Genomic DNA, 72,089 nt, shown 5'->3' with positions numbered 1-72,089 from the left:
AGAGTGTATATTCACTCGTTTTGCTCAGTAAGAGGCAATGGAAAAATTAGATGCAGCATCCATGGTCCCATGACATAATGCTGGTACAAAGTTTATGTGGAAATTTTCTTGTAAGAAATCAGCAACATCAACATCTGAATAGACATATTGGGTCTCCTTAACATTTCCTGTAGCTCCGGTGGACGCATTACATACCTCCTAAAATGTAGCCACATGACATTCCTACTTGCTGTACGATATGCTGGTCATCTCTAGTGAATTTATTTGAAGTGTCCTAAGCTATGTTAGAATAAAACGCTAATGCAAGATCATAGACGACACACCGAGGCACAATATTTGTTAACGAGGTTCACCGGTATGGCTACATCCCCGGGGCATGACTACGGGCGCTCCTTCCCAAGATACCGCAACACCGACCGCCCGGGCGCCGGCACAAGCCGTCGGCTCCCCCGCGTACCTGTTGCTATCAAGTCGTCATGGGTTACAACGTGTGGTGCCCCTCCGTATATAAGAGGCCTAGGATACAAGTGTCCGACTCCTACACAACTCGTACCTAACCACACCAATTACAACTCCAAGTCCATGTAACCCCTTGCGTACATAATATATTCGACACAAATATAACAAACTCCACCTTGGCGAATATTCTCCACCACCTAGAAGTCGTCCATGCTCGAACCTCCATGTACTCCGGATTTGGGTTGTCTCCTTTGTAGCTTACTGAGAGCTACCCGACGGGCCAGACCCGCCGCCACCGTGGGACTTCACTACTACTCCTGCAGCTTCACTCTTCATGGCTCCACCTGCAATAGTGCTCCCTTGCAACTTGTAAAGATGTGAAGCCGTCCTCTCTCCTATCATCACAGCCACCTCATCTTCCATGATTTTCATGGTCCTCTTATCCTGATCAGAACGGAATTCCATACCACCATCATGAAGAACACCAAGCGAAATTAGATTCCTCCTTAACCCTGGCACATGCCTGACTCCCCGAAGCATCCGCTCAACTCCGTCAAACATCTTGATTTTGATGTCACCTACTCCAGCAACACGATAACCTGTGTCATCGCCCACATAGGCTAAACCAAACTCACCAGACTTGTACGAAGAGAACCACTCCCTGTTGGGCGTCGCATAAAAAGAGCAAGCTGAATCCAACATCCACGCTTTAGTTTTTGTTGATCGCCTGTTTGATACAACGAGAACATCACTATCACTGTCCGAGCCATCACCATGAGTAGCCGCATTAGCACTTGCCCCACCCTTCAGTTCTGGGCATTCCCTCTTTATATGTCCCCAATCCTTGCACCTGTAGCACTGCACCTTTTTCTTCTTTTTCTTCTCCGCCTCTTGTGAGTTATTTACCGAAAACCACCACAGTTGGGGCTAGGGTAACAACTTGATACCACATTCAAGGCAGGGCACAAAAGACCACCAACTTTGCGCCTAACGACTAACGGAGAGCACTGATTGTGTGATAAGCTTCCGAAAACAGCAAAACTGACAAGTTGGACCCACCTGTCAGGCCTATGTGGCATGTCTACGTGTTCAAATAGCTGAGGTGGATGTCGGGTCCCGCTGTCAGCCCCCCAACTACTTCTTCTGGATGTATTATTCTAAAAGAAAAACTACTTGTGGAGGAGCGAATCAGGTAGGGGCTCTCTGGTTTGTACGGGATTACTAGCTTCGCTGTGACCGGACTCGGGGAAGACAACCACCAGGCATCAATCTCTTTCTGTGATGTGTCCCTACCTCCTCCATTCTTTCCATGAGGTCCCTCCCTCAGTCCCCAATCCCCCCCTTGCTAAGAAATCAGCAGGAAAGTACCCGGAATCGCCGGCACGGGCTCTTTCTTCACCGTCTCCGGTTACGAGCGCTGCTGCACTATCTTCCACTCTGGCGTATCCCAGCCTCCACCTACCTTCCTCGGATCCTCCGCTTCCTCATGAAGCTCTATATGGCATCCAATCGAATCCACACTTCCTTTAGCATGGCTGTCCGTGAGAAACCGCCCCGCCGTCCGCCATTGATGGTGAAGTCACGATTTGCGACGTCTCTAAGTCTTGCTGTCCGCACCGCCGAGCGCACCGTGGCTAGCGTGCGTGTCCCCGAGTCCCCGTAGTCTCGCGCAAGGTTTAGCTGCCGCATCCTGAGCTCCGACGAGATCCACTACAATTTGGGCGATGGGGTGGATCCTCGCCGGATCCAGGCGAAACAAAGGGCTGGGGGTGTGTCTGGGGTTGGATCCACGCGGGCCAGTGGCTAGGGCAGCGAGGAGGCTCGTCGGGGTGGGGTGGCTCGCCGGGGTAAGTCTCCAGCGGCGGCGGCGGATTTGGCTGGCTGTGTCGTGTTGGTGGAGAAGAAGATGCCTGGGGGAAAGGGGGGAATCAGAGAGAGGCTGACAGATGGGGCCTTCGGCCACCTCAGCAAATTTATCCATGTAGGCATGCCACATCGGCCTGACAGGTTGGCCCCACTGGTCAGATCCGCTATTTCTGCGACCAAATCTGAGCATTAGTGCTCCGGGTTACAGATTAGGCGCAATTTCGGTGGTTTTTTGTGCCCTGGCACAAATGTAGTACTAAGTTGTTACCCTAGCCTCAAATGTGGTGGCTTTGGGTAAATAACTCGCCTCTTGTCCCTTCCTGATCTGATAACCTTTAACTGCCAACCCAAAACCTTGAGTACTCTCCTCTGTAGCATTATTTTGCTTCCTCAACTCATGCCCAAGCAACGCTGTAGTGACTTCCTCATTATTGACGGTTGTCTTTCCATGTGTCAATGTAATGACCAAATGCTCATAGGACGGTGGCAACGAAACAAGAAGTAGTGCCTTATCCTCGTCCTCAATCTTCACATCCAGACGCGCTAGATCCATGACCAACTGATTAAAGGCATTCACATGCTCCACAAGATGCGACCCCTCCTGCATCTTCAACCCATAGAACTTTTGCTTTAAATACAGCTTATTGGTCGCTGACTTGGACATATAACGATTTGCCAACTTGTCCCAAATTCCCTTAGGAGTATCTTCGTCCATGACATGATACATGACCTGATCCGCAAGACAAAGTTGTATGGTAGCGGCTGCCTGCACTTGCATATCCTCCCACGCATCGTTGTCAACCTTGGCTGGCTTCGTCTCCTGCAAACCCTTCAAGATTCCCTGCTACGCCAGAATATCCTTGACTCTTGTCTGCCATAGACCGAAGTTACCCATGCCATCAAATTTCTCCAAATCAAACCTGGTGAATCCCGGCGCCATGCCGAGCCGCGATCTAACCGGCCTGTTGCCGCCGGTCTTACCGCCTTTTTCCTCTGCGACTTCCTCACGAAAATGATCATTGATCCCGTATTCCTCGTCTGAAGCCACGCCGCAGTCCGCGATCTAACCAACAAATATGACCAGCACAACGTCCCTGTCCGCCCTTCAGAAAATCAGCATGAAGCCTTGTGCCGTAACGTGCAGATGAATTTGCTCTCAGCCGAAACTAGCCGCTCCACCTTTTCCTGAACCTGCAGACGATTTTGTGCCTGTTTGCCTCGTCGCCACCAGCCTTTTATCTACGCTGGATATAGCCGGCCTTGCTTTTCCTCTCTGACACGAAGAACGAATCCAAGTATTCCACGGCTTGCATCGAGTCCCTATCCGAGTCGTGAACCAACCGTCATGGACCCAACATGCACGCACAAAAGATCTCCAAAACCATACACGCATCCAACAGTGCCCCTATACCATGCCTAGGCCAGGCACTAGTCCTGCCATCACGGTTCAGCACTGCCCCAGATGCACGTACATGATTTCTTCAAATCCAAACCGACATGCATGCTTACTTATCTTCTGGACTCTTTCCTTTCGCACTGTACGCCCTGCCGAGTCCTGCTAATGCACGCAACCCAGCTCGGCTGTCTCGCGTAGCCTGCCGCACGCGGGGACCGTACGCATCCGAGCGGCGGTCCCGTGTACCCTGCCGTGGCTTCCCTTCCCTCTATCTGCGTCGCCTCGGAAAAACTCGCCGCCAGTCTCGACGACTGCTCGCCTTCCTGGTCTCTGTTTTTTGGTTTTTCGCCAGCGATCTGTAACTGGCCCTGTCGTGCGTACTCGCCGCACGCCAACCCTGCCGGAAACAGTCGCCACCTCGCGCATCATCCGTACACGAGCTGTGCCGTATCCTGGCCATCCACATCGTCGACATAATCCGTCCGCAGTGCCGCGCCGTCGCCCTTGTACAACATCGAGCGCATCATCTTGATGCTCTCGCACTCCGATATATTTGGCTGTCCTCCACGTCTGGTCGCCGGTCTAATCACGAGCCAAATCCGTCGCCTCCGCAACGTCTTCAACAGCCACTACGCCGGTCCGATCGCCACGTCTAGCCGATCCTTACCGGCCGCAGCCCATCGAATGGTCCAGGCCTCCCGCCCGAAGTGTCCGACACCATCGACCGCCTTCGCGATCGCCGCCATGCTCCACCTTGCACCAATCGGACGTTCCATGGCACCTGTCGAGCATGATCCTCGTACATCCGGATGATGTTCCGCATAGCCTTCTCGCAACCTTGCTCATGATACCGCTTGTTAGAATAAAACGCTAATGCAAGATCATAGACGACACACCGAGGCACGATATTTGTTAACGAGGTTCACCGGTATGGCTACATCCCCGGGGCATGACTACGGGCGCTCCTCCCTAAGATACCGCAACACCGGCCGCCCGGGCGCCGGCACAAGCCGTCGGCTCCCCCGCGTACCTGTTGCTATCAAGTCGTCATGGGTTACAACGTGTGGTGTCCCTCCGTATATAAGAGGCCTAGGACACAAGCGTCCGACTCCTACACAACTCGTACCTAACCACACCAATTACAACTCCAAGTCCATGTAACCCCTTGCATACATAATATATTCGACACAAATATAACAAGCTAACCAAGCAAAGGGAAATGTCAAAAACACACAGTATCCTGAATAATTTAACCATATTCTGTCAATCTCACCACAAGAATGTCCCCAAAGCAATGTTTCACCCCAAGAAAAACACACACAGACTTGCCATTTCCAGTGATTTCTGCTGGAAACAACTAATTAATAAAATAACCTAAGTAACATGCTAGAGAACAGTACGAATGCTCGAACCAATTCCACTCCCGCACACAGCCCTATCGTCCTAAGTTTTGAATCAGCTCAGAACGTAAGCACACATCTCCCCGTGGGTACTACAAACTCTTAGTTCTGAAGGAAAACGGAAAGGAGAGAGGACCCAAACATGCTGACCTTGTGATGTTCATGAAGCCATAGCTACCCAATAATCTGCCCACCTCGAAGTACGCGGGGTTGGTCATCAGCGCCGACGAAATCGGCCGTAGGGATCGTCGACGAGGCCTCCGGCGCCGCCCCCCGGGCTCCGGCGAGACGACGAGGAAGCGCGCGGGAAGAGCCTTCAGCATCGTGGTCGCCGCTGCGCGGCGCACAAGCCTGAAACTGACTGGTGTTTCTGTTCTTGGGGATAGACAGCTCAAGCCTCCCAGCCGCAGAAACGAAAAAGCTACTGGGAGGATGTATCGCTGATAATGGGCCGCGAGGATCGCCTGTCGCACCATTATCGGCCCATGGTCAGTTTCTTTGCCCTTTTTTATTTTGCGTGTAAATTTTCGCTTTTCTCCTTTTCTGGTTGTATATTTTTATTTATTGTCTTTTTATTGATATTAGTATTTTTATTTCATTTCCTTTTCATTATTATTTTTCTTTTTAATTTTTATGTTAAATTTATTTTCTGCTTTTTTTTTGCCATAGATGCATGCACTTTTTGCAGACAGACTTTTTTTCAAAGTCATGCACATCTATTTGAAAATACATGGGCATTTGTTCTGAAAATACACAGACATTTCTATTTTAGGAATGGTTAATTTTATCCGGGCCTAGTCCTACATAACATTTATGTGGCAAATCATCAACCTCATGTCAATACAAGTCTAAGCAATTGATCACGACCAACAAAGAGATGAGACGGTATTAAAAAAAGTATTTAAATTCAATCAACAAATATTTTTGAATAGAAAGTAAATGTGAGGATAAAGACTCTGAGAGAAAGAAGTTGTTAATCGGATGGATGAGCTTGCAAGTCCAACATGGACCATGCACCCCCCTCCTACTACATGGATATTTTACCACCTTACCCCACCTATCTATCACCTCAAGGTTGCTTGGTCATTTTGTCAAGGCCCCCTGGCTTGCATAAATTCCCACATGGGTGCATGTAACCGTTTCACTCCCACTAAAACCAACTCAAGGGAAGAGGCCATATAGTGTACTTGTCATTTTTTGGAGTTTAATCCTGATACTCTTGAATTTACCTTGAAATATCTCATTAGTTGTTACAATTTAGTGTTGTTTTCTCTCTTATATGTCTTTAGGGCTACTAGGTGGCACTCCTACTGACTTTTCACGATAAACCGAGTCAAACCAGGGATATTGTGGCGAAGTTATGAGCAACATGCTTAAAAAAGATCCAACACATGTATGACGTGGGGTTCGTCGATACAAATCCAACAAACCAAGCGTCAACCATTTTATGAAACACCGCACAAACCCGTGAGTCCTAGCCAACCATTGGATCAATAACTCGTTCGAGTTGTTAGCGATTGCCAAGGCGCAACATCGTCGCATCACCAAAGTTGTTTTCACCCAAATTGACAAAGTGTTTATCATCGAAAGTTTGAGGCACGAGCTGAATCGAATTGTCGGTTTTCCCAAAAAGAAGTGGATCTCAGAAAAAGAAAAAAAAACATGAACAATGACTAATATGCCGTATGATGCTTCTGAAAAGGAATGCGGGCCCTTAAAATTCAGAACGCGTCACCACCAAAATATGGCCCCATTCCCATGCTCCCATTTCACTGCTTAGGTGACCAACTTCTCTATCATCAAGTTTCATGTGATTTTGCTCACCCGAAGCAACACGCAATCAAATCCAAAGAAATAAAATAAAATAAAAGCAAGCCAAAGGAGAAGAAAAAGGCCACATCGCATTAGCAAAAGCAAGTTGCTTTAGAATGCATAATCAAAGCCCGGTGATGATTTCTTCAAAAGGCATACATGATGGCTTGGTAGTGGTGGGCCATGGGATGATCCAGCCCTTACGTCACCATGACGCTGTGCAGTATATGTGCATGGTACAGTACAAATTAGTTGCAATTTCTTATTACGAACTGTAGTAACCAAATGACATACAACATCGGTACGCATGTTTGCATAGCACTTCTCGCTGGCTGTTGAACCATGGAGTGCTGTTGCATACATGCCATGGTACATTTGGTTAAAAACTGTTACTTCCTTCGTTCCGAATTACTTGTCGCAGGTATGGATGTATCTAGATGGTACTCGTGCTACTTGGCCTTGTATTGACCTAAATTTTCATTCCTTTAATTTGTATGTGCATTCTATCATCAATGACATCAAATAGGCAACTCAAACGTTTCGTTAAAAACTTCTCCAAGTTGTAATGTTTGATCTCGTGCATCCGATGGGACCGCCGTGGATCCCAGCCTTCTATTCAGAATTGGACGCCTCATGATCCGATCTGGACTGCGGGTAGGAGGAGGACATCACCATTTCCATGTCCTGGCCCGGGTAGCCTATCTGGTCGTGTGGGCCCGCCTGGGGCTGGGATTCCTCCGTGGGCCCCCACAGGCCGAGTTCCTTCTCCAAATCCGCCAACCACCACTCGTTTCCCTCCTCCTCCGGGCTGGCCTTGGTCGTACATGGCACTGTTGCATCGCCTTGTTGTAGGCGCGCGACATCGTCATCGATGATGCTCCAGATGTCGGCGTCCATGTCGATGTCCGGCAGCTCGAGCAGCTCCTCCACCCCGCCGCCGCCCCCGGCGCACGTCGTCGGGGAGGACGACGAGCACGAAGACGTTGGCATTGGCGCCGCCGTCGCGAGCGCCTCCGTGGGCGCGTCGGCCAGCATGCCCAGGATGTCCATGACCGGCTCGAGCTCCAGCTCGAGAGGCGACGGTACGTCCATCGTTTCGGGCTCGTTGCTCGTGCCGCACTGCTCCCCGGCGCCGCCGTTGGACCCCTCGCTTGTCGTCATCGACGAGGACGCCGAAGACAACGAGGGGACGGGCGTGTCGGGGTCTCCGTCGGCCGGCTCGCCCTTGCTCCCGCCGACGCCTGGCTTCTGCTCCGACGCCTTCTTCTTCAGGTGCGTGTTCCAGACGTTCTTGATCTCGTTGTCCGTCCTCCCGGGCAGGCACGCCGCGATCTTGGACCACCTGGACAAATAACAAAATCCGATCAGAACACACCAAATCAATCAATCAATCAATCTCGGAACCGAATGCACGCAAGCTAAGCTTACTTGTTGCCGAGCAAGGCGTGCAGCTTGATGACGGTGGCCTCCTCCTCGGCGGTGAAGTTGCCGCGCCTGAGGTCGGGGCGCAGGTAGTTGATCCACCGGAGCCGGCAGCTCTTCCCGCAGCGGAGCAGGCCGGCCTGCCTCGGGAGGGCGCGCCAGTTGGCGTGGCCGTGCTTCTGGATGTAGGCGATGAGGCGCATGTCCTCCTGCGGCGTCCAGGAGCCCCTGTTGAGCCCGACCTTGGCGCAGCACGGTGCCCTGCCTCGCCCCATAATCGGCCACCTCACCAGACCACTCTGCTCGCTCGTTCTACCTCGATTCGCCCGGGACGAGGAGGTGGTGGGACGGTGCAGAGCATGGATCGGGGGCGGGCACGGCCGGTATATATGTGCGCCGCGCACGCTCGCACTGACACAACCACTCCTACTACTCACTGGTGGCAGGGCTGGCGCTGGGGCGACAGGTGACAAGCCCAGGAGTTGGGAGGCCCTACGTACCTCTATCCTCCTACCTCCGAGACTATTGCGTTTACCTACCAAACCCCTGTCCCAGGAGAGCAAAATGCCCTCCATCTCCTGGGGCCGGCCGCCCACCCGTTGGTGGCCCAGGTCTCCTTCCTCCGGGATCCATGATGCGATGCAGGGTCTACTCCTCCCTGCTGCTCCGTTGTTAATCAGGATGTGCACTCAGCACTGATGGGCAGTGCATGCACCGAGCGAGCCTACACGTACACTTGCTTAAAAATCACTAAATCACGATGATGTTCCCGGGCCAGAAAAAAGTTTGAGGCCACTTTTTGGAGTGGTTGGGGGAAAAATTAGAGATGATTGCGCTTTTCCGGGATAAAATGAAATGGATCTTATTTGTTATCAACACATCCTTTTGTTTTTAATCATATCTCGGTCTAAACCTTAACTTAGTAGTACTGCCTCTTTCTCTTAGTGGGAGAGAATTATACCTCTGTCTCCGTTAATTAATCTGTTCAGGACCTAATCAAACAATCTGAACTTTGGGTCCATCTAGTTGAATGGGTTAAATTTAGTGCGTGAAACGGGGTTCAACCTATCTAAGTACAGCTTGCAGCAGCAGCTATCGCCGATCAACTTTGTCGTTGGTTAAACAAGGTGGCTGAATTCATACTTTTGGCAATGATTTTTCCTGGGTCTGCGGCGTGACCTCAGTGTTGTTTTCCCTTTTTTAGTTGTGCAAGTAGGATCTGTAATGTCACATACGGTTGCTTAGGATGCCTGATTTGTGTGTGTAAGCTCATTTGGTTTAGCTGCGGGCTGACTAAGCTCGTGTGAAACGAGGGTCTGCTTTTGGTGAAAGCTTGGAGCAAAAGGGAAAATTTGACTGTTGAACTATTATGGAGCTCTCCTGATCAACATGAGTTACGAAGAAGAGAGATCAACCCGTAAGCACTTTGCTTGAAAACAAATCTATTTCGATACCACGTACCGTGTTTCTTCTCGAGGAATTAGACATTCCATTGGTGCTACAGTTAGTTCTAAGCCTCTTTGTTTGTGATTAGAATCTACGTCATGCGATCCTAAAAGAAAAAAAAAACCTACGCCAGGCCAAGCAATGTAGCCTCTTGAAAATGTTTTATACATTTGTCCGCTGATAGTGAGATTGGCAGTTGTTTTTGAAAGCTTATTTTCAAGCATTTGTTGTTATTAGCAAAAGGAAGATATAAATAAATATTCTAACTGTTGTACTTGTCATTATTGTTTCAGATAAATAGCTACTGCCTACTTGGAAGTGTACATCTATTGATGCACGGGTCATGAGACAAATATCTTCCACTGTGTACAAAAATCTAATGTACCATTACAAATATACTACTCACACACCATTCAAGCAAGTGGGAGAAAACAAAATGCCTACTCATGTTTTAAGTCATTTTAAGCAAGTTGATAAGATATTATACAATACTTGAATGATCATTGACCCTCCTCTTTAGTGTTTAATAATATACATACTTTTGTAGGAGCTCGCATGCCTAATTCCACAATTCTAGCTAGCTACTGGCCTGCTTGATTGTCATATCATACTGCCAAAACCTAGGTCACCACCACTCCGGCTCCACATTTCTCCTGATTATTATCTACAAAGATGAACTCAGCAATAAACTAAATAATTGAGTTCTACTTTATTCTTCTAGTAAATATAACAAGGCTGAAAAAAAATTAAAAGAACATTTTTATGAAATGAAATAATCATAAAGGGATTGCTATATATTTTCCAAGTTGTCTAATTTCTTTTCTATATCTAATTTAGTTTTTCTAAACATTTGGATCAACATTCAACTATCCCCATTCCAACATATTACTTCAATATTGGAATTTGAGACTTAATAGCGTAGAACTTTATGGGTATAAGATAAAAAAATACTCAAGGAAACTAAGATTAGCAAAAGTTTTTTTGTAGATCTTTTATAATAAGATATCACAACACACTAGAAGCAATAGAAATATTTTAGAAGTGTTCGGGAACGCAGTATTTCAAAATTTTCCTACGATCACGCAAGATCTATCTAGGAGATGCATAGCAACGAGACGGGGAGAGTGTGTCCACGTACCCTCGTAGACAGAAAGCGAAAGCGTTTAGTAACACGGTTGATGTAGTCGAACGTCTTCACGATCCAACCGATCCTAGCACCGAACGTACGTCACCTCCGTGTTCCGCACACGTTCAGCGCGATGACGTCCCTCGAGCTCTTGATCCAGTTGAGGATGAGGGAGAGTTCCGTCAGCACGACGGCGTGGCGACGGTGATGATGAAGCTACCGGCGCAGGGCTTCGCCTAAGCACTACGACGATATGACCGAGGTGGTAAACTGTGTAGGTGGGCACCACACATGGCTAAGAGATGTCTGTTGTGCCTTTGGGGTGCCCCCCCGCCTCCGTATATAAAGGGGGGGGGAGGAAGTGGCCGGCCTAGGGGGCGCCATAAGAGGGGAGTCCTACTTGGACTCCTAGTCCAAGTAGGATTCGACCCCCCTCCTTCCTTCCATCGGAGAGGGAAAAGGGGAAGGGAGAGAGAGGGAGAAGGAAAGAGGGGGGCCGGCCCCCTTCCCTAGTCCAATTCGGTTTGGGCAAGGGTGGCGCGCCCCTCTGATGTGGCCTTTCTCCTCTCCTCCAATAAGGCCCAATACTTCTTCCGGGGGGTTCCGGTAACCTCCCGGTACTCCGGAAAAATGCTCGAACCACTCGGAACTATTCCGATGTCCAAATGCAAACACCCAATATATTTTTTAGAAAAGGAGGATGACCCCGGCCTCTGCATCTGGGCGATGCATACGGCCACTTTATTAATTATTCTCACAAGACCTTACAAAGTAATACAACAGTAAGACTAAAGCCGCCGTCTAAGCCACTCTATTCAGTTGATGAAGGGGCGCATATAGCCTGGGCCTAATACCAAACAGGCATCGCAGCCAAATCTAACATCTAAGACCTGAGATCCCATCCAGGACGCTGGCCGGGCATGGGTCTCACCGGTCCAGCGTGCACTCAGAGGCCGCCGCCACCAACTTCCACCGCTCCATCTTCAGAACTGTACTAATGCATCAACCTTGCTCGGTCCAGCTATCGTCGACGCCACCACGGCGCCCAACGACACCTCCTCCCTGCACGCAAACATCTGAGGACGTCGCGGTTGCCACTGATACACATCAGCACCATGCAGCCAAGTACCACCAGCAGACACAGCTTGAAGTCTTTGGAAGATCTGTCGTGCGTAGCACCTGCCGACCAGGCATGACAAAGCATAGCACCTGTCGGTCAGGCATGACTTGACATCTCCACCGAAGCTCCGTGCAAGATGAAGCCGCTCCACCTCCTTCCTGTCTGAACGGGACGGGAGCACCCTAGGAAGACATGGCGAAGAGTTGGGCACCACAATCACCACGAGAGCCGGACCAGCCGACCGCCATGGCGAAGCGACACCACTAAAGAGAACCGCCGCCATCAGGAACGCCAAGAACGCGCTGCAGCTGTCCCACCTCCCCGCGGACCCAAAGCGGCACCTTCAAGAAGGTGACGGAGCCGGGCAACGCCGCCGCCCAACCAAAGTTGTGGGTTTTCACCCGGGTGCAGGGGGAGGACGAGGGGGAGGGAGCTGAATCTCGAAGCCGCCTTCAAGAAGAATCTTTACCTCTCGACCATTTCGAGACTCATCGTCATGGTTGTGATCTCATACGGGACTCCGAACAAACTTCGGTCATCAAATCACATAACTCATAATACAAATCATCATCGAACGTTAAGCGTGCGGACCCTAAAGGTTCGAGAACTATGTAGACATGACCGAGACACATCTCCGTGAAGGAAATATGCCCTAGAGGCAATAATAAAGTTATTATTTATTTCCTTATATCATGATAAATGTTTATTATTCATGCTAGAATTGTATTAACCGGAAACATAATACATGTGTGAATACATAGACAAACATAGTGTCACCAGTATGCCTCTAATTGACTAGCTCGTTGATCGAAGATGGTTAAGTTTCCTAGCCATAGACATGAGTTGTCATTTGATTAACGGGATCACATCATTAGGAGAATGATGTGATTGACTTGACCCATTTCGTTAGCTTAGCACTTGATCGTTTAGTTTGTTGCTATTGCTTTCTTCATGACTTATACATGTTCCTATGACTATGAGATTATGAAACTCCCTTTTACCGAAGGAACACTTTGTGTGCTACCAAACGTCACAATGTAACTGGGTGATTATAAAGGTGCCCTACAGGTGTCTCCGAAGGTACTTGTTGGGTTGGCGTATTTCGAGATTAGGATTTGTCACTCCGATTGTCGGAGAGGTATCTCTGGGCCCTCTCGGTAATGCACATCACATAAGCCTTGCAAGCATTGCAACTAATAAGTTAGCTGTGGGATGATGTACTACGGAATGAGTAAAGAGACTTGCCGGTAACGAGATTGAACTAGGTATTGAGATACCGATGATCAAATCTCGGGCAAGTAACATACCAATGACAAAGGGAACAACGTATGTTGTTATGCGGTCTGACCGATAAAAGATCTTCGTAGAATATGTAGGAGCCAATATGAGCATCCAGGTTCCGCTATTGGTTATTGACCGGAGACGTGTCTCGGTCATGTCTACATTATTCTCGAACCTGTAGGGTCCGCACGCTTAACGTTACAATGACAGTTTCATTATGAGTTTATATATTTTGATGTACCGAAGGTTGTTCAGAGTCCCGGATATGATCACGGACATGACGAGGAGTCTCGAAATGGTCGAGACATAAAGATCGATATATTGGACGGCTATATTCGGACACCGGAAGTGTTTCGGGTGATTTCGGAGAAAACCGGAGTGCCGGAAGGGTTACCGGAACCCCCCGGGGAAGTATTGGGCCTTAGTGGGCCTGAGGGGAGAGAGAGGGCAGCAGCCCAGGAGGTGGCGCGCCCCCTCCCATGGGGAGTCCGAATTGGACTAGGGGAGGGGGGCGCGGCCCCTCTTTCCCTCTCCCTCTCCCTCTCTTTCCTTCCCCCTTCTCTCTTCCTAGTTGGACTAGGAAAGGGGAGTCCTACTCCTACTAGGAGGAGGACTCCCCCCTCCTTGGCGCGCCCCAAGGGCCGGCCGGCCTCTCCCCCTTGCTCCTTTATATACAGGGGCAGGGGGCACCTCTAGACACACAAGTTGATCTTCGTGATCGTTCTCTTAGCCGTGTGCGGTGCCCCCCTCCACCATAATCCTCGATAATATTATAGCGGTGCTTAGGCGAAGCCCTGCGACGGTAGAACATCAAGATTGTCACCACGCCGTCGTGCTGACGGAACTCTTCCCCGACACTTTGCTGGATCGGAGTCCGGGGATCGTAACGAGCTGAACGTGTGCTAGAACTCGGAGGTGCCGTAGTTTCGGTGCTTGATCGGTCGGGCCGTGAAGATGTACGACTACATCAACCGCGTTGTGCTAACGCTTCCGCTTCCGGTCTACAAGGGTACGTTGACAACACTCTCCCCTCTCATTGCTATGCATCACCATGATCTTGCGTGTGCGTAAGAATTTTTTTGAAATTACTACGTTCTCCAACACTCCGGTCAATAACCAATAGCGGAACCTGGATGCTCATATTGGCTCCTACATATTCTACGAAGATCTTTATCGGTCAAACCGCATAACAACATACGTTGTTCCCTTTGTCATCGGTATGTTACTTGCCCGAGATTCCATCGTCGGTATCCTCATACCTAGTTCTATCTCGTTACCGGCAAGTCTCTTTACTCGTTCCGTAATGCATCATCCCGTAACTAACTCATTAGTTACATTGCTTGCAAGGCTTATAATGATGTGCGTTACCGAGAGGGCCCAGAAATACCTCTCCGATACTCGGAGTGACAAATCCTAATCTCGATCTATGCCAACTCAACAAACACCATTGGAGACACCTGTAGAGCATCTTTATAATCACCCAGTTATGTTGTGACGTTTGATAGCACACAAGGTGTTCCTCTGGTATCCAGGAGTTGCATAATCTCATAGTTAGAGGAACATGTATAAGTCATGAAGAAAGCAATATCAATAAAACTAAACGATCATTATGTTAAGCTAATGGATGGGTCTTGTCCATCACATCATTCTCTAATGATGTGATCCCGTTCATCAAATGACAACACATGTCTATGGTTAGGAAACTTAACCATCTTTGATTAACGAGCTAGTCAAGTAGAGGCATACTAGGGACACTCTGTTTGTCTATGTATTCACACATGTACCAAGTTTCCGATTAATACAATTCTAGCATGAATAATAAACATTTATCATGGTATAAGAAAATATAAATAACAACTTTATTATTGCCTCTAGGGCATATTTACTTCAAGAAGTTCCTAATAGAATAAAAACGTTTGCAGCTAATTTGTTTGGTTCTATTTTTACAAACAAATCACAACTAGTAGATTTTCCTAACAATTCATGAACATATCATCATAATAGCACCTGAACAGGCCAAATGTCATTGTTATTATGGTAACATGTCTAATGAAACATATCATAGCATATACATCGTTATAGATGTACCTCAACATATCATATACAATAGTCATCACAATTTAATTCTACACAAGGAGATAGCTGATACTAGATACAATAAATGAGTTCACAGCTGATACATATCAAGAACTTTATCTAAATAGTAAGCCTAGCTCACTTGGTTGGTAGAATGGATGCACTACCCAACACCTGGGTTCAAGTCATTATGGATGTGAATTCAATTCCAATTTATACCATAGGGCTTCTGTTACGATTTTCTTTCAAAAAGTAATAAACTTTACCTAAATAGTTCACAACTGATAGATCATGATAACTGTAGCCAAACAAATCACCATCAGATCATAACATGTATACTTTGTAAATGCACCTGAAAAGCCGAAAGATCATTGTAATTGTGTGTATGCTTTCCACAACCCATAAAATACAACAAGCATAGACAAACATATCATAACATGTATACTTTGTAACTTTACATAAACATGTCAGTTGATAGATCCTCACAATTGTACTTAAGCACACAACCATCGACGTAATGAACTTCATTTATTAATGGGTCACAATCAATGGATCTTCACCGATGTACCTAAACATTATTCATCCTTTGATATGGAAAACACTAACTTTTAATGGTCACAAAGCGTATATACACATAATTTTGCGCCTCATACAAAAGTTACAAGAGTTTTTAGTCTGCATATTTATCTAACAAGGGACTAAATTAACTTTGCTTGATCCATTACTGTAAGTAAATGGCATTCTAGATCACTTCCAAAGCTCAAAACCCTTACTTTCTACATACAACCCACTAGTTCGGCGATGGCTGGTTAAACGACCTGCAAGCTAGACTTTAATTGCGAATATTGATCTGAAATCATATATAGCAAACTATCGTCCTAACATAGAGGCGAACATCAAGCTCAACAAGCCAAACTTCAATTCCACATACCTATCTAGTATCACATACAAAGGATTGGCTATCTCATGATCTAAACATTAGATACATGCAGCGTAATGATCTGATACCGTGCGCAATTAGCTTGGAGGCCAAGACCAAGTACAAATGACTAACAGCTCGGCTCAATATACGTTTATACTTCTAGATATTGTGTGCTTGACCAATTCCACATATTATTCAAATATCTTGTGCAAATGACCAACCAACCTGCAATCCAGATTTTAATAACTCCATATACTGATGCACCCATTATTATTTTCCAACAAAGGTGGATGCTCCTTATGAACGACATGCCAACTCATGTATAAACTATCGACTTGTGGGCTGGCGCCTCAAATGTGTGCGCATTGATCTAATATCATGTACAACGACACATTCAATCGTAATATAATATCTAGTTTTCCGGGGAAATGGCTAGTTGTAAATAGCATAATTCGGGTGGGCCTAAACATTAGAATGATTAGAGATATTTCTTGCACAATTACACGGGACGCCACCATTAATTAAACAAAACAAAACTACATCTTTAAAAAGAGTATTCAGGTAACTACGGAGAATTGCATGTTGTACAAACCACAATTCCAAAAGTAAAGAAGAGCTGATCAAGAAGTCTAAAGCCCAACCGAATTTCTATTGAAGGGGCAGTAGCTACGAAATGTGTGACACATTTTCCCAACTGCAGATTGCAATCTTTGTCCCACTTCCATACCCCCCGTGTATACACGGACGACTTTGCGTGCATCTGGGCAGGCGGCCGGTGATGGGGTGCTGATTCGGCGTGGCTTTCAACAACCGGCCGGTCCTTTTCCGGGCCAAAGGCTGCTTCCAAGTGTGGCACAAGGTCTCAAGTCATTGAGTTAGAGTGTGCGAGTGAGTGGTGACCAGGACCTCGCCGGTTTTACTACTAAGTACCTCCTTCGCACCCAACTCTTGACATGTCTTGGGTGGACCGGGCCCCGCGTTGGAATTAATCATGTGTCTAATAGGTACTCTTTTCTCTTTAGGTCACTGTGGCACTGTGCGTGTATGTTCAGGATGTTGCACCCATTGCACAGTTGAGGGAGACCAATCAGGGCTCTGGCCTTTAAGTAAAGCTCTCCGGCAAAGTCTTGTTGTTGATCACCCTTATGTACCTGCAGCCGATTGATGTTCCATCTAACCTCCCGTCGTCACCTGCACGTACACTTAATCACTGAAGAGACGTGGCGACGGTCGATGGCACATTTGTTGCAATTTTATTGTCTTTTTTTTTTGTATAATTCATTCAGCCATGGTATATGTGTGTGTGTGTGTGTGTGTGTGTTTGTTATATTATTACGTTCTCATAATCATGTGTTGGAAAGAGCCCCTAAACGTATTGCATGACATTGGCGTGCACTCCTTTTTGCATATAGAATGGCAACCGACTACGACAAACAGATCCTACTTTAGCTGGAAATAACATCCAAGTATCCAAGCATGGGACAAGGCAACGGCGACGCGAAACAATTGTTATTTGGCAAAGCTTTTGCAGACCATGCACGGAAGCACTAGCTTGTTGGAGCAGAAAAGCGCTCTTAGCTTACAGTTATTTAATTCGTCATTATCTTTCATGGGCACCGCGGGCATACGCGGTGTTGGGTACCCACGTACTCCTTATCCAGCATTCACAACTATAATGCGCTCTTAGAGCATCTACCACCGGGCGTCTCAAATCGGTCTCAAACATCCGGACGACCCGCACGATCATTGATCGGTCATGAAAATCTGGTCCAGACAAACGCCTTAAACGGATCTCAAATGTCCGGTCTAACCGGCACCCATCATATTCGGTCTAAATATGAGGCGGATATGGGGCGCCTGGACATGTCCGTCACGTGGGACTGACGATGGGATCTCACGCAGAATCGCGTGAAAATCCGACGGTCCGACGGACGCCTTTTTCGTCACCGCGGTGTGAACGTTATGTGGCCCCGCTTCGGCTCGCCGCCCGAGGCCAAATCCGGCTATTTAAACCGGCTGGCGTCCTCCAACCCTAGCCCATCCACCTCCTTCCTCTCTGTGCCGTCACCCGAGCCCGTCCGCCTCCTCTCCCATGCTCTCCAGCATCGCCATGGTCCGGCGCAAGATCATGACATGCGCTATGCTCACGCCGGAGCGTCGGAGGCAGATCACAGAGGAGATCCAGGCGAGGCGCAGCGCCCGCATCGTTGTCGGGCTACCTCCGGGCTCACCGGAGCCGAAGGAGGAGAAGCGGCAGCAGCCGGAGGAGGAGGAGAGCAGCTACCGGAGCCAATGGAGGTGGCGAATCCGGAGGAGGAGGCGGAGCAGCCTGCTCCGTGGTTCAACATGGCGGAGGCGGAGGTGGAGGCGGAGTTCGCTGTCGCCCAAGCCGCGGAGATGGCGGAATAGTAGGCCATCCTGGAGTCCATCCTGGATGAGGCCTATGTAGAGGCCAACCAACAGTTCCTCCGGCAGGAGCAAGCGGCATCCGACGCGCTCTTCGCCAAACTCGGCGTGGAGATAGAGGAGGAGGAGGCCGGAGCGGAGCAGCCGGAGGCGCTGGAGCTGCAGCTGCCGCCCATGTACCCGGAGGCGGGCACAGAGATTATCGACATTTTTGACAAGGAGTAGCTAGATCATCTACGTAATACATAGGTTTTTTAGTTTACATGCTTTTGTATGGATTTGAGAATCTAATATGAAATGTCCGGATGCAGTTATTTTAAAAAATGCTCGGCCACTAAACGCGTCCGCGCGCTTTGAAGGGTCATATTTGTCGTATAAAGCTGTAGATGCTCTTACTGCTAAATAAAAAAGAAAGAACTATAACGGGCTCTTCGTATGACGATCGTGGAGTTGTTGCCTCGTCGGTGATCGACAGCCCTGTAGGACGGCGGACCGGCACGCTCACGACGGAGAGGTCAGCTGGCCGCAGTACAGTAACGGCCGACGATGAAGGGAGAAAGGCGACGGGCGCCGCGGCGATACAGGAACGTCGTACCACAGCCCCATGCTAGCGACTCGAATTCTATGGACGGCAACTGCTACTGTTTACGCTGGTACGTTTGGTCGCTTGCTCTCAGGGTTCCGGCCTTCCGTCCTACTGCTTCCTCAACAGGTGCTGTCTGCTAGTAGCTGAACCCGCGGTCCGTTTCAGCGCGTACGTACCCTCTCCCGTCACCTTCTCCCCCATGAAATTGTACCATGTGCGTCGCATATACGGTATACTACTGCACCTTACCCGTCACGACTTCCTTGCCTGTCGGGCGCTGTGATCATCATCTCTATACATATAATCACGCACGATTTGTTCGCTTCCGATTGCAAAACCCACGGACAGAAACAATCATTAGACTCCCGGTTGAACTCCAAAGTCACCGAGCCAGACTGCACCCATTTTTTTGTTTTTGGTTTGGCGGGCTGTTCTCCCTTGAGTTCTTGACTGACGTGGGCTGCTAACCACTGCGAAGAACGGTCAGAGATGATGCGGCCTCTTTTCAACCGAGTTAAATAACTAGTCCGACGGGCGGACCCGACTGCATCTCCGTTCGGTGCATCTGGAGATTCTATAGGTGGCCGGGCTGCCCAACCCATGGACTCTTGTTTTTAACTTGAACTTGCGGCCATGGAGTGTCTCTTCTTGCTTCTGCGGCCGCACCTTTTCCCTGGGCCTGCCCTTTGTTTACTCGTTTATCCCTGACCATGTCCTGCCCACAGCGCTGGAACCACTGAAAACGTCGCGCTGCCGAGAACCGGGTGTTTCCCCAGGGAAAACTGAAAGCCACGTGTGAACGCGCCTTTGAAAGATTCATGTTTTGACATTGGCATATCCTCATTTTTTCATGGAATCAATTGCCCTTGTGTTTTCAGAGACCGACATTGGTTGACTCGTTTGGATGGCAGCTTGTCCTGTGTATAGCTACCAGCCATCTGTCTGTTTCTCCGTTTGACCGGTTAGTGTTCAGAAATTGTACTCTTGTGGGAGTCCCTTGTCATGGCCAGAATTTCAATAATATCATGCTTTGGCTTGTTGAGCAATTCCGCGCAACGGATAGTACATTTAACTTGGCACTGAAAACGAGATCCCGAGCTTTGAAGTAGTTGCCAATTTGGCTGGCCTTGGATTGAAATATCCACAATTAGAGCACGATGTTCAAAGTCGGGATAAACCTTTTGTTCACTCAACTGTCGCTCGGATTTATTCTCGGTCCTAATTTTCGAAAACGTAGAAAATTCTTACCCTTAACTTTGAACGCTAAGATTGCGCTTTGACTCCTGTGCGTCTGTCCTCTCCAGGGCGACACATGTGGCAACGAAACCCTAGCCTATGACCACAACCTCTCTTTGTCACCCTTCCATTGCCACCATCAGAGATGGCTGTCGGGAAAGCCCGCGAGGTCGTAGAGGAAGGTGGTTAGGTTTTCGCTGCTCGGCTCTCGCGTGGAGGGCTTTGGGCGCCAATGCACTGTCCTGGTGTGGAGAAGTGGCCCCGGCCCCGCAACAAGCAGTTCACGTGTGATGTGGGGCTAGCATATCCTCGGTAGTGCGGATGGCGAGGTACCAGAGCGGGTGCGAATTGTGGGGCGATGGGTCGTCTTGTCGGCCCAAGGCCTCTGCTTATTCCCTATTTCTGCATGTCCCACCTCGCCGGATCTCAGACCAGATGGGGTGTTAGTGGTGTAGACTAGTGGCCGGAAGAAATCCCCTAGTCATGTGCCGGCCTTGATGGAGGCGACACCTGAGGGCTCGAGGGCATTGTCTTCCTCCCCGGGTGTGCCCCCCTCTTTGTCTTCCGGGTGAAATCCCTAGATCCATTTAGATTGGATGTTGTCGGTCCTACTAGCATGGCATCCTTCTTGGAGGCATCGTCTTGGGAACAACATGTTTTAAAGGCATGTTGTTGTGTTGGGTCTGGTAAGAGTGTAGTCATCAATGTTGATGGCTACAAATTTGGCTCCTTTAACTCTTTTCGATGCTCTCAACCTCTATGTTTGTCTCAGTTGGCCGTCGATTAGCTCCCATGAGCCAAAGCAACAAGGGATAGGGTTCACCTCTTCCGATGTCAGCAGAGGGGTGGAAGATGCGAGTGCATGATGCTTCTTCATGTGGATTCCAACCATCTTTCTAGACATTTGATGTTGCTGCTCAGTAGCTTCCTCTTCTTCAACGATAATAGCTTTCTTTTCTTTGTGTGGAAAAAATATGTGGACAACGATGATGTTGTTCTATGTTTGAATTCTTTCACCTCAAAGGCCATGGGGTCCAAACTTCATGATGAGAGTCTCCATCGCCCGATGATGTGATGCCCATTGATACATGGCAAGGAGGCAAGGGGCCTCCTTTAGCGGTGGAACATGATGGAAGTGTAATGCCCGACGCTCAGGTGCATGAAATGGCATGTCCTCATGGGCAACTAGTCTCCTTCTTGAGTTAGCTTCTTCCTTTGCTTAGTGATTCAATCACGAAAGGGGGCTTCAATGATTTCAAGATGTGCTCTTTTATAATTTTTGATTGCTTGTTGATTCGTGTTGCTTTGTAGACTATTCATCAACATCTTTTGGAGCTTTATTAATTTAAGGCATGACTTTATGCTTTTCATCTATAAAGTTTAAATACCAAAATTTCAATAAATAATTTTCTTTCATATTATAAAAAAGTAATTTTTAAACCATATGAAAATTCAAGAAAAGAACCAACAAAGTGGTAAATAAAACAATTTCTAGAAAATCAGAAAATATTAAAATAATTCTTGAAAGGCGACAATTGTTTTTCTGTATTATAAAATAGAAAACATATAGAATCGAAGAAAAATGAAGTATTATATAGTAACTAGGGAATCCTAGTAATCTTGTAATTTATTTTATTCATATTCATGAAAAACAACCACTTTATCTTTTTTTATTGAAATTATTTGCACCTATTATCAACTTTCCTATTTTTGCCATGTGATACGTCTTCAACGTATCTATAATTTTTTACTGTTCCATGCTATTATATTATCCATCTAGGATGTTTTATATACATTTATATGCTATTTTATATGATTTTTTGGACCAACCTATTAACCTAGAGCCCAGTGTCAGTTTCTGTTTTTTCCTTATTTTTGAGTATCGCAGAAAAGGAAAATCAAATGGAGTCCAATTGACCTGAAATTTCACGGAGATCATTTTTGGACCAGAAGAAGCCCACGGAGTACCGGAGATGGGCCAGAAGAGTCCCGAAGCCACCACGAGGGTGGGGGCGCCTACCCCTGAGCGCGCCCCCCTATCTCGTGGCCGCCTCGGGGACCCCCCTGACTTGTTCCCGACGCTAAAACCTCTTATATATACCCAAACTTCCAAAACACAACCTAGATCGGGAGTTCTGCCGCCGCAAGCCTCTGTAGCCACCAAAAACCAATCTCTAGACCCGTTATGGCACCCTGCCAGAAGGGGGGAATCCCTCTCCGGTGGCCATATTCATCATCCCGATGCTCTCCATGATGAGGAGGGAGTACTTCACCCTCGAGGCTGAGGGTATGTACCAGTAGCTATGTGTTTGATCTCTCTCTCTCTCTCTCTCTCTCTCGTGTTCTTAATTTGGCACGATCTTGATGTATCGCGAGCTTTGCTCTTATAGTTGGATCTTATGATGTTTCTCCCCCTCTACTCTCTTGTAATGGATTGAGTTTTCCCTTTGAAGTTATCTTATCGGATTGAGTCTTTAAGGATTTGAGAACACTTGATGTATGTCTTGCATGTGCTTATCTATGGTGACAATGGGATATTCACGTGATCCATTTGATGTATGTTTTGATGATCAACTTGCGAGTTCCGTGACCTCGTGAACTTATGCATAGGGGTTGGCACACGTTTTCATCTTGACTCTCCGGTAGAAACTTTGGGGCACTCTTTGAAGTTCTTTGTGTTGGTTGAATAGATGAATCTGAGATTATGTGATGCATATCGTATAATCATACCCACGGATACTTGAGGTGACATTAGAGTTTTGGTTGATTTGTGTCTTAAGGTGTTATTCTAGTATGAACTCTAGGATAGATTGAAAGTGTGTCCTACAAACCTCTGCACTTGGAGGCCCAACAACGTCTACAATAAGAAGGTTGTGTAGTAGACATCAAGCTCTTTTTTGACGCCGTTGCTGGGGAGGTTAGCACTTGAAGGTATATCTTTAGATCTTGCAATAGAATCTTTTAGTTTCTTTTTTATCACTAGTTTAGTCTATAAAAGAAAACTACAAAAAAATGGAATTAAGGTTGCCTCATATGCTTCATATTTTTAATGTCTTTCGTGAAAATAAGGATTCTGATAATTGTGCCAAAATGCTAGAAGAATGCATTAAAATGTTTGGCACTAAATCTTTGGGTGATGAGCATGATTGCAATGTTGTTAGTATGAATTCTTTGAATATCCATGATGCTAATGATATGCAAAGCCACAAGCTTAGGGATACTATGTTTGATGAAGATGATATTTTTTGTACCCCAAGTTTTGATGAGCAAATTTATTTTGATGATAGCATGCCTCCTATTTATGATGATTATATTGATGAAAGTGGGTTTGGAAGAGTGTCAACTTTATGGATAATGATCCCACTATTTTGGAGGGTGTTGAATCTTATTTTGATAATTATGAAAGTGGGTTTGGAGAGGTCATGCCTTTAGTTAATGTTAATCCCACTATTTTGGAAGAGTGCCAACTTTGCATACATGTGGATCGTGTTAAGAATATGTTTTGTGATAGCTATATTGTTGAATTTGCTTATGATCCTACATGTAATTATTATGAGGGAGGAACATATGCTTGTAGGAATTGCAATAATATCAAGTTTCCTCTCCCTGTGTTGAAAATCTTGAAGATTTGCTTGTTTTACCTTCCTATGCAAGTTGATTCTTGGTCCCACAAGTTGTTTGCTCACAAAATCCCTATGCATAGGAAGTGGTTTAGACTTAAATGTGCTAGTTATATTCTTCATGATGTTCTCTTTATGTTTCAATTCTTATCTTTTATGTGAGTCTCATTAAAATCATCATGCCTAGATAGGGGCGTTAAACGATAGCGCTTGTTGGAAGGCAACCCAATTTTATTTTTGTTCCTTGCTTTTTGTTCCTGTTTAGTAATAAATAAATCATCTATACTCTGTTATGATTGTGTTTTTATGTTTTAATTAGTGTTTGTGCCAAGTAAAACTTTTAGGATCTTCTTGGGCGATTGTTATTTAATCTTGATTTAAAAAAATAGAAAATATGCGCTCACGAAAATAATTGTCATTTCTTACCAGAGAGTGATAAAATACCAATTCTACTTGCAGTAGATTAATAAACAAATTGCCTAGGATTTCTTAATTTCTTAGGATTTTTGGAGTTATAGAAGTATTCGAAACCTAGATATTACTACAGATTGTTCTATTTTTGACAGATTCTGTTTTCTATGTGTTGTTTGCTTATTTTGATGAATCTATGAGTAGTATCGGAGGGTATGAACCATAGAGAAGTTGTAATATAGTAGATATTACACCAATATGAATTTAGAATGAGTTCACAACAGTAACAAAAGTGGTGATTTATTTTCTTATACTAACAGAGCTCATGAGATTTTCTGTTGAGTTTTGTGTTGTGAAGTTTTCAAGTTTTGGGTAAAGATTTGATGGACTATGGAATAAGGAGTGGCAAGAGCCTAACCTTGGGGATTCCCAAGGCACCCCAAGGTAACATTCAAGGACAACCAAGAGCCTAAGCTTGGGGATGCCCCGGATGGCATCCCCTCTTTCGTCTTCGTCTATCGGTAACTTTACTTTGAGCTATATTTTTATTCACCACATGATATGTGTTTTGCTTGGAGCGTCATTTTATTTTATTTTGTTTTGCTTGCTGTTTGAATAATATACCAAGATCTGAAATTCTTAAATGTTAGAGAGTCTTCACATAGTTACATAATTATTCAACTACTCATTGATCTTCACTTATATCTTTCGGAGTAGTTTGTCGTTTGCTCTAGTGCTTCACTTATATCTTTTTAGAGCACGGTGGTGGTTTTATTTTATAGAAATTATTGATCTCCCATGATTCACTTATATTATTTTGAGAGTCTTTTAGAAAATCATGGTAATTTGCTTTGGTTATGAAATTAGTTCTAATATGATAGGCATCCATGATGGGTATAATAAAAACTTTCATATAAAGTGCATTGAATACTATGAGAAGTTTGATACTTGATGATTGTTTTGAGATATGAAGATGGTGATATTAGAGTCATGCTAGTTGAGTAGTTGTGAATTTGATAGATACTTGTGTTAAAGTTTGTGATTCTCGTAGCATGCACGTATGGTGAACTGTTATGTGATGAAGCCGGAGCATGATTTATTTATTGATTGTCTTCCTTATGAGTGGCGGTCGGGGACGAGCGATGGTCTTTTCCTACCAATCTACCCCCCTAGAAGCATGTGTGTAGTACTTCGTTTTGATAACTAATAGATTTTTGCAATAAGTATGTGAGTTCTTTATGACTAATGTTGAGTCCATGGATTATACCCACTCTCACCCTTCCACCATTTCTAGCCTCTCTAGTACCGCGCAACTTTCGCCGGTACCAAAAACCCACCATTTACCTTCCTCAAAACAGCCACCATACCTACCTATTATGGCATTTCCATAGCCATTCCGAAATATATTGCCATGCAACTTTCCACCGTTCCGTTTATTATGACACGGTCCATCATTTTCATATTGCTTTGCATGATCATGTAGTTGACATCGTATTTGTGGCAAAGCCACCGTTCATAGTTCTTTCATACATGTCACTCATGAGTCATTGCACATCCTGGTACACCGCCGGAGGCATTCATATAGAGTCATATTTTGTTCTAAGTATCGAGTTGTAAGTAAATAAAAGTGTGATGGTCATCATTATTAGAGCATTGTCCCATGTGAGGAAAGGATGATGGAGACTATGATTCCCCCACAAGTCGGGATGAGATTCGGGACGAAAAAGAAAAAAAAAGAAAAAAAGGCCATAAAAAGAGAAGGCCCACAAAAAAACAAAAAAATGTGAGAAAAAGAGAGAAGGGGCAATGCTACTACCCCTTTACCACACTTGTGCTTCAAAGTAGCACCATGATCTTCATGATAGAGAGTCTCCTATGTTGTCACTTTCATATACTAGTGGGAATCTTTCATTGTAGAACTTGGCTTGTATATTCCAATGATGGGCTTACTCAAAATGCCCTAGGTCTTCGTGAGCAAGCGAGTTGGATGCACATCCACTTAGTTTTTTTTGAGCTTTCATACACTTATAGCTCTAGTGCATCTGTTGCATGGCAACCCTACTCACTCACATTGATATCTATTGGCATCTCCATAGCCCGTTGATACGCCTAGTTGATGTGAGACTATCTTCTCCTTTTTGTCTTCTCCACAACCACCATTCTATTTCACTTATAGTGCTATGTCCATGGCTCACACTCATGTATTGCGTGGAGATTCAAAAAAATTGAGAACATCAAAAGTATGAAACAATTGCTTGGCTTGTCATTGGGGTTGTGCATGATTTAAATATTTTATGTGATGAAGATAGAGCATAGCCAGACTATATGATTTTGTAGGGATAACTTTCTTTGGCCATGTTATTTTGAGAAGACATGATTACTTTGTTAGTATGCTTGAAGTATTATTATATTCATGTCAATATTAAACTTTTGTCTTGAATCTTTCGGATCTGAACATTCATACCACAACAAAGAAAATTACATTGATAAATATGTTAGGTAGCATTCCACATCAAAAATTCTGTTTTTATCATTTACGTACTCGAGGACGAGCAGGAATTAAGCTTGGGGATGCTTGATACATCTCCAACGTATTTATAATTTTTGATTGTTCCATGCTATTATATTATCCATCTAGGATGTTTTATATGCACTTATATGATTTTTTGGACTAACCTATTAAACTAGAGCCCAGTGTCAGTTTCTGTTTCCCCTTGTTTTTGAGTATCGCAGAAAAGGAAAACCAAACGAAGTCCAATTGACCTGAAATTTCACGGAGATCATTTTTGGACCAGAAGAAGCCCCCGTAGTACCGAAGATGGGCGAGAAGAGTCCTGAGGCCACCATGAGGGTGGGGGGGCGCGCCCTACCCCATGCGCGCGCCCCCTATCTCGTGGCCGCCTCGGGGACCCCCTGACTTGTTCCCGATGCTAAAACCTCTTATATATACCCAAACTTCCAGAACATAACCTAGATCGTGAGTTCTGCCGCCGCAAGCCTCTATAGCCACCAAAAACCAATCTAGATCCGTTCTGGCACCCTGCCGGAGGGGGGAATCCCTCTCCGGTGGCCATCTTCATCATCCCGACGCTCTCCATGATGAGGAGGGAGTAGTTCACCCTCGGGGTTGAGGGTATGTACCAGTAGCTATGTGTTTGATCTCTCTCTCTCGTGTTCTCAATTTGGCACGATCTTGATGTATCGCGAGTTTTGCTATTATAGTTGGGTCTTATGATGTTTCTCCCCTCTATTCTCTTGTAATGGATTGAGTTTTCCCTTTGAAGTTATCTTATCGGATTGAGTCTTTAAGGATTTGAGAACACTTGATGTATGTCTTGCATGTGCTTATCTGTGGTGACAAAGAGATATTCACGTGATCCACTTGATGTATGTTTTGGTGATCAACTTGCGAGTTCTGTGACCTCGTGAACTTATGCATAGGGGTTGGCACATGTTTTCATCTTGACTCTCCGGTAGAAACTTTGGGGCACTCTTTGAAGTTCTTTGTGTTGGTTGAATAGATGAATCTGAGATTGTGTGATGCATATCCTATAATCATACCCACGGATACTTGAGGTGACATTGGAGTATCTAGGTGACATTAGGGTTTGATTAATTTGTGTCTTAAGGTGTTATTCTAGTACAAACTCTAGGATAGATTGAACGAAACGAATAGCTTCGTGTTATTTTACTACGGACTCTTGAATAGATCGATCAGAATGAATAACTTTGAGGTGGTTTCATACCCTACAATAATCTCTTCATTTGTTCTGCGCTATTAGTGACTTTGGAGTGACTCTTTGTTGCATGTTGAGGGATAGTTATATGATCCAATTATGTTATTATTGTTGAGAGAACTTGCACTAGTGAAAGTATGAACCCTAGGCCTTGTTTCAACGTATTGCAATACCGTTTTCGCTCACTTTTATCATGAGTTACCTTGCTGTTTTTATATTTTCAGATTACAAAAACATATATCTATCATCCATATTGCACTTGTATCACCATCTCTTCGCTGAACTAGTGCACCTATACAATTTACCATATTGGGTGTGTTGGGGACACAAGAGACTCTTTGCTATTTGGTTGCAGGGTTGTCTGAAAGAGACTATCTTCATCCTACGCCTCCCACGGATTGATAAACCTTAGGTCAGCCACTTGAGAGAAATTTGCTACAGTTCTACAAATCTCTGCACTTGGAGGCCCAACAATGTTTACAAAAATAAGGTTATGTAGTAGACATCACCAGGGTGGTCTGTTTTCTTTTTTCTACAAGTTCTTGACTTCTCTAATATTTTGTTTATTTTTCATTATATCCCCACACCAAAGAAAACCTCTAACTTTTTTTGTTTATGTCTTTCCTGAAATGTGCTTGATTTGCTTTTGCGGGAGCTTGAATTAATGTGCTTGCTAATTCGTCACCTGTACCAAATTACAACCACAATATTGTTATAATTATAGGCCTACAGAGGTAAATATAGTGCACAATTTTGGCACACTTTTCTCTCTATTTTGGCTACTTTATTGTTTAGATGAATCTCATTAGCAACATTTTGAGCTAATTATAACACGCGGGGCCTTCTCGTTTTTTCCGACAAAGAACACTTTATATTACACATGATGAAACATCAAGGGGATATAAACACTAGGAGAAGACACTTGGCTTCTGCATTACTATGATGCACACAACCAACATCAATGTGCACACACAAAAGATCACATCGGCAAAAAAGCAAGTCATACAAGATCGAAGCTATGCATAGGCAGGAAAAAGGAAAAAGCGATCAAAACAATAATCGATGAAATGCAGCAACGACCTTTGGCACCAACAATGACATGCAATGCCTACAATTAAGCTCCTCCAAAATAATGCCTCCAGGAAGGGTATGACGCACGCCAAATAGTACCTTCAACAAGGTAACAATCCAGAAGTTGCAATTGCCAGTTATGGCCAACTGGCTCAGCCTAGGGTTTTCACCGCAGAGCTCCAGACTAGGTACTCGAGAAGAACCACCAAGTCGAAGTTCACCTGTGTATTCGCTTCCACTTTCCGTGATGCCAACAATTATATACACACACGGTCATGACGTGAGATTCCATGCAAGTGATGCCATGCTCGCACAAGCAGGCAACTGAGTTGCAACAAGAGCTGCTGGGTACAAAAAGCATGGAACAACCAAAGCTCTCCTTCACACACGCGATGAATGCATTGACGAGGGAGGAAAGTCACCGGCACTAAAAAACTAGTGGTCCCACACCGTCCTTCCAGGTAGTAGCCGGTGTCAGATCTGTATCACACAACACCACCACACGCCGCCTCTTGCTTGGTTGCCTCACCTATGGCAGCAAACCATCGATCTACCAACATACCAAGGAGGAGATCCGGTATGGTAAGACGATACTCGCCGGCTATTCTCGACACGAGAGTAGTTAGAATCATGATTTTATTATACGACTCTACGGTCCAAACTAACACTTGTGATCCTAAAATTTTTGTTAGTAGAATCTATGTTTATATGATTTTGAGAGTTAAGATTCTACGATTGTGATCCTATCATCGGAGCTCCGATTTGATTCAGATTTTAGAATCACGATTCAGACTGCCTTGCTCGACGCCGCCGTGGCTTCACGACCTTTACCGTTGCCTCAAGTCGCCTCAGACCGCCCTGCACAAACAACGGGGGATCCCGCGACGCAACATAAACCACACATTGTGAGGGAGGCACCTTGCAGGCATATGAGGAGCACACCAGGAAGGTATCACTAAACGACGATGGGAAAACACAAGGTGCTGGATGAAGGGTGCACAGCGTAAATCGTGACGGGGTTGAGATGTCCAGGAGATTTTTGGGGGATCGCCTCCTGCCCAGGCCATCCGCCCTGCTGACAACGGCGGCGATGGGGTTTTGGGTTTTGGGGGGGGGGGGGGTTGGAAGGCACGCCAACGGTGCATAGTTACGATTGCAAGTACGTCAAAGTAGGTAGTTGATTAACATACGTCAAAGTACGTCAAAGCTGTCTTCCGGGACTGAGGCCATGTGGGCGCAGATCCTCCGCAACAAGTACCTCCAGACTAAAACATTGTCCTAGGTCGCAGTCAGGCCGACTGATTCGCCTTTCTGGAAAGGACTAATGAAAGTCAAACAATCTATGTTCAATAGGACGAGATTTGTTATTGGAAACGGTACAAGTACACGTTTCAGGGAGGATACTTGGCTTGGTGAATCACCTTTAGCCATTCAATATCCGTCTTTATATCGGATTGCTCAACGATGTGAGGTGTTCGTGGCAACGGTATTCCAATCTGTCCCCCTTAATATTCAGTTTCGACGGTCGCTAGCGGGCAGTCGTTGGGAAGAATGGCTCCATCTAGTTAGGAGACTGATGGAGGTTCAACTTTCTCACCAACCTGATATATTGCGCTGGAAGTTGACTAGCTCTGGAGTATTTACAGTTAAATCAATGTATATTGATGTTATTAATTCGAATGCTATTCCAACTTCCAAGTATGTTTGGGCTGTCAAAGTTTCTTTAAAAATTAAAGTGTTTATGTGATTTGTCCATAAACAAGTTATTTTAACAAAGGACAACTTGATTAAACGCAATTGGACAGGACCTACTAGGTGTAGTTTCTGTGATCGGGATGAGACGATTACGCATTTATTCTTTGATTGCCCGTTGGCCAAAGTTCTATGGCGGACGGTCCATATTGCTTTTAATATTACTCCACCGACTTCGGTCAATGCTTTATTTGGGACATGGCTTAATGGGGTTGAGCCTGAATTAGCAAGACATATTCGGGTTGGAGTTTGCGCTTTGTTATGGACTATCTGGAATTGCAGAAATGATTTGATTTTTAACAGAACATCACGGATTCATTTTTTGCAGGTTATTTTCAGAGCTACGACACTGATCCGTTCGTGGTCGCTACTCACTCCGATGGAGGCCAGGGAGCATTTGGTTACTGGATCTATCCGTTGGGAGATGGTAGCTCGGGATATCTTCAACCGATTTGGATGGCGGTCATGTAATAGGATAGGCAATTAGTTTCCCTATTTAGTTTTAGCCAGCCGGTTGTGGCATCTTTTTCAGGCTAGTTTGTGTATCTAGCCGTCTGTCGCTCTGTGTGAGCTGCATTTATCCTTTGCTTTTTGTTTGGCTGGAGACTGTGAAACCTTGTTGGCATCTTTTGTTATTTGGTTAATAAGATGGCCGTATGCATAGTTCTGATGCAGAGGCCGGGGAGATCCCCTTTTCGAAAAAAAACACGTTGTTCCTTAAAAAAGCTTGACAAAGAAGACCTATGGCGCGGACCATGAGATTAAACATAGTATTGCGATTATGACTGCTAACATCGGTATCATGTACAAAACACAGGTCTCCTCGGAGCTGTAGTAAAAACAAGTCTTCGATCTACTAGAGTGACCAGTTATAACATAATCATACGACTAACAAGTATCCATCTCCTTGTCGAATCACCAGATTATCATGTAGTAAACATAAGTCTACCAGTAGGCATAAGTCTTCGATATAGTCGTGATCAGTTAACATAATCACAAGACTAACAAGTACCTATCTCCTTGTCCAGTCTCCCGATTAAAAAAGCACGTGCTTACACAAGGTTCAAGGGGCCGTATACGCTGTACAATTTGACCTTACAACTGAAAGACAAACCGAAACGAGTGCGAAAGATCACCCAGGGTTTTGGAGCATGTGCTGAAAGAGGCTTCAAACATCTCTCAGCTACGGTGGCTATGCCCGGCAATGGGTACTGAGGACCTGTGATTCACTGTTCTAGCTAGATATAGCTAAGCAAACAACCGAAAGCATGCTCCCAACACTAAAAAAAGTTGTCGCTTGAAGCATTCGCAAGGTTTGCAAAATGCATACTTTGTGTGGCTAATTTGTATTCCAATATATGTAAATTAATCTAGTGCTTGTCAGGATACATTTGTGTATAATTTTGTCAAGTATCCAGTTTAAATATTTTTGAAGGTTTCGGCACTCATAGTTTCTAAAGTTTGACTCTGCCTATGTACGAAACAACAAGCTTTAGAAAATTGGATGTGTCTTGGTGAAGGTGTTGTGGTGCCCGGTGCATTGGTGGAATGGTGGCCTTCCAAGATGGGTTGAATTTTGAGGACTGTCGGCGTGGGGGTCTAGCTTGCCAATTAAGTATTGGAATATTTACTTCCTATGAATGAATTAAAGAAGAACTCTGGGATGGGTAGAACCTGAAACTTATGCAGTTACTGTAAAGTGTAAACCATGTCTTCCATGTGCCCAACTAGTTCAGATGGTAGCTTTGGACTTCTATATGCTGCTATTCAATCTGTCTGGAAGCTTTATATAGTCCTCCTCGTATTCCTATTCTCTTCTGGTTTCTAGTTTCACCATGAGCCATGTGCCCATGTCCCATGACAACCCTCTCAACAATCTTCAATGTTTGATCATTCCTGTAGTTAGAGCGAGTTACTTGCTAAGTTTCTTGGTCAAACCTAAGGCAATTTTTCTGTTTCTCTGAACGACAACGTGTGCCAACTCTGGTACATTCAATATGAGAATGGAACAGGGACCCTGGCTCAGTTGATCAAAAGAGTTTAACCTAGTTGAGTGATGTTGAAGTGTGGACATACATATCGGTAGACATAGAAAATGTTGTAGCACAAGGACAATGCAGCCAACTTTTCGTACACCTATAATGTGAGGACCTACGGTGATACAGATTTGGGGTTGCCAAACATAGGAGACTAGACGAACGAGTGTGCACTTTCTGTACCCGGCGCATACGCATCTGAGTGTTTTTCAACATTCAGCATCCACAATTAAAGGTTTCAGAAATTCACCGCAAAAATCTATATCCATATTTTGTAGGAAGAATTGTGAACCTACAAATGTTGGGCTAAAATATATCTGTATTGTGCAAACAAAATGAGGGCTTAATAGTTCTCAAGAATCTAATAGCTCTTGAAGACAAACACTCCCGCCCTTCTGTTCCCTGTAATAGCTCTTGAATAATGCACTCTTAGCACTTGAATCATGGAAAATTAATTACAATTAGCGGCACTTTATAATTGCAGATGGAACAAATACTGAACAACTCCCTCTATAAAGAATTATAAGAGTGTTTAGATCACTACTTTAGTGATCTAAACTGGTAGGACTAGGGTTCCTACCAGGCCTCCGGCGCAGATTGTATGGGCAAGGAGGAGGGGGACGAGGGCTGGAGCGGGCGCGCCGGCGGACAGGCGCCGTCGCGGCTAGGGTTCCGGCTCCTCTTGAGGAGCCGGGCAACAGAAGATTATAATATCTTTATTGCTTGATCTCAACGGTGTGTTACAACTAGTATTTATAATTTTAGCCTAAGATAACTTGCCTAAGATAACTTGTGGGCCAAACCCCTAATACTAATGCCCGGTGGGCCTCTTCCTAGTATAGACCAAACCGGTCATAACATCTCTCCCCGCCTGCGCAAACAGCTCGTCCTCGAGATGAAAGTCTGGATAGTGTTGGCGAAAATCCTCACGCTGCTCCCAAGTAGCCTCCTCCTCCGGAAGGCCCACCCACTGAACGAGGACGAACCAGACGCCACGACGGAGCTGTGCCTGCAACACCTTTGCCGGCTCTGGAAGAATGTGACCATCGGCGGTTGGCAGAAGCGCCGGAGGAGCCGCCGGTGGCTCGCCACGGAAAGGCTTGAGCAGCCCCACATGGAAGACGTCGTGGATGCGAGCACGGGCTGGAAGCTGAAGACGATAGGCCACCTTCCCAATGCGCTCCAAGATAGGGAAGGGCCCGGCGTAGCGAGGCCCGAGCTTGCGCTTGGCGCGCGGGTCAAGTGACTGCGTAGAGCGGTGGAGAAGACGCAGCCACACCCAGTCACCCACCGTGAACTCCGCCTCGCGATGATGATCGTCGTAGTAATGCTTGGCCAGCTGCTGGGCCTGAAAGAGACGCTGACGGACCTCAGCAAGCATCTCGTCACGGGTGTGGATAAGGTCACCCGCAACCGCTGTCCGAGCCGTCTCCGGGTCCACCGGTAGTATAGGCGGGGGTGGTCGACCATAGACCACCTCAAATGGCGTAGCGTGCAGGGCGGAGTGATAAGAGGTGTTGTAGCAGTACTCCGCCCAAGAGAGCCAGTCCACCCAAGCGCGAGGCCGATCACCTGTCACACAACGCAAATACATGGCAATGACCTTGTTCGCCACCTCGGATTGACCGTCTGTCTGAGGATGGAACGCCGTACTCAGGCGGAGCTGGACACCCGCCATCCTGAAGAGGTCGCGCCAGACATGGCCCGTGAACACTGGGTCTCAATCACTAACGATTGAAGCAGGGAACCCGTGTAGGCGGACAATGCCGTCGAAGAAGGCCCAGGCCACGGACGCCGCCGTGTACGGATGGCCGAGCGCGATGAAGTGGGCGTACTTGGAGAAGCGGTCGACCACCGTGAGGATGACCGACTTGCCGCCCACCTTGGGGAGGCCCTTGATGAAGTCCATGGAGATATCCGCCCAGACCTGAGATGGCACCTCCAAGGGCTGCAGTAACCCAGCCGGCCGCAGGGTCTCCGTCTTGTTGCGCTGGCATGTCTGACAAGACCGAACCCAGTCGCGGACAGGGGCGCGATCGCCAGGGATGTAGAAGTCGGCGCGAAGACGATGGAGGGTTTTCTGCACACCCTCATGGCCTGCCGAGTGGGCGAGCTGTAACAACTGGTGATGGAGATCATCATGCGCCGGAACAAAGATCCGGCGCCCATGGAGAAGCAGTCCGTCAGAGAAGCGCCAAGGCTCCTCCAGGTCGCCGTCCGTGAGCTGCTGCCGAGGAAGGACGGCGTCGTCGGCCGTCGCAGTTGCGCGGCGGATGTCGGCGAAGAGACCGAACGTCGGCCCGGAGCGGATGCACAGGACTGCCCCGGCAGACTCGTCGACGGAGGTAGCGATGTCGGAGTCGCGACGGGCCAGCGCGTCGGCCACGGTGTTAAGGTGACCCGGCCGATACTCGACGGAGAAGTCGAAGCCGAAGAGCTTGCTGATCCACTGGTGCTGTGGCATGGTCGACAGTCGTTGGTCCAGCAAGAACTCCAGGCTGTAGTGGTCCGTGCGAATGTGGAAGGACCGTCCCCACAAGTACGGCCGCCAATGACGAACGACCTGCACAAGGCCAATGAGCTCCCGCTCGTATGCCGCCAGCTTGAGATGGCGAGGAGCGAAAGGCCGGCTGAAGAAGGCGAGGGGTCCATCGCCCTGATGAAGCACGACGCCGAAACCAGCTCCTGAGGCGTCACAGTCCACCACGAACGGGCGATCGAAGTCGGGCATCTAGAGGATGGGGCCCGTCATGAGGGCCCCCTTGAGGGCCTCGAACGCCCTCGTCGCCTCGTTGTCCCAAGCGAAAGCGTCGCGGCGAAGCAACCGCGTGAGGGGCGCCGCGATGAGCCCGGATTCCTAGATAAATTTCCGGTAGTAGCCGGCGAGGCCGAGGAACCCGCGGAGAGCCCGCGGCGAGCGAGGTGTCGGCCATGCGGAGACGGCCGCAACCTTGTCGGCGTCCATAGCCACCTCGTCGGCAGAGATGACATGGCCGAGGTAGGCGACGGTAGGTGTCCCGAACGAGCACTTCGAGTGCTTAAGGTGGAGGTGGTGCGCCCGAAGCTCGTTGAAGACGATGGCGACGTGCTGGAGGTGCTCGGCCCAGGTGGCGCTGTAGATAAGAATGTCATCAAAGAAAACAAGCACAAACCGCCGTAAGTAGGGCCGGAGGACGTCGTTCATCAGGGCCTGGAAAGTCGCTGGAGCGTTGGCGAGGCCGAAGGGCATCACCAAGAACTCGAAGTGGCCATGGTGGGTGCGAAACGCCGTCTTGGCGATGTCATCGGGATGCATACGCACCTGATGATAGCCCGACCGGAGATCGAGCTTGGTGAAGAAGCGCGCCCCATGGAGCTCATCCAAGAGCTCGTCGACCACCGGTATAGGGAACTTGTCCTTGAGCGTGAGCGCGTTCAGGGCACGGTAGTCGATGCAGAAACGCCAAGTGTCATTCGACTTGCGGACGAGCAGCACCCGGGCGGTGAAGGGTGACGTGGAGATCCGGATGATGCCCGCGGCGAGCATAAGGGCACACTGGCGCTCCAACTCATCCTTCTGCAGCTGAGGGTAGCGGTAGGGCCGAACCACCACGGGAGGGGTACCCGGCATGAGGTGAATATGATGGTCGTACACCCGGGTGGGCGGAAGACCCCGTGGATCGTCGAAGAGGTCGCTGTGCTGCCGCAGAAGGGAATCCAACAGGGGTTGCTCGGCCTCTGAGGACGCGGCGACCAGCTAGAGATGTGGCACGGCCGGTGCAGCGCCCCCAAGGCCGTCCCATCGGACGCGGCGGCCTAGCCGCCAGAACGTCATTGTGAGCACGTCGAAGTCCCATAGGATGGGACCGAGGGTCCAGAGAAAATCCACCCCGAGGATGAAGTCGAAGCAGCCGAGGTCGATCCCTGCACAGGTAATGGAGAAGTGTTCGCCACCAATGGAGATGGGAACGTCGCGGGCGAGCCCATGACACTGGAGGCGATCGCCGTTCGCCACCGTGATCCGCAGGCGCTCCTCGCCCGTCGTCGGAAGGGCTAGCCGACGCATGGTCGCCTCGGTCAAGAAGTTATGGGTGGAGCCAGTATCCAGCAGGGCCACCAGCCGCTTGCCATGGATCGTCACCAGCAGCAGCATGGTCCGCTCGCCACGGATGCCGGCGAGGGCGTGGAGGGAGACGACGCACGCCGTCGCCGTGGGATCCGCGGGCGTGTCTGCGGCCGCCTCGGGTGGTGGTCTCGCGTCGGTCGAGTCGTCCGCCTTGGTGTAGTCGACCGTCTCCAAGTAAAATAGGCGGGGGAAGACATGGGTCGGTGTGTAGGGCTCATCGCAGTTGAAGCAGAGTCCCTGACAGCGACGCTCCTGCTGCTCGGCCGGTGACAACTGACGGAAAGTCCGTGTGGTGGCCGGGGGCGCGGCCGTCGCGGCTGGAGGAGGCCGGCCCGGTGCTGGAGGAGTCGGCGCTGGTCGATTGGGCTGGCGGCCGCCCCGTCCGGGCTGTTGCTGCAGTGCCTGGGCCCGCTGCTCGAAAGCCCGGGCGTAGTACATGGCCGTCTGGAGGTCGGGGGGATCCCGGAGCTCGACGTCCACGCGAATATGGTCCGGCACACCGCCCACAAATAACTCGGCGCGCTGAATCCCGGAGACGCTCGGCGCGTGGCACGCCAGGGCCTGGAAGCGGTCGGCGTAGTCCTGAACCGTGGATGTGAACTGTAAACGGCCGAGGGCCGCCAGGCGGCTCCCGCGGATAGGAGGCCCGAACCGGAGAAGACAGAGCTCCCGGAAGCGCTCCCATGGTGGCATGCCGCCCTCGTCCTGCTCGAGGGCGTAGTACCAGGTCTGCGTCGCGCCGCGGAGATGATAGGACGCGATCCAGGTACGATCCGAAATGAGCGTCCGCTGCCCGTGAAAGAACTGCTCGCACTGGTTGAGCCAGTTGAGAGGGTCCTCCGTGCCCTCGTAGGTGGCGAAGTCCAGTTTGACGAAGCAAGGGGGTGTCGGACCGCCGTGCCCGGGGGCTGCTGCAGTCGGTGGCAGCGAGTGTGCCGGGTCGGGGATCTCCGGGGCGTAGGTCGCCAAGCCGGAGGGAAGGCGTCGGGTGCTCCGGCGCCGTGGTATACACCGGGCTCGGAGACGAGCCGGCCGCCCACGCGGGGATTGGCGATGGCGATGGCGGAAACTGCACCTGGTGCAGGGGCCGGCCAGTGGGCCGGGGCGCGGGTGGTGATGTTGTCGACGGTGGCGGCGCTTGGTGGAGCTGCGGCGCCGCAGCCAGAGTCGAAATAGCCGGCGGGGGCGCCTGGAGAAGCTGCTGGGAAGGGTCCCCCAGCGGTGCGGTGGCGGCCGGCCACGCGGGCCAAGGGTTCCCCGCGGCCGGGTAGTGCTGCAGCAGTAGCGGCGGCGGGGGCGGCCCTCCGTAGGGCGACTGGAAGGCCGGGGCGGGCCACTGGAGCGGCGGTGGCCCGTAGGCGGTGGTGGCGGCGCTCGGCGGCTGGGGCTGGTTCCCGACGAGATAGAGGCTGATGCCCTTGACCGCCTGGACGAGCTCTCGAAGGGTGCCCGAGACCTCCTCGGGCGAGAGGATGGGGGGCGGCTCCGCCGCGGTGGCGGTCGGCGCTGTCGGAGTGGCAGTCCCGGACGTGAGCGCCGGCATGGACGCGGACGGAGCTGGCGGCAACGTAGGTGAGGCGGTGGTGTTTGGCAGCGGCGGCGGTGATGGAGGAAGCGACATGATCGGGCTGGTGTCTCTGAATACCAAATTGGTAGGACTAGGGTTCCTATCAGGCCTCCGGCGCAGATTGTATGGGTAAGGAGGAGGGGGACGAGGGCTGGAGCGGGCGCGCCGGCGGACAGGCGCCGTCGCGGCTAGGGTTGGAGGCGGCGGCGGCGGCTAGGGTTCCGGCTCCTCAAGGAGCCGGGCAACAGAAGATTATAATATCTTTATTGCTTGATCTCAACGGTGTTTTACAACTAGTATTTATAACTTTAGCCTAAGATAACTTGTCTAAGATAACTTGTGGGCCAAGCCCCTAATACTAATGTTCAGTGGGCCTCTTCCTAGTATAGACCAAACCGGTCATAACATAAACGCTCTTATGTTTCTTTACAGAGGGAGTATTATTTTTTCCCTTGCAAATGGCTTGCACTCATGGACAACACAAATACTAACCAAGTCATCAACTACTCATTCTACCTTATGCAACAGAAAAGTCTCAGGCAAGATGATCTAGCTTGTGTAGTGTTTGAACAATAGGCCATTGTCTTTCACTTTCAAACACCTACAGGGACTAGCGGTTAGTATCGATCGAATTAGGTAAGAGTGATTTGACCTTGATAAAGTCCAGAGGGGCTGTCATTTTATAGGAAATCGGTAAGATTTGTGTCATAGTCATGTACTCCTACTGAGGTGTGTTGGATGGATGACCTGGTGATGCTGTAAGCAAAGCGTAAGTACCGATGAAATGGAACCCAGAGCCCCAGACAGAGAGGACATGCATGATAGCGCACATTATCGCACGTACGAGTGTATGAGGCTGTGGTGGCTGCAAGGTTTGTGAGAGGCAACTTTGTTTCACTTTCAGAAGATTTCTTGAGAGTGAATGAAGTAACCTTTGGGTAGCAGTGTCAACCATCAAGGGCACTTTTCAAATGCCCTTTTATTTCCTTTGTTCCTTTGGTTTGTTGGAGAAACGGAGGAAATTTTCTGCTGACGACACTGTATTCATTTGATTCGAAGGAAAGGAGCAAGTTCTCTTTGATTTTAGCTGTAAGGAGAAGACAATAAACTTCTAGAATCCAAACCGATATTTCTCAGTGTGCTTTGAATCTCATTCTTGTGTGTGCTTTGAATCTGATTTGGCTGTACTTATTATGGCTTTTGGGTTTTTAACTTTTTATATATTCCGGCTAGTAAAAAAATGAAATATACGTAAGGCACGCGTTATCTATTTTTTCTATTATGCACATGTGTTCTTATTACTGTATTAACGCATGCTTTCGCTACAATGTTTTCAAAGTTCTGCTGTTTGAAAATGTCCTAATGAAAGATATGTCTTCTCTCAAGTCTCAACAAGGCTATTTTTCTTTTGCCATTGTCTTCGCTTAAGCTACTTTCACCTGTTTGTGATGATACATATCGTCATATCGACATTGACCTACTACTGGCTACTAAACCTACAGGAGCTATACGTATCCACATGTAAGTACGTACGTACGTACACTTCTAAAAAAAAGAGTAAGCACGTACTGCGTATGTTCTTGACCAGGAAATTCCGGTAGTATCCTGCGGAACTCTGAAGAAGAATACCCTACTTGTGGAGGAACTACCAATCCTAATGACACGGAAGCTGCACTTGCAGAGGACGGCATCGATACCGTCCTTGCTGCCCAATGTTGGCATCCCCATGGGTGATGCCCGCGCTCAATTCATCGAGATGGTGTTGGAAGAGCGTCATGCCGCGTTCCAGTAGGCGCAGGCGGACCAGGAGTACAACCTCTGCCTCTTCGACAAGAACTGGCGTACGGAGGAGGAAAGCGCTGTCGGTTCGGCCATCGCGTCGAACGTGGACGTGGGCAAGCAAAAGGCATTGCTCGAATCCTTTTGCACCACCCACGAAATCCGCCTTGACCGCTCGCAGTTCCGCGTCCCTTGCGCGTAGTTAGAAGCCACCATCAAGGAGATCGATGAGGTGGTGAATGAATTCTACGGCAAGAGCGAGGACGAGGTCGCTAGTAGCGCCACGGCAGCGCCCCGCCACCACACCCACAAAGCCGGCCTGTCCGGGGGCGCCATCGGCAGCAAGGGAGAGTAGAGCATTAGAGGTCATCGGCGGTCGGGTCCCTGGAATGCCAACGCTCTTTCGCTCCCGCTGAAGTCAAGCTTAGCGGGTTCATCATCGTCGGCCGACTAGCCCCTTGCAAGTTGCGGAGGCAGAGGCGAACACTAGTAGAAAACAGGGCTTTGGTCACAGCGCAATATACACATTAGTCCCGGTTGCATTACGAACCGGGACTAATGTGAGCATTAGTCCCGGTTCAAATGGGCCCTTTAGTCCCAGTTTGAGACACGAACCGGGACAAAAGGGCATCGCATCCTTTAGTCCCGGTTCGTGTCTCAAACCAGGACTAAAGATTAGACCTTTAGTCCCGATTTGAGATATGAACCAAGACTAAAGGGTGTGATGCCCTTTAGTCCCGCTTCATGTCTCAAACCAGGACTAAAGGGCCAATTTATCAAACTCTACCCCCGCCCCCCGTGTATCACCATTTCAGTTTAAAAAAACAAAAGAAAATGATAAAAGCTTCAAAAAATAAAATCCTTCGAGATGTAGTTATATTACTACATCTATTAGTTAGGAAAATTTAAAAACTTATATTTGGACATGTTTTGCAAAAAAGTGTCATGAAAAAGTAAAACGGCTATAACTTTTGCATACGATGTTGGAAAAAAGTATAATATATCAAAATGTTCAGCACGAAAATCCGCATTCGATTTTGACCGCCTATGACCTGTTTGCAAATTTTTAGAATCCTCAAATTCCAAAAGGAAAAAAAGATATGCTCAAATTTCAGTTTTTTTTAATTTTGGGTAAATCTGGTCAAACTATGGTCAAACTACTTATTCAAGAAGTATTAGTGTTACTACATAATTATTCAAGAATATCAGTGTTACTAAATAATTATTTCAATTTTTCTGAATTTTGGTCAAATCTGGTCAAACTGCGTCAAACTATGGTCAAACTACTTACTGAAGAAATATTAGTGTTACTAAATAATTATTGTTTTTTAAAATAATAGTTTTAAACTCAAACAGTGAAACGTGTGACTTCATGCTCAAGCTAAACTCCTGAGGGTTAATAGGATTGACATCTTACTATTGTCATGAAAATAACAAATGTAGACTTGGAAACCAGGGAGAATAGAATCCGGAAGTTAAGCGTGATCAGGCTGGAGTAGTGAGAGGATGGGTGACCGGCCGAGAAGTTAGATGATTTGGAATGATGAGGGGTGATTAGAGATTAGAGGTTAAATTGAGTAGTGATGAGGGGTGATTAGAGATTAAAATGTAAAATAATTCAGAAATTTGAAAATCAGAAGAAAAAAATTCAAAAAAAATTTCGTAACATTTCCTTTAGTCCTGGTTGGTGTTACCAACCGGGACTAAAGGTGGAGCTCCCGACAGCAGTCATGTGGAGGGCCTTTAGTCCCGGTTCATATAAGAACCGAGACTGGGGGGGGGGGGAGGGGGAGGGCTTTAGTACGGACCCTTTAGTCCCGGTTCTAGAACTGGGACAAATGGCCCATTTTTCTACTAGTGGAAGCTTTAGTTCTCGGGGCTTGTAGTCTGCCGGACATGGGGAACAAGCGTCGGCAGTCATTTAGACTAGGTTTAGATTTTGCTTTAGTTCAAATATGTCGAAAACCATCTGATTTTATGTAAAAAAATATATCCAAATATGAATGAATATTGTCTGGATTGTTTAAATATGCATACTTTTTTGAATTTCATTATATTTCGACTGAAATGCAACCGGACATATGCGGCAAGCTTTAGATGGTTGGCTCCTGTATTCGTGTCCGTGAATTGGTCCCTTCTATCCATGGACGGATTCGGTGTCCGATTTGCGGGTTGGCATAGAAGATGCCCTAATACCAAAGCAGGACGGGCTCCTAAAATGGGCTGGGCCAAATCAATGCATCCAGTGCAAAAAGGGGCGGCCTATTTAAAAGCTTCCGTGTGGTTTAAGTGTTTTTTAATAGATTTTCATCTTTTTTTCTTTTGGTTTTCCTGTTGGGGGTTTTCTTTTCTGGATACATGCTGACATTTTTCAGATAGGCGCTAAACATTTCTAAATACACGTTGAACATTTTTCAAGATACACGGTGAATATTTGTCAAATGCACATTAAACTTTCTTTAATATACGGTAAAAATTTTATAACACAAATAAACATTTGGTAAATACACGTTTATTTTTTTACACACGCTCAATACTTTTCATTAAATTCCATGAAAATTTATTTTAAAAATGCAAACCATTTTTCAAGTGTTAGAACTTTTTTTAAGTGACATGAATATATTTTTTGTAAGTCCAAACATTTTCCTAAAAATTATGTGAACATTGTTTTACATTATATAAACAATTTTCAAAAATATCAAGAATGTATTTTGAAACATATGAACACTTTTTGAATTGTATGCAATATTTTATAATTACATTTTTTTACATTGTACAAACATTTTTAAAAATGTCAAGAAACTGTTTTTTAATAGTACGAACATTTTTAAAAAGTTGCACATCCTTTTTACACTGTATGAACATTTTCTAAATGTTCCATATACACTTTAATAAATAAATTTCTTACACTGTGTTTATGATATTTTGAAAATATAAACATAGGTAAAAAAGGAAAAAGAAACGAACCAACGAAGGAAGCAACAGACGCAGTACTGATGAAGAAACAAACATACGATGAAAATGGAAGAGGAACCGGCCACTGTCAAAAAATAAACGAAGAGGAACTGGCTACTGGGCCAACCCAACAGAAGCGACTACAAGGACCGCTCGCCTCAGGAACTGTCGCCGGTTCCTCTTCTATTTTGGAAACACACGGACATCATTTTAAATGTCACGAACATTTTTCAGTCGGAGTACAAACCATTTTTTTAAATTAGCTAGTTTTTGCTAACCAATCTGTGGTTGGAGGGTTAGAGGAACCGTGGTATCCCCAGTCACTAGGGTTCAAGTCCTAGTGCTCGCATTTATTTCTGAATTTATTTCAGAATTTTCGGTGATGCGCTTTCAGTGGGAGGAGACGTTCTCGTCGATGACGAGATGACTACGGTGACTTTGTAAATTTCAAGATTATATGCCAGCTCAGTCTTTCGAAGGTGCTCATAGGGGTAGAGTGTGCATGTATGCGTTCATAGGGTGAGTGTATGCGCGTGTATATGAGCGCTTGCATCTGTACTGTGTTAAAAAAAATTAGCTAGTTTTTTTACATTGTATACGCATTATGTAAAATTTCAAAAAATATTTTGAAATGCATGCACTTTTATTTTAAATAACACAAAATTCTTTTGAATGGTATGAAAATTTTGTTTTTAAAAATCATGTGATTTTTTACATTGTATAAACATCTTTTAAAAATGTCACAAACATATTTATTGAAATGCATTAAGATTTCTTAAATTTCACGAATAGTTTTAAAATTTATGTGAACAAATATTTTCAATGCATGAATATTTTTTAAATGTATGATGAACACTTTTCAAACTTAGTAAATTAATTTTTGAAATATATTGATGTAGATTATGGGCTGGACTATTCTGTTACCCCCCGCCCTATATAGGCGCGACACGCTGACCACCGTAGAATCCCCCCGACCCAGCTCGAACCCAACCCGCCTTCTTCCGCCGGAGGCAGCCGTCGTGGGCGAGCGAGCCACGGCGGCAGCCGGAGCGAGGGAGCCCGCGGCGCCGTGACTGGCCGGCGACGGATCCGCCGCCGTCTCTTGCCTCTGCCCGTCGCCGGATTCATCGACGGGGCCGTGATCCACCATCTCCTGCCTCCTTCCGTCGCCGGATCCATCGGCGGGGCCGTGATCCGCCGTCTACTGGCTCCCTCCGTCGCTGGATCCAACGACGGGGCCATGATCCACCGTCTCCTGCCTCCCTCCGTCGCCGGGTCCAACGACGGGGCCGTGATCCGCCGTCTCCTGGCTCCCTCCGTCGCCGGATCCAACGACGGGGCAGTGATCTGCCGCCTCCTGCCTCCCTCCGTCGCCGGGGCTCCTTCTCCGGGGCAGTGATCCCCGCAAGACGCTGCCTCCCCGGACCTCTTCGCCAGCCATCCACCACAAGCAGGAGCTGCATCAATGGCGCCGCCTCCCAAGAACATGCCAGTACGCCGACCACGAGAGGAAGAAGAAGAAGAAGTCAGTCCACTGGAGGTAATGTCTGCTTCCCACGTTTGTGTCAGTACATCAGTTCATCAGTCCTGCTATGAAGAAGAACCTGATAGTACATTGCAAATGCCTGATCAGTTCATTACACCCCTGCCACTTGATGCACAATTTGGATGTCGAGGTTACTGTCAGTACCTCTAATATGATAGCTTCAGTTCAAAACCAAAAAACATAAACTTATGCATCAGTCCAAGGAGCTACTAGGCTTTATATAAGGTTCAGCTGCCACTGCAAGTTGTATGATGTTATTTCTAATAGTGCATGTCGTGTAGTTGCGTCAGTTCGAACTAGTGAAAGAATGTTGTTGAAAAAAATACACGTGTTACACAGTAAGTTCAATGATACATAAACTAGGAGTACTTCTAGTGTAGTTGCATAAGTTATAGATGAACAAAAGAGAAGACATGCATCAGTTATATATATATATATATATATGCATATCCATACATCTCTGAAGTTCAATGTTCAGTTTACAAGCAGTGCTAAAAAACAGTACATCAGTACATCAGTGTTGAGCATGTATGGTTATACTGTTCGAGTGAAAATGAAACCAGATACAAAATAGAGAACAACAGTTTAAATAACAACCAGCGATGAAAGTTCAACTTGTACAATGCCTTCAGTGCATGACATGTTACCCATAGCATGTATACGAGAAAAATGCAGAAAAGATTAATCCCAAAACTGTTGAATGTCATTGCAGAAGCGAGCAAGGCGGCACATGCAGCGACCGTTTGATGAGCCAAGCTGATATGGGGCACCACCTGGTTCGGTAACACCAGAAATACCACCTGGATACTTCAACAATACAGGAAGATTTCAAGATACATCGAATCATCAGAAGCACGGACAAGTTCTTCTATGCAGCAAACACCAATATATGGGAATACAAGCTTTGTCACTCGTGGGTTGCAACAAGGCCAACAATATCCCCAACAACAAATGTTTTCCTTCCCTAGCGCATGCAGAAAGCCAAGGACAGGAAGCCGTGGATGGGTTGCAACAAGGCTTCCACCAGTCGCTCCGTCAACATCAATCATCCGTGTTGCAAAAGCGATTTCGACGGGAAGACCAGGCCAAAGAGACAGAAATTTTGGCCGCTCTAGCAGGTTCCAAAGTACAAGATATGAGCCATATAGACAGGAGCAACCTCACAACGAATCTGAGGGGAGACGGTCGTACAATGAGGGATTGAGATCTTCGTCAATATTGCTCCCTCCAAGAGATGCATTGCTGCATGTGCCAAGGGTGACACCACCCGCGCCCATACACCAGGGTGAACAACAAACATCGGAGGCAGCACAGAGCTATACACATGTAAGTATCCATATAGAAAAAAAACATACAAGCACAGTCCATACCATGGTACTGTGACCACCCCATCTAACATTTTCATAACTGTGTTTTTGTTTGCTCACTGTTGCGTGCAGCCACCTAACATTGAAGATTATGTTCTGCCAAGGCTAGATATGCGCTTTGAAACTTTTGAAGAAGCAAAGAACTTCTACAACGTCTATGCGAAGCACGCGGGTTTTGCTGTTAGGGAAGGCTCCAAGTTTAAGACCAGAGCCTACCTTTATTGCACGTGCTATGGAGTCTATCAATCGAAGGTGTCTGAAGCAAATAGACAGCAGAACAAAACGACAGCCAGGACTAACTGCGGGGCTAAAATGAGGCTGAAGAAGGAAAAGGATGGAATATTTGTCGTAAAAGAGATAGTCTGGGAACACAACCACAGGCTACAGCTCACTCCACAAATGCTTGTCTTCTTGCACTGCCACAAAACTTTGACAAAACAATCTTGGAGTACGTCAAGTACCTGCAGTTCAAAGGCATTGAACACGCGCAAATCATGAGCATATTGGGCGGTGATGACCATGGTAGCTACTTCCTCGAAATGAATGCAAAAGACCTGATTAACCTGTAAGTACAAACTTGTTCTCCTCCCATAAACCGCCTATGTCTTTTTTCCTCTGTCAGTACAAACATATTACGCAACGCATGACCTGACACCAGTTCAACATGCATTTTTGAATGAACTTTTAATATGCAGGAAAGCAAAGAATTCAAGGCTGGATGATGTGGACGATGTCCTAAAAACTGTCAACTTCTTTAGGGAGATGAAAGCTATAAAAAGGGAATTCTTCTATGACATGCAACTCGATGAGTCCGACAGAGTTAAGAACATATTCTGGGCGAATGCAAGCTGCCGAGGGGCCTATCAGGACTTCGGTGACTGCGTAACATTTGACACCACATATAAGACCAACAAGTACCATATGCCACTTGGGGTGTTTGTCGGTACTAACAACCACTTACAGACTACATTCTTTGGTTTCGCCCTGATAAGAGATGAGGATGCAGAATCATTCAGATGGCTGTTCAAGACGTTTTTAAGGTGCATGAGAGGGAAGGCTCCTACATGCATCCTCACAGGTACAACCGCGAAAACCACCCCCAACTGTAGGGGATCGTAGCAGAAATCTAAAATTTTCTACGCATCACCAAGATCAATCTATGAAGTAATCTAGCAACGAGGGGAAGGGGAGTGCATCTACATACCCTTGTAGATCGCTAAGTGGAAGCGTTGCAAGAACACGGATGAGGTAGTCGTACTCGTGGCGATTCAGATCGCGGTCGATTCCGATCTAAGCGCCGAACAACGGCGCCTCCGCGTTCAACACACGTGCAGCCCGGTGACGTCTCCCATGCCTTGATCCAGCAAGGAGAGAGGGAGAGGTTGGGGAAGACTCCGTCCAGCAGCAGCACGACGACGTGGTGGTGGTGGAGGAGCGTGGTACTCCTGCAGGGCTTCGCCAAGCACTACGAGAGACGAGGAGGGAGAGAGGTAGGGCTGCGCCTTGGGAGAGAGAGACTCGTGTGTTGGGCAGCCCCAAAACCTCCACTATATATAGGGGCAAGGGGGAGGGGGAGGCGCCCTAGGGTTTCCCCTAGGGGGGGGGGGCGGCCAGGGCAGATGGGATCTCCCCCTTGGGTGACTTGGCCCCCAAGCCAGGAGGTGGGAACCCTAGATGGGGCGCCCCAAACCCCCTCGTCACGTGGGATTAGGTGAGGGGGGCGCACAGTCCCTTAGTGGGCTGGTTTGCCCCCTTCCCTTGGCCCATGAAGCCCCCCAACACTTGCCAGGGCTCCCGAAATACCTTTCGGTCATGCTGGCCATCACCCAGTACCTCCGGAACACTTCCGGACTCCAAAACCCTTCGTCCAATATATCAATCTTCTCCTCCGGACCATTCCGGAACTCCTCGTGACGTCCGGGATCTCATCCAGGACTCCGAACAACATTCGATAACCACGTACATACCTTCCCTATAACCCTAGTGTCATCGAACCTTAAGTGTGTAGACCCTACGGGCTCGGGAATCATGCAGACATGACCGAGACATCTCTCTGGTCAATAACCAACAGCGGGATCTGGATACCCATGTTGGCTCCCACATGTTCCACGATGATCTCATCGGATGAACCACGATGTCAAGGATTCAATCAATCCCGTATACAATTCCCTTTGTCTACTGGTATGATACTTGCCCGAGATTCGATCGTCGGTATCCCGATACCTTGTTCAATCTCGTTACCGGCAAGTCTCTTTACTCGTTCCGTAACACATCATCCCGTGATCAACTCCTTGGTCACATTGTGCACATTATGATGATGTCCTACCGAGTGGGCCCAGAGATACCTCTCCGTTACATGGAGTGACAAATCGTAGTCTCGATTCGTGCCAACCCAACAGACACTTTCGGAGATACCCGTAGTGCACCTTTATAGCCACCCAGTTATGTTGTGACGCTTGGTACACCCAAAGCATTCCTACGGTATCCGGGAGTTGCACAATCTCATGGTCTAAGGAAATGATACTTGACATTAGAAAAGCTTTAGCATACTAACTACACGATCTTGTGCTAGGCTTAGGATTGGGTCTTGTCCATCACATCATTCTCCTAATGATGTGATCCTGTTATCAACGACATCCAATGTCCATGGTCAGGAAACCGTAACCATCTATTGATCAACGAGCTAGTCAACTAGAGGCTTACTAGGGACATGGTGTTGTCTATGTATCCACACATGTATCTGAGTTTCCTTTCAATACAATTCTAGCATGGATAATAAACGATTATCATGAACAAGGAAATATAATAATAATAACTAATTTATTATTGCCTCTAGGGCATATTTCCAACAGTCTCCCACTTGCACTAGAGTCAATAATCCAGTTCACATCGCTATGTGATTAACACTCAAGGTCACATCGCCATGTGACTAACACCCAAAGAGTTTACTAGAGTCAATAATCTAGTTCACATTACCATGTGATTAACACTCAATGAGTTCTGGGTTTGATCATGTTATGCTTGTGAGAGATGTTATAGTCAACGGGTCTACAACAATCAGATCCGCATGTACTTCGCAAAACTTTATGTCATATCGTAGATGCTGCTACCACGTTCCACTTGGAGCTATTCCAAATGGTTGCTCCATTATACATATCCGGTTTTTCTATTCATAGTCATCCGGATAGGTGTTAAAGCTTGCATCGACGTAACTCTTAACGTCGAACTCTTTATCACCTCCATAACCAAGAAATATTTCCTTATTCCTCTAAGGATAATTTTGGCCACTGTCCAGTTATCCACTCCTGGATCACCTTTGTACCCTCTTGCCAGACATGTGGCAAGGCACAAATCAGGTGCGGTACTCAGCATGGCATACCATACAGAGCCTATGACAAAAGCATAGGGGACGACCTTCGTCCTTCCTCTTTCTTCTGCCATGGTCAAGCTTTGATTCTTACTCAACTTCACACCTTACAACTCAGGTAAGAATCCCTTCTTTGACTGATCTATTTTGAACTCCTTCAAAATCATGTCAAGGTGTGCGTTCTTTGAAAGTATCACCAGGCGTCTTGATCTATCTCTATAGATCTTTATGCCCAATATGTAAGCAGTTTTATCCAGGTCTTCCTTTGAAAATCACTCTTCAAACAACCGTTTATGCTTTCCAGAAATTCTACATTATTTCGGATCAACAATATGTCATCCACATATACTTATCAGAAATGTTGTAGTGCTCCCACTCACTTTCTTGTAAATACAAGTTTCTAGCAAACATTGTATAAACCTAAAAGCTTTGATCACTCCATCAAAGCATATATTCTGACTCCGAGATGCTTGCTCTAGTCCATAGAAGGATCGCTGGAGCCAGCATACCTTTTAGCATCCTTAGGATCGACAAAACCTTTTATTGTATCACATACAACTTTTTCTTACGAAAACTGGTAAGAAAACTTGTTTTGACATTGATCTGTCAGATTTCATAATCGAAAAATACAGCTAATGCTAACATGATTCCGACGGACTTAAACATCGGTACGGGTGAGAAAATCTCATCGTAGTCAACTCCTTGAACTTGTGAAAAGACTCTTTGCCACAAGTCGAGCTTCATAGACGGTAACATTACCGTCCATGTCCGTATTCTTCTTAAAGATCCATTTATCTCAATGGCTTGCCGATCATCAGGCAAGTCCACCAAAGTCCATGCTTTGTTCTGATACATGGATCCTATCTCGGATTTCATGGCTTCTAACCATTCGTCGGAATATGGGCCCACCATCCCTTCTCCATAGCTCGTAGGTTCATTGTTGTCCAACATGATATCTAAGACAGGATCACCGTACCACTCAGGAGTAGTACATATCCTTGTCGACCTACGAGGTTCGATAGCAACTTGATCCGAAGCTTCATGATCACTATCATTAACTTCCTCTTCAACCGACGTAGGCGCCTGATACGTCTCCAACGTATCTATAATTTTTGATTGCTCCATGCTATATTATCTACTGTTTTGGACTATATTGGGCTTTATTTTCCACTTTTATATTATTTTTGGGACTAACCTATTAACCGAAGGCCCAGCCCAGAATTGCTATTTTTTGCCTATTTCTGTGTTTCGAAGAAACGGAATATCAAACGGAGTCCAAACGGAATAAAATCTTCGGGAACGTGATTTTCTCACCGAACGTGATCCAGGAGACTTGGACCCTGCTCCAAGGAACAAAAGAGGCGTTCACGAGGGTGGGGGGCGCGCCCCACTGCCTCGTGGGCCCCTCGTTGCTCCTCTGGCGTACTGCTTCCTCCTATATATACACACGTACCCCCAAACGATCAGAAGAGGAGCCAAAAAATCCTAATTCCACCGCCGCAACTTTCTGTATCCACGAGATCCCATCTTGGGGCCTGTTCCGGTGCTCCGCCGGAAGAGGGCCGTCATCACGGAGGGCTTCTACATCATCCTAACCCCTCCGATGAAGTGTGAGTAGTTTACCTCAGACCTTCGGGTCCATAGTTAGTAGCTAGATGGCTTCTTCTCTCTCTTTGAATCTCAATACAAAGTTCTCCCCCTCTCTTGTGGAGATCTATTTGATGTAATCTTCTTTTTGCGGTGTGTTTGTTGAGACCGATGAATTGTGGGTTTATGATCAAGTCTATCTATGAATAATATTTGAATCTTCTCTGAATTCTTTTATGTATGATTGGTTATCTTTGCAAGTCTCTTCGAATTATCCGTTTGGTTTGGCCAACTAGATTGGTAGTTCTTGCCATGGGAGAAGTGCTTAGCTTTGGGTTCGATCTTGCGGTGTCCTTACCCAGTGACAGAAGGGGCAGCAAGGCACGTATTGTATCGTTGCCATCGAGGATAACAAGATGGGGTTTATTTCATATTGCATGAATTTATCTCTCCACATCATGTCATCTTGCTTAAGGCGTTACTCTGTTTTTAACTTAATACTCTAGATGCATGCTGGATAGCGGTCGATGAGTGGAGTAATAGTAGTAGATGCAGAATCGTTTCGATCTACTTGTCACGGATGTGATGCCTATATACATGATCATGCCTAGATATTCTCATAACTATGCTCAATTCTGTCAATTGCTCAACAGTAATTTGTTCACCCACCGTAGAATACTTATGCTCTTGAGAGAAGCCACAAGTGAAACCTATGGCCCCCGGGTCTATTCTCATCATATCAATCTCCATCACTTTAATCTTGTTTTGCCTTTTTACTTTGCCTTTACTTTTTACTTTGCATCTTTATACCAAAAATACCAAAAATATTATATCTATCAGATCTCACTCTCGTAAGTGACCGTGAAGGGCTTGACAACCCCTAATCGCGTTGGTTGCGAGTAGCTATCGCTTTGTGCAGGTACGAGGGACTTGAGCGTGGGCTCCTACTGGATTGATACCTTGGTTCTCAAAAACTGAGGGAAATACCTACTCTGCTGCATCATCCCTTTCTCTTTGGGGAAAACCAACGCAAGCTCAAGACGTAGCAAGAAGGATTTCTGGCGCCGTTGCCGGGGAGTCTACGCAAAAAGTCAACATACCAAGTACCCATCACAATCCCTATCTCTCGCATTACATTATTTGCCATTTGCCTCTCGTTTTCCTCTCCCCCCAATTCACCCTTGCCGTTTTATTTGCCCTCTCTCTCTCTCTATCCTCGCTCTCTATTTGCCTCTTTTTGCCCGTTTGCTTTTTGTTTGCTCGTCTGTTAGATTGCTTGTTTGTCGCGATGGCTCAAGATACTACTAAATTGTGTGACTTCACCAATACCAATAATAATGATTTCCTTAGCACTCCGATTGCTCCTCTTATCGATGCTGAATCTTGTGAAATTAATACTGCTTTGTTGAATCTTGTTATGAAAGATCAATTCGCTGGCCTTCCTAGCGAATATGCCGCTACTCATTTGAATAGCTTCGTTGATTTATGTGATATGCAAAAGAAAAAAGATGTCAATAATGATGTCGTTTAATTGAAGCTATTTCCTTTTTCGCTTAGAGATCGTGCTAAAGCTTGGTTTTCATCTTTGCCTAAGAATAGTATTGATTCATGGAACAAGTGCAAAGTTGCTTTTATCTCTAAGTATTTTCCTCCTGCTAAGATCATCTCTCTTAGAAACGATATTATGAACTTTAAACAACTTGATCATGAACATGTTGCACAAGCTTGGGAGAGAATGAAATTAATGATACGTAATTGCCCTACTCATGGTTTGAATTTGTGGATGATCATACAAAATTTTTATGCCGAATTGAATTTTGCTTCTAGAAATCTTTTAGATTCGGCCGCGGGAGGCACTTTTATGGAAATCACTTTAGGAGATGCTACTAAACTCCTAGATAATATTATGGTTAATTATTCTCAATGGCATACTGAAAGATCTTCTAATAAAAAAGTGCATGCGGTAGAAGAAATTAATGTGTTGAGTGGAAAGATGGATGAACTGATGAAATTATTTGCTACTAAGAGTGTTTCTTCTGATCCTAATGATATGCCTTTGTCTACTTTGATTGAGAATAACAATGAATCTATGGATGTGAATTTTGTTGGTAGGAATAATTTTGGTAACAACGCTTATAGAGGGAATTTTAATCCTAGGCCATATCCTAGTAATCCTTCTAATAATTATGGTAATTCCTACAACAACTCTTATGAAAATTATAATAAGATGCCCTCTGAATTTGAGAATAGTTTTAAAGAGTTTATGAATTCACAAAAGAATTTTAATGCTTTGCTTGAGGAGAAATTGCTTAAAGTTGATGATTTGGCTAGAAACATTGATAGAATTTCTCTTGAGGTTGATTCTTTAAAGCTTAGATCTATTCCTCCTAAACATGATATCAATGAGTCTCTTAAAGCCATGAGAATTTCCATTGATGAGTGCAAAGAAAGAACCGCTAGGATGCGTGCTTCCAAAGATGCCTTTATTAAAGTGTGTTCCTCCAATTCCTATGAAAATCAAGATGAAGATCTAAAAGTTATTGATGTGTCCCCTATTAAATCTTTGTTTTGCAATATGAATCTTGATGAAACTGGATATGATCTTCCTTTACCTAGAAGGCGTTCTAAAAATTCGGAGTATTTTGATCTTAATGATGAAATTGATGAACGTGGGATTGAAAGAAATAAAAATCTAGATGTTGCTAAACCCACTATATTGGATTTAAAGGAATTTAATTATGAAAGTTGCTCTTTAATTGATTGTATTTCCTTGTTGCAATCCGTGCTAAATTCTCCACATGCTTATAGTCAAAATAAAGCCTTCACCGAACATATTGTTGATGCCTTGATGCAATCTTATGAAGAAAAACTTGAGTTGAAAGTTTCTATCCCTAGAAAACTCCATGATGAGTGGGAACCAACTATTAAAATTAAAATTAAAGATCATGATTTTTATGCTTTGTGTGATTTGGGTGCTAGTGTCTCTACTATTCCCAAAACTTTGTGTGATTTACTAGATTTCCGTAATTTTGATGATTGCTCTCTAAACTTGCATCTTGCGGATTCCACTATTAAGAAACCTATGGGAAGGATTAATGATGTTCTTATTGTTGCAAATAGGAATTATGTGCCCGTAGATTTCATTGTTCTTGATATAGATTGCAATCCTTCTTGCCCTATTATTCTTGGTAGACCTTTCCTTAGAACGGTTGGTGCGATTATTGATATGAAGGAAGGGAATATTAGATTTCAATTTCCATTAAAAAAGGGCATGTAACACTTTCCAAGAAAGAAAATAAAATTACCATATGAAACTATCATGAGAGCCACTTATGGATTGCCTACCAAAGATGGCAATACCTAGATCTATCCTCGCTTTTATGCCTAGCTAGGGCGTTAAACGATAGCGCTTGTTGGGAGGCAACCCAATTTTATTTTTATTCCTTGCTTTTTGCCCCTGCTTAGTAATAAATAAATTATTTAGACTCTGTTTTAGTTGTGTTTTTTGTGTTCAATTAGTGTTTGTGCCAAGTAGAACCGTTGGGAAGACTTGGGGAAAGTCTTGTTGGACTTGCTGTAAAAACAGAAACTTTAGCGCTCACGAGAACTGCTGTCATTTTTATTTTAAGAGTGATATTTAGTTAATTATTTTTGCATATGATTAATAGATAAATTACTCACGTCCAGAAATTTATTTTAGAATTTTTGGAATTCCAGATCTTGCGCTAGCTACAGATTACTACAGACTGTTCTGTTTTTGGCAGATTCTGTTTTTCGTGTGTTGTTTGCTTATTTTGATGAATCTATGGCTAGTAAAATAGTTTATAATCCATAGAGAAGTTGGAATACAGTAGGTTTAACACAAATATAAATAAATAATGAGTTCATTACAGTACCTTGAAGTGTTATTTTGTTTTCTTTCGCTAACGGAGCTCACGAGTTTTCTATTTTGAGTTTTGTGTTGTGAAGTTTTCAGGTTTTGGGTGAATTCTTTTGATGGATCATGGAACAAGGAGTGGCAAGAGCCTAAGCTTGGGGATGCCCATGGCACCCCAATATAATCCAAGGACACCAAAAATTCTAAGCTTTGGGATGCCCCGGAAGGCATCCCCTCTTTCGTCCACTTCCATCGGTAATTTACTTGGAGCTATATTTTTTATTCACCAACATGATATGTGTTTTGCTTGGAGCGTCTTGTATTATTTGTTTCTTTGTGTCTTAGTATGCCACAATCATCCTTGCTGAACACACCTTTTGAGAGAGCCATACATGAATTAAAATTTGATAGAATACTCTATGTGCTTCACTTATATCTTTTGAGCTAAGTAGTTTTGCTCTATGTGCTTCACTTATATCTTTTGAGCTAGATAATTTTGCTCTATGTGATTCACTTATATCTTTTGAGCGTTATAATTTTGCTCTATGTTCTTCACTTAGATCTTTTAGAGCACGGTGGTGGATTTGTTTTAAAGAAACTATTGATCTCTCATGGTTCACTTAAATTATTTTGAGAGTCTCTTAATAGCATGGTAATTTGCTTAATAATAATATGCTTGGTATTCAAGATTTGTGAAACTTTCTTTTGAGTGTGTTGAATACTAAGAAAAGATTGAAGCATGATAATTGTTTTGAGATATGGAGGTGATAATATTAAAGTCATGCTAGTTGAGTAGTTGTGAATTTAAAGAATACTTGTGTTAGAGTTTGTGATTCCCGTAGCATGCACGTATGGTGAACCGTTATGTAACGAAGTCGGAGCATGATTTATTTATTGATTGTCTTCCTATGAGTGGTGCTCGGGGAAGAGCGATGGTCTTTTCCTACCAATCTATCCCCCTAGGAGCATGCGCGTAATACTTTGCTTTGATAACTTCTAGATTTTTGCAATAAGTATATGAGTTCTTTATGAGTAATGTTGAGTCCATGGATTATACGCACTCTCACCCTTCCACCTTTTCTCCTCTCTAATACCGCGCACCTTTCGCCGGTATCATACACCTACCATATACCTTCCTCAAAACAGCCACCATACCTACCTATTATGTCATTTCCATAGCCATTCCGAGATATATTGCCATGCAACTTTCCACCATCTAGTTCATCATGACACATTCATCATTGTCATATTGCTCATCATGATCATGTAATTGACATAGTATTTGTGGCAAAGCCACCGTTCATAATTTCTTCATATTTATCACTCTTGATTCATTGCATATCCCGGCACACCGCCGGAGGCATCCATATAGAGTCATACTTTGTTTTAGAATCGAGTTGTAATCATTGAGTTGTAAATAAATAGAAGTGTGATGATCATCATTCAATAGAGCATTGTCCCAATAAAAAAAAGAAAGGCCAAAGAAAAAAAAGAAGGCCCAAAAAAAATAAAATTAAAAAGGGGCAATGCTACTATCCTTTTCCCACACTTGTGCTTCAAAGTAGCACCATGATATAGCGAGTCTCATATATTGTGCTTCAAAGTAGCACCATGTTCTTCATATAGAGAGTCTCATATGTTGTCACTTTCATATACTAGTGGGAATTTTATGTTATAGAACTTGGCTTGTATATTCCAATGATGGGCTTCCTCAAAAATTGCCCTAGGTCTTCGTGAGCAAGCAAGTTGGATGCACACCCACTAGTTTCTTTTGTTGAGCTTTCATACATTTATAGCTCTAGTGCATCCGTTGCATGGCAATCCCTACTCACTCACATTGATATCTATTGATGGGCATCTCCATAGCCCGTTGATATGCCTAGTTGATGTGAGACCATCTTCTCCTTTTTGTCTTCTCCACAACCACCATTCTATTCCACCTATAGTGCTATATCCATGGCTCACGCTCATGTATTGCGTGAAGATTGAAAAAGTTTTGAAAAAGTTAGAGTATGAAACAATTGCTTGGCTTGTCATCAGGGTTGTGCATGATTTAAATACTTTGTGTGGTGAAGATGGAGCATAGCCAGACTATATGATTTTGTAGGGTTAACTTTCTTTGGCCATGTTATTTTGAGAAGACATAATTGCTTTGTTAGTATGCTTGAAGTATCATTATTTTTATGTCAATATAAACTTTTGTCTTGAATCTTTCTAATCTGAATATTCATACCACAATTAAGAAGATTTACATTGAAATTATGCCAAGTAGCACTCCGCATCAAATATTCTCTTTTTATCATTTACCTACTCGAGGACGAGCAGGAATTAAGCTTGGGGATGCCTGATACGTCTCCAACGTATCTATAATTTTTGATTGCTCCATGCTATATTATCTACTGTTTTGGACTATATTGGGCTTTATTTTCCACTTTTATATTATTTTTGGGACTAACCTATTAACCGGAGGCCCAACCCAGAATTGCTGTTTTTTTGCCTATTTCAGTGTTTCGAAGAAACGGAATATCAAACGGAATAAAATCTTCGGGAACATGATTTTCTCACCGAACGTGATCCAGGAGACTTGGACCCTGCTCCAAGGAACAAAAGAGGCGGTCACGAGGGTGGGGGGGCGCCCCCCTAAGGCGCGCGCCCCTGCCTCGTGGGCCCCTCGTTGCTCCTCCGGTGCACTTCTTCCTCCTATATACACACACGTACCCCAAACGATCAGAAGAGGAGCCAAAAAAACCTAATTCCACCACCGCAACTTTCTGTATCCACGAGATCCCATCTTGGGGCCTGTTCCGGAGCTCCGCCGGAAGAGGGCCATCATCACGGAGGGCTTCTACATCATCCTAGCCCCTCCGATGAAGTGTGAGTAGTTTACCTCAGACCTTCGGGTCCATAGTTTGTAGCTAGATGTCTTCTTCTCTCTCTTTGAATCTCAATACAAAGTTCTCCCCCTCTCTTGTGGAGATCTATTCGATGTAATCTTCTTTTTGTGGTGTTTGTTGAGACCGATGAATTGTGGGTTTATGATCAAGTCTATCTATGAATAATATTTGAATCTTCTCTGAATTCTTTTATGTATGATTGGTTATCTTTGCAAGTCTCTTCGAATTATCCGTTTGGTTTGGCCAACTAGATTGGTAGTTCTTGCCATGGGAGAAGTGCTTAGCTTTGGGTTTGATCTTGCGGTGTCCTTACCCAGTGACAGAAGGGGCAGCAAGGCACGTATTGTATCGTTGCCATCGAGGATAACAAGATGGGGTTTATTTCATATTGCATGAATTTATCTCTCTATATCATGTCATCTTGCTTAAGGCGTTACTCTGTTTTTAACTTAATACTCTAGATGCATGCTGGATAGCGGTCGATGAGTGGAGTAATAGTAGTAGATGCAGAATCGTTTCGATCTACTTGTCACGGATGTGATGCCTATATACATGATCATGCCTAGATATTCTCATAACTATGCTCAATTCTGTGAATTTCTCAACAGTAATTTGTTCACCCACCGTAGAATACTTATGCTCTTGAGAGAAGCCACTAGTGAAACCTATGGCCCCTGGGTCTATTCTCATCATATCAATCTCCATCACTTTAATCTTGTTTTGCTTTTTTACTTTGCCTTTACTTTTTACTTTGCATCTTTATGCCAAAAATACCAAAAATATTATATCTATCAGATCTCACTCTCATAAGTGACCGTGAAGGGCTTGACAACCCCTAATCGTGTTGGTTGCGAGTAGCTATCGCTTTGTGCAGGTACGAGGGACTTGAGCGTGGGATCCTACTGGATTGATACCTTGGTTCTCAAAAACTGAGGGAAATACTTATGCTACTCTGCTGCATCATCCCTTCCTCTTCGGGGAAAACCAACGCAAGCTCAAGACGTAGCAGCGCCACAGAAACACCTTTGTTTGTTGCACCACTTTCCGGTTGAAGTAGAGGTTCAACAACCTCATCAAGTTCTATCTTCCTCCCACTCAATTCTTTCGAGAGAAACTCCTTCTCGAGAAAGGACCCGTTCTTAGTGACAAACACTTTGCCCTCGGATCTGAGATAGAAGGTATACCCAACTATTACCTTTGGGTATCCTATGAAGATGTATTTGTCCGCTTTGGGTTCGAGCTTTTTCGGCTGAAGCCTTAAGCATCGCATCACCAAATATTAAGAAATGGCAACTTTGGTTTCTTGCCAAACCAATGTTCATACAACGTCGTCTCAACGGACTTAGATGGTGCCCTATCTAAAGTGAATGCAGCTGTCTCTAACGCATAACCTCAAAATGATAGCGGTAGATCGGTAAGAGACATCATAGATCGCACCATATCTCATAAGGTTCGATTACGACGTCCGGACACGCCATTACGTTGTGGTGTTCCAGGTGGTGTCAACTGTGAAAGAATTTCACAATGTGTTAAGTGACTGCCAAACTCATAACTCAGAAATTCTCCATCAATCAGATCGTAGGAATTTGATCTTCTTGTTATGATGGTTCTTAACTTCACTATGAAATTGCTTGAACTTTTCAAACGTTTCAGACTTGTGCTTCATTAAGTAAATATACCCATATCTACTCAAATCGTCAGTGAAGATGAGAAAATAGCGATTTCCACCGCACGCCTCAATTCTTATTGGATCACACACATCAGCGTGTACGATTTCCAACAAGTCACTTGCCCGTTTCATTGTACCTGAAAACGGGTCTTAGTCATCCTGCCCCTGAGGCATGGCTCGCATGTGTCAAGCGATTCAAAATCAAGTGACTCCAAACATCCATCCACATGGAGTTTCTTCATGCATCTTACGCCAATATGACCTAAGCGGCAGTGCCACAAGAAAGTGGTACTATCATTATTAACTCTACATCTTTTGGCGTGAACATGTGTATTACCACGACCGAGATTCAATGAACCATTCACATAGGGTGCATGACCATGAAAGGTATTATTCATGTAAACAGAATAGCCATTATTCTCTAACTTAAATGAATAACCGTATTGCAATGAACATGATCTAATCATATTCATGCTCAACGTAGACACCTGATAACATTTATCTAGGTTCAATACTAATCCCGAAGGCAGATGGAGCGTGCGATGGTGATCTCATCAACTTTGGAAACACTTCCAACACACATCGTCACCTCACCCTTAGCCAGTTTCCGTTTAGTCCGTAGCTTTTGCTTCAAGTCACCAATAATAGCAATTGAACTGGTATCCAATACCCAGGTGCTACCAGGAGTACTGGTAAGGTACACATTAATAACACATATATAGTTTGTTGAAGTTGCCAGCCTTCTTATCTACCATGCATTTGGGGTAGTTCCGCTACCAGTGACCGTTCCCCTTACAATAGAAGCACTTAGTCTCGGGTTTGGGTTCAACCTTGGGTTCCTTCACTGGAGCGGCAATTGGTTTGCCATTCATGAAGTTTCCCTTCTAGCCCTTGCCCTTCTTGAAACCAGTGGTCTTGTTAAACCATCAACACTTGATGCTCCTTCTTAATTTCTACCTTTTTGCGGTCTTAAGCACCGCGAACAGCTCCGGGATCATCTCCATCCCTTGCATGTCATAGTTCATCACGAAGATCTAGTAGCTTAGTGATAGTGACTAGAGAACTCTATCAATCACTATCTTATCTGGAATTTTAACTCCCACTTGATTCAAGTGATTGTAGCACCCAGACATTCTGAGCACATGCTCACTAGCTCAGCTATTCTCCTCCATCTTGTAGGCAAAGAACTTGTCAGAGGTCTCATACCTCTCAACACGGGCATGAGCCTGAAATCCCAATTTCAGCTCTTGGAACATCTCATATGTTCTATGGCGTTCAAAACGTCATTGGAATCCCGATTCTAAGCCGTAAAGTATGGTGCACTTAACTATCAAGTAGTCATCAGGACGTATCTATCAGATGTTCATAACATCCATAGACGACGCTGGAGGAGTTGGCACACCGAGCGGTGCATCAAAGACATAAGCCTTCTGTGTAGCAGTGAGGACACTCCTCAGGCAACGGACCTAGTCCGCATCATTGCTTACAATATCTTTCAACTTAATCTTTCTCTAGGAACGTATTGAAACAGGGAGCTACAACACGAGCTATTGATCTACAACCCTTTTTGCAAAGATAGCTTAGACTATTGTTCATGATAAATAAGTTCATCTAATCAAATTATATAATGAACTCCCACTCAGATAGACATCCCTCTAGTCATCTAAGTGATACATGATCCGAGTCAACTAGGCCGTGTCCGATCATCACATGAGACGGACTAGTCATCATCGGTGAACATCCTCATGTTGATCGTATCTTCTATACGACTCATGTTCGACCTTTCGGTCTTTCGTGTTCCGAGGCCATGTCTGTACATGCTAGGCTCGTCAAGTCAACCTAAGTGTATTGCGTGTATAAATCTGGCTTACACCCGTTGTATTTGAACGTTAGAATCTATCACACCCGATCATTACGTGGTGCTTCGAAACAACGAACCTTCGCAATGGTGCACAGTTAGGGAGAACACTTTCTTGAAATTATTGCGAGGGATCATCTTATTTAAGCTACCGTCATTCTAAGCAAATAAGATGTAAAACATGATAAACATCACATGCAATCAAATAGTGACATGATATGGCCAATATCATTTTTGCTCCTTTTGATCTCCATCTTTGGGGCGCCATGATCATCATCGTCACCGGCATGACACCATGATCTCCATCATCGTGTCTTCGTGAAGTTGTCTCGCCAACTATTACTTCTACTACTACGACTAACGGTTAGCAATAAAGTAAAGTAATTACATGACGTTTATTTTTGACATGCAGGTCATAAATAACTTAAGACAACTCCTATGGCTCCTGCCGGTTGTCATACTCATCGACATGCAAGTAGTGATTCCTATTACAAGAACATGATCGATCTCATACATCACATATATCATTCATCACATCCTTTTGGCCATATCACATCACACGGCATATGTTGCAAAAACAAGTTAGACGTCCTCTAATTGTTGTTGCAAATTTTACGTGGCTGCTATAGGTTTCTTAGCAAGAACGTTTCTTACCTACGCCAAAAACCACAACGTGATATGCCAATTTCTATTTACCCTTCATAAGGACCCTTTTCATCGAATTCGATCCGACTAAAGTGGGAGAGATAGACACCCGCTAGCCACCTTATGCAACTAGTGCATGTCAGTCGGTGGAACCTGTCTCACGTAAGAGTACGTGTAAGGTCGGTCCGGGCCGTTTCATCCCACGATGCTGCCGAATCAAGATAAGACTAGTAACGGCAAGTAAATTCACAAAATGGACGCCCACAACAACTTGTGTTCTACTCGTGCATAGAAACTACGCATAGACCTAGCTCATGATGCCACTGTAGGGGATCGTAGCAGAAATCTAAAATTTTCTACGCATCACCAAGATCAATCTATGAAGTAATCTAGCAACGAGGGGAAGGGGAGTGCATCTACATACCATTGTAGATCGCTAAGCGGAAGCGTTGCAAGAACGCGGATGAGGTAGTCGTACTCGTGGCGATTCAGATCGCGGTCGATTCCGATCTAAGCCCCGAACAACGGCGCCTCCACGTTCAACACACGTGCAGCCCGGTGACGTCTCCCATGCCTTGATCCAGCAAGGAGAGAGGGAGAGGTTGGGGAAGACTCCGTCCAGCAGCAGCACAACGGCGTGGTGGTGGTGGAGGAGCGCGATACTCCTGCAGGGCTTCCCCAAGCACTACGAGAGTCGAGGAGGGAGAGAGGTAGGGCTGCGCCTTGGGAGAGAGAGACTCGTGTGTTGGGCAGCCCCAAAACCTCCACTATATATAGGGGCAAGGGGGAGGGGGAGGCGCCCTAGGGTTTCCCCTAGGGGGGGGGGGCGGCCAGGGCAGATGGGATCTCCCCCTTGGGTGACTTGGCCCCCAAGCCAGGAGGTGGGAACCCTAGATGGGGCTACTGAGGGAGTCCTGGATTAGGGGGTGTTCGGGTAGCCGGACTATACCTTCAGCTGGACTCCTGGACTATGAAGATACAAGATTGAAGACTTCGTCCCGTGTCCGGATGGGACTTTCCTTGGCGTGGAAGGCAAGCTTGGCGATGCGGATATTCAAGATCTCCTACCATTGTAACCGACTCTATGTAACCCTAACCCTATCCGGTGTCTATATAAACTGGAGGGTTGTAGTCCGTAGGCAATCAACTCCATACACAACAATCATACCATAGGCTAGCTTCTAGGGTTTAGCCTCCTTGATCTCGTGGTAGATCTACTCTTGTACTACCCATATCATCAATATTAATCAAGCAGGACGTAGGGTTTTACCTCCATCAAGAGGGCCCGAACCTGGGTAAAACATCGTGTTCCCTGCCTCCTGTTACCATCCGGCCTAGACGCACAGTTCGGGACCCCCTACCCGAGATCCGCCGGTTTTGACACCGACAGGCACCCCAAACCCCCTGGTCACGTGGGATTAGGTGAGGGGGGCTTTCATTGAGAGTTCCACTGTGTCGTCGCCTTTAGGCCCGATGGCTCCTTTGATGATCAACAACGATGCCGTCCAGGGTGAGACTTTTCTTCCCGGACAGATCTTCGTCTTCGGCGGCTTCGCTCTGCGGGCCAATTCGCTCGGCCACCTGGAGCAGATCGAAAGCTACGCCCCTGGCCATCAAGTCAGGTTTGGAAGCTTAAACTACACGGCTGACATCCGCGGAGACTTGATCTTCGACGGGTTCGAGCCACGGCCAAGCGTGCCACACTATCTTGAGGGGCATGATCTAGCTCTGCCCCCGGACAGTGTCCTGGAGGCCGCACACGCATCGGTTCCGACCCCAAATTCGGAGCCTATTGTGCCAATCGAGGATGAGCGGTTGGACGTCACCTCAGGGGCTGCGATCCCAAAAGCGATCGAGCCGAACGCTAGCCCCGCACTCTGCACGGCCCGTGACTCCAAGGATCCGGACTCCTTTCCGAACTCCGAACCCCCCGCTCCCCTGCCGATCGAATCCAATTGGGCGCCGATAATGGAGTTCACCGCCGTAGACATCTTTCAGCACTCGCCTTTTGGCAATATCCTGAACTCTTTCAAGTCTCTCTCCTTATCAGGAGAGCCCTGGCCGAACTACGGTCAGCGAGGATGGGATACGGACGATGAAGAAATTCAAATCCCACCGACCACCCACTTGGTAGCCACTGTCGACAATTTAAACGACGTGCTCAACTTTGACTCTGGAGACATCGACAGCATGGATGACGATGCAGGAGATACCGACGAACCAACGCCCATAGGGCATTGGACAGCCACCTCATCTCACGATGTGTACATGGTGGATACCCCTAAAGGAAGCGACAACAAGGAAAAAGGGGATGGAACGGGAGATCGACCCCCCGAAAAGCAATCAAAGCGTCGGCGTAAGCGCCGACCCAAGCCCGGCCTCGATAAAAACCCAGCCATAGAGCAGGACGAGCCAGTAGACGACGAGCAGGCCTTAGAGCAACCGTCCGACAGGGCAACACGGATAGAGAAACCGATCATCCCTCCTCCGGCGAAAACGGCATTCCGGACGACCTCTCGCCGGATAAACTTATGGAGCAGAAGAATCTCCACGAGAGGCCCGTTGCAACTGCACGCAGCCTAAAAAAGCAGAAGCGGAAGCTAAAAACAGCGGAAGATGCACTCCGGATTAGATGGAGCAAAGTAATCAATACCGCAGATAAATATGGCGATAGTCGCCGCACTAAAAGCTATCCGAAAAGAAAGCTACTGCCTGAATTCAACGAAGAGGCCCTAGAGCCCTCGCATTCAAAATATGAGAAAGCCACACGGTCGGATAGATGACCCCATAAAGCGGCAAGCGGTGACGCACCTAAATCGGCATGCGACCCACTTAAGGATTCGCATCATGGCCCAGTCAGGTCCATTTATGGGCCGAGAAAGCAAGCTCTCGTAAGCAATGCTATGAAGCCATCATCAGAATCCGGCACACCCAAATACAGGGGCGCCGCACACCCCCTATGTTTCACCGATGAGGTCCTGGACTATGAATTCCCAGAGGGATTCAAACCCGTAAACATAGAGGCATATGATGGAACAACAGACCCTGGAGTTTGGATCGAGGATTATATCCTCCACATACACATGGCTAGAGGAGATGATCTCCACGCCATAAAATATTTACCCCTTAAGCTTAAAGGGCCAGCCTGGCATTAGCTTAAAAGCCTTCCCGAAAACACAATTGGAAGCTGGGAAGAGCTCGAGGATGCTTTCCGAGCAAACTTTCAAGGGACCTATGTTCGCCCTCCGGATGCAGACGATCTTAGTCACATAACTCAACAACCCGGAGAATCAGCTCGGCAGTTCTGGAATAGATTCCTCACTAAAAAGAATCAGATAGTCGACTGTCCGGACGCCGAAGCCTTAGCAGCTTTCAGGCATAACGTCCGAGACGAATGGCTTGCCAGACACCTCGGCCAAGAAAAGCCAAGAACAATGGCCGCACTAACAAGCCTCATGATCCGCTTTTGTGCAGGGGAGGACAGCTGGTTGGCAAGGTGCAGCCCCAGCGACCCAAGTACATCCGAAACTAGGGATGGAAACGGAAAACCGCGACGCAACAAGGACCGTCGCTGGACTAAGGACAAAAGTCCGAAGAGCACGGCAGTCAATGCCGGATTCAAAGGCTCACGACAAAATCAGGCAAAATCGCCCCCCAGGATAACAGGGACGATCCATCCAACCTAAATAAAATCCTGGACAGGATATGTCAGATACACAGTACTCCCGGGAAGCCTGCTAACCATACCCACAGAGACTGTTGGGTTTTCAAACAATCCGGCAGACTCAATGCCGAACACAAGGGGCTCGACACACCAAGCGAAGACGAGGACGAACCCCAAAAGCAGAGCACCAGGAAACAAAAGAACTTCCCACAAGAAGTAAAAACAGTGAACTCACTTCACATAACAAAACGTGCGGCGCCCGTAAAGGTACGCACCACACGGCCCATCCCTAAAGGGTCCTGCCACTGGTTGTCAAAACCGATCATCTTCGATCAGCTAGATTATTCTAGAAATATCAAGAATGTAGGCTGGACTGCCTTGATACTCGATCCAATAATTGGCGGACTCCGGTTTTCAAATGTCCTTATGGACGGTGGCAGTGGACTAAACCTAATATATCAGGATACAATCGATCACATGGGGACAAACCCAGCAAGAATCCGCCGCAGCAAAACCTCCTTTCAAGGGGCAACACCTGGTCCGGACACCCATTGTATGGGTTTTCTCCGGCTCGAAGTTATATTCGGCTCTGCCGATAACTTCCGCCGCGAAAAGCTAACCTTCCATATCGTCCTGTTCTCAAGTCGCTATCAAGCACTACTGGGACGCGAAGCTTTCGCCCGCTTTAACGCAATACCACATATGCATCTCTCACGCTTAAGATGCCCGGTCCACAAGGCATCATCTCTTTGAAGGGGAAGCACTAAAGTGCACCTCCCCAAGCGGAGGACTGTGCGGCCGCTTTGACAGCCCCACAGCAAAATGGCCTCACCGGCCAAAAAACTTCGAAATAGGTCATTCAAGACCACGAACGCGGATAGACGAGTTCGGTGCAAAATCATCATTGATGCAGGCCTAGAGGCCATATACCCCCGCACTAGGGGCTCCACGCATATACAATAAGAGACAATAAAGCTCAATCTTATATATTTTACTTTATACTTTGTTTATTTTAAACTTTTGTTCGGCACGACTCATTTTGAACTCAGTTCCTCTCTTTTACAGATGAGCGTCGTGCGGCGCCCGTCCAGGATACGACACAACGGAGACACAGGCGCAGACGTGCAGTAGGGACCCGTCCTAAAGGATTCTTTTTAGATTAAGACCCTGCGTAAACCTTTTTTACTGTCTCTTGTTGCTACACATCCCCTGGTTTTTTCTTTCTGATATAACCAAGGAGGAGGCTGGCGTCTTGGCATGTGGCCACGTCAGAATTTTTGCACGTACCTGGACACTAGGGGCTTTTTTAATAATAAAGAGTGTTGTTTCGCCCGCACTCATAAAGACCGAACACCTTAGGGAGTGTTCGGCGTCGCGAGTTTTGGCATTATATGCATCAGCTCCGAATCATGTCTTTGGTCAAATGTTGGGTTGCCCGGCTCCTGAGTTCGGCTACCTTATGTTCCGCTCTATCGGCTAAGGTAGCACCAGGAGAACTACTGCGATTGTGCCCCGGTTCGGCCGGGCGAGCACCTCAGTAGAGAAAGCCGAAAACTGATTGTCATGATGTAGCGTGAGACTGGTCAGCCACTCGATGACCTATCGGAATCTATCGGATTCCTCCGCTTTAACGAAGGGCCGCTTCCCGGTCAGGCACATACGCGCCCGAACTCGGGCGAGCGCAGTCGCCACCAAGGGGCTACCTAAATAATGTCACTGTCAAGCTCCTATGGCTAAGTGAAAGTGTTAAAGCATTATAGTCTGGTTGCCTGGCCCGCTGCGCTATCACCTCCTTTGTAGGACCAAGACGTTGGGTTAAGTGTGAAAATGCGTCTTCTGCGAGCACCCTGGCACTATGTGCGTGGGGGCTGAAGCCAACGACTGCCATCTTTCAGATTTTGTATATATCTTAAAACGGCCGCACAGGAGGTGTTCCCAATACTTGAAGGCACAAGTATAAAAAGGCCACTACAGTTTATCAAAACATTACTTTATAATTACATATGCTATCATAACATAGCATCTTTCGAGCACTGCGTCTCTATTACACGAGCGCCTTCAAGGACTTCCTGAAAATAGTGCTCGGAGGGTACTCGGCTTTTGTCCGAATCTCGGGACGCAACAACGGTGGTCTCCATCTCTGCCCAGTATGTCTTGACATGGGCAAGAGCCATCCTTGCGCCCTCTATGCACGCTGACCTCTTCATTGCATTAATACGCGGCACCGCGTCAAGGAATTGCTGCACCAAGCTGAAATAACTCTTCGGCTCTGATCTCCCCGGCCACAGATGACCCATGACGTACTTCATGGAGAGTCCGGACAACCTATTCAGTTCGTCCCATTGAGCCAAACGATCGTCCACTGCCAGTGGACGCTCTGGATTGTGAAACTGCGACCAGAGAAGCTTTTCCACTTCACGATCTTTCTGATCTCGAAAGTGTTCGGTCGCATCAGCAGCACTCGCTGCCAAATCCAGATAGGTATCCTCCACACTCCACATCCGGTCCAACGGAGCAAACTTCAGATCGCAAAATTTCCTTCACAGCATAAAGGGCTTTCCAGCCACAATCTGTTTGGCCTAACGCAGCTCCTCCTTCGCAGCTCTCATCGCAGAGCGCGCGTCCTTGGCATTGGCAACGGCCTTCTCTAAGTCCATCTGTTTCGCCTGGTCTTCTTTTTCAAGAAGTCTGCAATGGTCTGTAGCGCTTTTTAACTTTTCGGCCATCTTGGCCATCTCTTCCTTGCTTCGGCAATGAGCAGCCTGTTCGGCTCTCAGCTCTTCAAGGGCTTTCCTGGTGGCCGCATCACTTTTGCTGGCTTGTTCTTTAGCTCGGGCAAGTTCTTCCCTAAGACTCTCCACGGCGGCCGCACCATCTGCGTCAAAGCACACACATCATAAGACACAGGCATAAAACTGTTCTTACCTGATGCCGCCCGAGGAATTACATACCTTGAGCCTCATCAAGCCGCTTATTAACAAGCGTGATGTCGGCATCTGCCACGTCCAGTTGCCGCTTTAGTTCGGCAAAATCTTCAGTTCGGCTCGATTCCGGACACCATGCCGCCTACATTCAAAGGTGACATCTTAGACCTGGGATTATGATCCTCCGCGTGCCGTCATTTCTTGATGACGCGCAGAGTCTCAGGGGCTACTATCTACACAGGGCGCATCTTATTCATGCGCAACTGACAAAAGTGTACATTATCTAATGTACCTCAAAACCCGTCAGTAAACTTTTGACGGCCTCATGCAATCCGCTCTCTGCGGATGAGATCCTTTCAATCACCGTGCCCATCAATGCACGGTGCTCCTCCGAGATAGAAGCTCGCCCCAGCAGAATCTTTAGCTCCTCCGGCCGAGCACCAGATGGTGCCGGACTTGTCCCACGACCTCTTTCGAAGGCCGGACGCGGAGAACCTTGGGGGGCCACATAGCTATCTTCCGCCCCTGCCGGATTCGGAGAAACCCTCCACGACGACACCTCAGGGTCGCCCACCTCGCTAGGCGGCACGGCAGGGGGAGGCGTCCCGCTCTCCATCATCTCCGGAAGGAGATCCCCCAAAGACGAGCTCTGCTGAGAAGGGCTGAGGTCCGAGCTACAAGGTAAAAATTCGGTTAATCTTCTCAGATATAAATCAAGGATTTCCCTCATCCCTCAAAAGGAAAATCTTTCTCTACTTACGGCTCGCTGGAGGGCTGATCCCCTTGAGGGCATAGTCCGGCCGAGGAACTCCCCGGCGTCGGACCCTCTGACGAGGATTTTTCCCCCCGCTTCGAGGCCATGGTTTCCGGGTCGTCAGAGGCGGCTCTCTTCTTCCCCTTAGGAGAGGAATTGTCGGTTCCTCCCTTCGGAGCAGCCTCCTTCGAGGAGGCCATAGCTTCCTTGTCCTCCCCCTCCAAAGGCATTATTTCCAGCATCCTAACCAGCATGGGATCCGGCCTGGTTTCGGGAAGGGGAGCCGGACACCTGATCAGCTTTGCCTTCTCTATCCACTCCTGTTTAAAAGGACGACTCTTTTAGGGGCAAGTTTATGACAATTATACGGATAGAAGGTCCGGGCACAAGGTTGCTTACTTGAGTATCCGGGCGATTGCAGCTTAGGCCTGCGTCCTTGGTTAAATCCGGACACATCTCTTGTGATCCGAAGAACAGTTTATACATCTCCGCGGGCGTTGCGCCCATGAAATTCTGGAGAGCTCGCGGTCCCTCTGGATTAAACTCCCACAGGCGAAGGGAGCGACGTTTGCCGGGCAATATTCGGCGAATCAGCATGACCTGTGTTACCTTGACCAGGCTGAGGTCTCCTTCCAAGAGATCCTTAATGCGGCCCTGTAACAAGGGCACGTCTTTGGGCAAACCCCAATCTAACCCTCTGTTAACCCATGACGCTAGCCGTGGTGGGGGACCCGAGCGAAAGGCAGGAAGCGCCACCCACTTGGTGCTCCGGGGAGCGGTGATATAAAACCACTCTCGTTGCCACAAGCCTAGCTCCTCTTGAAAAGAGCCCTCGGGCCATGGAGCATCAACATTTTTGCTTATAACAGCGCCTCCGCACTCTGCGTGCCGTCCCTTGATCATCTTCGGCTCCACTTTGAAAGTCTTGAGCCATAATCCGAAGTGAGGGGTAACACGGAGGAACGCTTCGCATACAATGATAAACGAGGAGATATGGAGGATGGACTCCGGAGCTAAGTCGTGGAATTCCAGCCCGTAATAAAATAGCAGTTCCCTCACAAAGGGATCCATCGAGAAGCCTAGCCCCCGAGGGAAGTGAGACACGAACACCACGCTCTCACCGGGCTGGGGACTGGGGATAGCCTGCCCTTGAGTAGGCAACCTGTGCGGAATTTCGGTGGTCAAGAACTTAGCCTCTCTCAACTTTAGCACGTCCTCCTCCGTGACGGAGGAGGGCATCCATCGGCCTTGAAGGTCGGAACCGGACATTGTCAAAGGTCTGAGGCGCCCGGAATCTGGAGCCTAGGGTGTTGGAACTCGAGGCGACGGGCGAACTTGTTTTGGGATTGGAGAAAAGGAGTAAGGCCCTGGTCTCTTTATAAGAGGTTGAATACCAGGAGCCCTCCCCGTAACCGTTTGGGACTCGCCTTTAATCGAGAAAACATGCTAACGGGCACGATTGGGTTACCCACGTCTGTATTGACGAGAATCCCGTAAAAGGGGGGCACACGATCTCTGCTTTGACAAGACGTGCCAAGGAAACCGCCTCGCAAGACACACTGAGGTGGAAAAATGAAAACGATTCGAGTGAAGGACTTGGCTGTAGTGTGATGACGCACTGCGGAATACGTCAGCAGATTTGATTTGTGTTAATATTATTCTCTCTATGGCAATATGTGGAAACTTATTTTGCAGAGCCGGACACTACTCTTGGTGTTTACAATCTTCTATGAAGGACTTGGAGGAGGAACCCGCCTTGCAATGCCGAAGACAATTTGCGCGCCGGACTCGTCGTCATTGAAGCCTGGTTCAGGGGCTACTGAGGGAGTCCTGGATTAGGGGGTGTTCGGGTAGCCGGACTATACCTTCAGCTGGACTCCTGGACTATGAAGATACAAGATTGAAGACTTCGTCCCGTGTCCGGATGGGACTTTCCTTGGCGTGGAAGGCAAGCTTGGCGATGCGGATATTCAAGATCTTCTACCATTGTAACCGACTCTATGTAACCCTAACCCTATCCGGTGTCTATATAAACTGGAGGGTTGTAGTCCGTAGGCAATCAACTCCATACACAACAATCATACCATAGGCTAGCTTCTAGGGTTTAGCCTCCTTGATCTCGTGGTAGATCTACTCTTGTACTACCCATATCATCAATATTAATCAAGCAGGACGTAGGGTTTTACCTCCATCAAGAGGGCCCGAACCTGGGTAAAACATCGTGTTCCCTGCCTCCTGTTACCATCCGGCCTAGACGCATAGTTCGGGACCCCCTACCCGAGATCCGCCGGTTTTGACACCGACAGGCACCCCAAACCCCCTGGTCACGTGGGATTAGGTGAGGGGGGCG

At 46.5% G+C, this 72,089-nt stretch overlaps 2 protein-coding genes and 2 pseudogenes across 3 annotated transcripts in view; 1 reads left to right on the top strand and 3 right to left on the bottom strand.

The window, feature by feature from the left end:
* Positions 1-5,537, bottom strand: part of LOC125514239 (Protein kinase superfamily protein) — an 8,382-nt gene extending 2,845 nt beyond the window's left edge. For both annotated transcript variants that reach the window (XM_048679532.2, XM_048679533.2), the window contains exon 1: positions 5,272-5,537. In XM_048679532.2, coding sequence (XP_048535489.1) covers positions 5,272-5,444 — 173 coding nt within the window. In that variant the 5' untranslated portion in view covers positions 5,445-5,537. The remainder of the gene's footprint in view (positions 1-5,271) is intronic.
* Positions 5,538-7,170: 1,633 nt separating this feature from the next.
* LOC125514238 (myb-related protein Zm1) lies at positions 7,171-8,872 on the bottom strand. The gene is made up of 2 exons (XM_048679531.2): positions 8,362-8,872; positions 7,171-8,275 (listed from the first exon to the last, which is right to left on the bottom strand). The coding sequence occupies exons 1-2, from the start codon at positions 8,628-8,630 to the stop codon at positions 7,546-7,548; spliced, it is 999 nt and encodes a 332-aa protein (XP_048535488.1). The 5' UTR covers positions 8,631-8,872; the 3' UTR covers positions 7,171-7,545.
* Positions 8,873-18,436: 9,564 nt separating this feature from the next.
* Positions 18,437-18,957, top strand: LOC147965778 (uncharacterized; annotated as a pseudogene).
* A 15,035-nt stretch (positions 18,958-33,992) lies between these two features.
* LOC147965777 (uncharacterized) lies at positions 33,993-38,829 on the bottom strand (annotated as a pseudogene).
* Between the last annotated feature and the right edge of the window lie 33,260 nt (positions 38,830-72,089).

Source organism: Triticum urartu, chromosome 6A (assembly GCF_056163025.1).
Source record: "Triticum urartu cultivar PI428250 chromosome 6A, HENAU_Tu73, whole genome shotgun sequence".
Taxonomy (NCBI): domain Eukaryota; kingdom Viridiplantae; phylum Streptophyta; class Magnoliopsida; order Poales; family Poaceae; genus Triticum; species Triticum urartu.
The sequence above is the reverse complement of the archived record's forward strand: the minus strand, read 5'-3'. Positions and strand labels throughout refer to the sequence as shown.

Excerpts from the sequence above, each read along its gene's own strand:
- LOC125514238 (XM_048679531.2), bottom strand. The coding sequence starts at position 8,630 with ATGGGGCGAGGCAGGGCACCGTGCTGCGCCAAGGTCGGGCTCAACAGG. Across the intron at positions 8,276-8,361 it reads CACGCCTTGCTCGGCAACAA|GTGGTCCAAGATCGCGGCGT; the intron begins GTAAGCTTAGCT and ends TTATTTGTCCAG.